The sequence below is a fragment of the Cavia porcellus genome, unplaced genomic scaffold (assembly GCF_034190915.1).
Source record: "Cavia porcellus strain 051 isolate PalLab524CR breed Dunkin Hartley unplaced genomic scaffold, mCavPor4.1 scaffold_24, whole genome shotgun sequence".
NCBI classification, from domain to species: domain Eukaryota; kingdom Metazoa; phylum Chordata; class Mammalia; order Rodentia; family Caviidae; genus Cavia; species Cavia porcellus.
In genome coordinates this window covers 36,159,070-36,229,833 of record NW_026947507.1, presented here as the reverse complement: position 1 = coordinate 36,229,833, position 70,764 = coordinate 36,159,070, and the positions used below count along the sequence as shown (strand labels likewise).

The following is a 70,764-nucleotide window of genomic DNA, read 5'->3' as shown; positions in this document are numbered from 1 at the left end:
ATAATAAGAATTGTGGGAGTTAAAAAACCCAAAAAGTGTAATTGTTATTAAAAAGAGAGGAAAGGAAGGTGGTCTAAGGGATATAACTGCATGTATGTTTGAGTGTGTAGGATGGAAATCCATATTACTGAACTTTTGTTGATCATTGATCGGCACTGTCTACAATTTCATTGTATGAATGTTCACTTTACATGCTTTAATTTTATAATTTGGACAACTATTTCAAAGATGACAATATGTAACCTATTAACTAGTGATATCTTACTGTATTTTTTCCTTGAAATTCTGTATTATTTGTACCCTTTTATTGCTTTGTTTTTTTTAAAATTTTATTTCCTTTCTTTTTTTTTCTCTTTAAATAAAAAAAATAGAAACATTAAATCTGCTGGGAGATAGAGTAGATAAAATTCTTAAAGACACAGGTGTAGGCAAAGATTTTATGAACAAGACTCAGATTGCACAGGAACTATTACAAAGAATCCACAACTGGGAACCGTATTGAAAAGCTTTTGCACAGCAAGAGAAGCCACCAGCAGAGTGAAGAGACAACCCACGTGGTAGGAAATGCTTGGCAGCTGTTCCTCAGACAAAAGATTACTATCGAGAACATACAAAGAACTCAAAAAAATCAGACCCCCGAAATTCAAAGACTCAATCCAAAAATGGGCATCTGAGATGAGTACACACTTCTCAGATGAAGAAATACAAATAGCAAATAAATATATGAAAAAATGTTCAACATCACTGATCATTTGAGAGATGCAAATTAAAACACTGAGATTCAGGGGCTGGGGATTTAGCTCAGTGGCATAAGCGCCTGCCTTGCAAGCAGGCAGTCATGAGTTTGATCCCTGGTACCGGTAAAAACGAAAAAGACAAAAAACAAACAAACAAACAAAACAAACACTGAGATTCTACCTTACCCCAGAGAGAATGGCTACCATCAAGAAATCAACAATAATGTTAATGCTGGAGGGGATGTGGAAAAGAAGAAACCCTTCTCCAGAGTGCAAACTGGTGCTACCACTGTGGAAATCAGTGTGGAGATTCCTCAAAAAACTAGGGCTGGAGGTCCCATTTGACCCAGCTACTCCTCCTCTGGGTATCTTCCAAAAAGAATTTAAAAACATCATACCATAGCAATATACATGCACCCATATTTATAGAAGCACAGTTTATAATAGCCAGATCTTGGAAACAACCTAAATGCCAATCAATTGAGGAATGGATAAAAAACAAAGAGGTAGTTTTATACAATGGAGTACTACTAAGCCATAAAGAATAATAATAATAAACTGGACACTTCTAAAGGTGAGTGGATACACCTTGAGAACAACTCATGAGTGAAACAAATAAGACACACAAGTATAAACACTGTATTGTTTCATTAGTGTAACAAGCTGAAAAAACAAGCATATGCATATGTATATGTATATATATATAAATAGTTAAGATAGTTATACTACTGATTTCTCTGATAGTTATAGTATTGATTTCACTGAGGAGATTTGTGCTGGTATTGTTTGGACAATTGAATGTAGTTGTCTTGTGCTCTGGATGAATGATTTGGGGATGACAACGGGCAACAGATGTACCATTGTTGACCCCTGACTGACACTCTTTGAAGTTTCAAAAAAATAAAAATTAAATAAAAGAAATCAACCAATAGCAAATGCTGCTAGGGATATGAGGAAAAAGAAATACTTCTCCATTGGTGATGGGAGTGTAAGCTGGTACAACCACTGTGGAAATCTGTCCCAGCCTGCGGGCAAGTCCACGGAGACCCTGGAGGGGGAGTGGGGATGAAGAGGGGACAAGAGACACAAAGAGCAGAGACAAGATGAAGAAGTCCAATCAAGTCTCGTTTATTCAAGAAATGAGTATCAAATATATAGGGTATTGAGGAGAGATTTGGGTTCTGAGAGGTCAGCAGGTAACTTAGCAACAGTGGCAAGACTGAGGGTTATAGATCACGGGCTGAGTAGCATAATTCCTGAATAGGCCAAACAAGCTAGGTAGGCAAGGTGCTGCTTAACTACCAAACTTAACTCCTAGAGGGAGTTAAGGTGGCGCGACCTGCAGATATAAGGTGGCAGCCAATTACAGGGCTTCCCACAGAAATCAGTGTAGAGATTCCTCTAAAAACTAAGATTAGAGGTCCCATTTGACTCAGCTATTTCCCTTCTGGGTATCTTCCCAAAGAATTTAAAAAATTGTATTACAGCAATATATGTGTACCCACGTTTATAGCAGCACAACTTGTAGCACCTACAGCATGGAAACAAGGTAGATGCTCATAAACTGAGGAGTGAATAAAAAAGATGTAGTCTTTTTAGAAAATGGATTACTACTGCTCAGTCAAAAATAAGGATAAACTTGAGACTTTTGTGGGTAAATGGATGCAACTTGAGACCTTATGCATAAGTGAAATAAACTGGACTTGCATGTGTAAATATTGTATTGTCTCCCTACTGTGAAAAACTGAAAGAAATACTGTATATACATATGTGTGTGTATATATGTGTATATACATATATATATGATAGTTAAGTTAGTTATATTATTGTTAGTTCATTGAAAAGAAAGGTTTGTGCTAATATTGTTTGAACAATTAAATGCAGATATCTTTTACTGAGTAACTAATTTAAAAATAATAATATGCAATGCATTAACCCTTGTTACCTTCTAATTATTGTGTTTTTAAATATTTTAAAAATTTTTATTTTTCAAATAAAAGGTCGTAGGGACCTACTGGAGGAAGTCAGTTCACTGCAGGCCATGCCCTTGAAAGGGATGGTGAGACCTCTGCGTTCTGCTCTTTTTCTTCATTCCGTGCTAAGAAGTAAAGAAGCTTCCTCTGCCACACACTCTTGCCATGATGTGCTGCTTCCCCTACACCAAACTGCAGAGGCCACAGCTATGGATGGAAACTTCCTGAACCATGAGCCACAAGAAACCTTTTCTCCCTATACATTGACTGTGTGTGGTATTTTGTTACAGTATGGAAAGCATAATCACACAGCCTGCTTGGTGAAGACACTACATATCAGATGGATTAAACCACAGACATTTAGTTCCCTAACTTCTGGAGACTGGGAATCCAAGATCAACGTGACAGCAGCTTTAGCTCCCAGCAGAGGCCTGCTCCGGGCTTTAGACAGCCTCCTTCTTGCAGGGTGGTCACACATCCTGTACGTGATGTGTGTGTCATAAGTAAGTAGAGAGAGCTCTTCTCTCTTCCTCTCCTTTACACCCCTGCATTTGTGGGGCTCTACCCTCATGCCAAACCCAAACTGAGCCACCTCCCAGTGGCTCATCTCCCAATAGCATCACACTGGGAACTAGGCCCCCAACATATGAACTTGGGGGCACACAGGTAAACATTCAATCTGTGACCCTCCTGGTATGACAGATGACTTTACATTATCATAGGCAATATCTACATAATATATTGATTTACTCACGGTTCTGGAGGCCAGAAGCCCCAAAGCATTCTCTGGCAAGACCACATGGCCCCTGCAGCCTCTAGAGGACAATCCTCCCGTGCCTCCGGCAGCTTCTGGTGACCTCACGTGTTCCTCAGATTGTGCCAGCGTACTGTGACTTGCACTTCTGCTTTTACGTGGTGTTTTCCGTGTGCCCGTGTCTTCCTAATGACAGCTGCTTAGGAAGGTGATAGTCATTCTGCCTTAGGAGCCTGGACTGTTTCAGTATTACCTCATCATTTTTTAAAAAAATGCTAGTTCCCTTTTTTTAACATTGTGGTTTTCAGATGCTATAAGCTCTGTAACTTCTGAGGACAGGAGACCCACCCGGGTGTGAGTGACCGCAGCCAACAGGCTTTGCTGCCCAGTGGAATAGCCGGGAACCCAAGAGGGCAGGCCCGCTCCCATCTCACCGTTAGCTTGGAGGTCTTCTCCTGTCTACCAGCACAGCCTTTCAGCCTTCCACCACACACTTCTGCCTCTCGACACAAGGGACACCACACAGCGCTCCAGACCTCCCGCTGCATCCTCTCTGAACTTTTCCACACCTGACTGGTGCCTCACTGTACTGTGCTGACCACCGCATCCCTCTGCTCTTGGCCTGGCCCCACTCATAGCCGCTCGAACCCCCATACTTAAATTCTGCATCCATTAAACAGTAGCTCCTCACCTGTCCCTCCTTCTTGCAGGTAACCAATGTTCTGTTTCCTGTTTCTGAGCTCTACTATACTCGATAGTCACATAAACTAAATCCAAAACACCTTTCTTCTTTGGTACCGGGGATGAAACTCACGAGCTGTTGCTGACCAGGCACTTACCAGCCGAGCTTGGCATTCAGAACAGCGGAGCTAAATGCCCAGCCCTACCCACCCCTTTTGTGACTGGCAGTACTTGTTCTTCTATGAGAGGCTTATTTCACTTAGCACTGTGTCTTCAAGGTTCTTGAGTGCTGGGACAGGTGTCAGAGTTTTCTTCCTTTCCAGGGCTGCGTTACATCCCATTGTATGTGCATAGCATAGTTTCTTAATCATCTATCTGGCCAAACACATTTGAGGTATTTCCGCATTTGCCTATTGGGAATAATGCTCCTCTGAATTTTAACGAGCTCACATCTGTTCAGAGTTTTATTTCAGGTCCTTTCAGGTAAATACTCAGGAATGGAATGGAATTGCACTGTACAATAATTTAATTTTGTCTTTTTCTTTTTCTTTTCTTTCCTTCTCTCTTTTTCCCTCCTCACTGTTTCTCTCTCCTTTCTCCTCCCTTTCCTTTCCCCCTCCTCTCTCTTTCTCTCTGCCTCTGCCTCTGTTTCCCTTCCCTTCTTCTCTTTGGCACTGCAGTTCTGTTTCTCACGAGCAGTGCATAGGAGTTCCAGCTTTTCTCCATTCATGCCAAGACCTTTTATTTTCTTTGTGTTTTTGTCATCAGGATGGGTTGTTTTGTTTTGTTTGGTTTTGTTTTTTTGTCTTTTTGAGATAGGATCTTGCTATGCAGTTCAGACTGGTCCTGAGTTCACTTTGTAGCCCAGGCTGGTCTTGAACTCCCAGCGATCCTCCTCCCTCAGCCTCCTGAGTGCTGGGATTCATTATGGGCATGGACCACTTGACATCATGCCCTTGATGTGTGTTTCACTGTGGTTTAGATTCATGTTTTTTAAATGGCTACTGATGTTGGGCATCCTTCATCGGGTCATTGGTCATATATGTACGTTTTCTTTGGTGACATGTCTATTTGGGTCTGGTAGTCATTTTTAAATTGTGGCCGGGGATATACCTCAGAGGCAAAGCACCTGCCTGGCAACCACAAGGTTCTGAATTTGATTCCTGATACCAAAAGAAAACAAAAAACATAAATTGGTCTGTATATGTTTGTTGTTGTTGAGTTGTAGGAGTTCTTTACATTCTGGATACTAAGACTTTATTCAATATATGATATGCAAATATTTTCTTCCTCTTGTGGACTACACTTTCTTTCTGTGGATAGCATCTGTTGTCGCACAAAGATTTTCAGTTATGATGAGATCCACTTTATTTTTCTTTTGTTGTCTTTGTTCTCAGTATCACAATCAAGAATCCATTTTCAAACCTAATGCTAATACATTTGAAATAATTTGAATTATTATACATTATTAAATTATTTTAGTTATTTTAAAATGAAGTTTTTGCCAATGGTTTTTTCTAAGGATTTTAATTTTAGTTCTTATGCTTAAGTCTTTGATCGATCTAGTTAATTTTTGTGCAAATTGTAAATTAGAGGTCCAGTTCATTCTTTTACATGAAGACATAGCCTTTCCTAAATTGTTTGTTAAAAAGATTATCCTTTCCCCCTTCGAATGACCATGAGATGTCAAGAAATCATTTGACCAGTTCAAGGGATAAATCTCAGTGGTAGAGTACTTGCTTAGCACATGCAAGATTCAAGGTTTGATACACATACAGTGACACACACACAGAGACACACGGGCATGCACACACACACACACACACACACAAAACGAAATATGTGAGGGTTTATTTTTGAGCTCTATTGGTTGGTATCACTATTTTTTTGCCCAAGATACATACCATTTTTATTCTCATATTTTGTGGTAATTTTTAATATTTATTTATTATGGTCTTTTTTGAGGCAGGGTTTCACTATATGGTTCAGGCTGGCCTTGCACTCACTTTGTAACCCAGGCTGGCCTCAAACTAATGATGATTGAACTCCTTCCTCAGTCTGCCAAGTGCTAGAATTACCGGTGTGCACTACCATACCTGGATTTTTGTGGTTATTTTATTTATTTATTTATTTATTTATTTATTTATTTATTTATTTTTGTACCAGGAAGTGAACTCACAACCTTGCGCTTACCAGGAAAGCCTTTAAGCCACTGAAATGAATCCCTGGCTCTTTGTGGTAATTTTAAAAATTGGAAAGCACGAATCATCCAACTTTGTTCCTCTTTGTTATTTTGAAAGAAATAAAACAAAATAATAAAATGGAACAAAACGAAAGAGAGAATATTATTGTATTTCAAAAATAAGGCAGAAGGAAATCCTCCATAGTTGCTATATTGCATATTGTTATCCTCTAAATAGATGCTCAGACTACGGCTTTAGGCCTGCAAAGTCAATCTAACAATATAAGCACCAAACTGTTCTTGTACTCATTTGCTATTATCTTAGTCTGTGTTCCTCCAGATCAGTTGCTTATTCAGGGGTAAGGGCTCACAGGAGGGGCGAGTGGGATCCTTGGCTCTCCTCCCAGGCCACATGGCTCTGTTCCTCTTTTTTAAAGATGACTTTAGTTATTTGGAATTCTTACAATTTTATTGCCTTTCTGGTATCTTTGACTGATGTTAGTGTCAGAGAAAGAATAACTTCTTGGAATGCATTAGGAAGGTGTCTCATCTTTTCAAATTTTGGAAGAGTCTAAGGAAGTGTGGTGTTAACTTAAAAAGTGGCAGAATTTGTCAAAGAAGCTATATGGGACAGGGAAGATTTAGATTATTGGTTTGAAAAAATTACTTTGTATAATTTTGGATTGTTTTGTGATGTAACATATGACTTATTCTAAAAACTGTGCTTGTGACTTTGAGAAAATTTTGTTTTAAATTCTTTTGTGTATCTTTTTGTTCACCTAGACTATGGTGTTGTTCAAACACTCTTATTTCTTTCTTGTATTCATTCTGGATTTTCCATCCACCTTTGAAAGTGGGAGATTGAACACCCTTACTATTATTAAGATAGTGTCAATTTCTCTTTCCATTTCTGCCAGTGACTCCTTCATATATTTTGGAGCTCCAGTGATTAGTATGTATAAATTTTTTTTTTTTGTCTTTTTTGAGACAGGGTCTCGCTATGCAGTTCAGGCTGGCCTTGAGCTCACTTTGTAGCCCAGGCTGGTCTTGAACTCGCAATGATTCTCCCACCTCAGCCTCCTGAGTGCTAGGATTACAGGTGTGAGCCACCAAGCCCGGCTATTGTACAAATGTTTATAATTGCTATCATCTCATTGTGAATTGAAATTTTGAAATCAATTTTATTATATCTGTACACTGTTATGTCTCCAATCCTCAAAACTCTACTTTTTTTTTAATATTGTTTTAGATTCATTATACAGTAATTCCCCATTTGTCCCCGATACACTGCTGTTATATTCATTAAACAGTAACTCCCCATTTGCTGATATATTGCTGTTAACATTGCATACTATTTCTTTCTATATTCTAGAATCACTAACACAAGGTTTATCATTTTTATGCATTAAATCTTATAGAAAAATTAAGTGGATTTATAAACCAAAATCACAGTAACGTTGATTTTTTTTTTTTTTTTTTTTAGCTAACTTTGTAGCCCAGGCTGGTCTTGAACTCTCAACAATCCTCCTGCCTTAGCCTCCCAAATGCTGGGATTACAGGCATGAGCCACCACCCCCGGCCTAATGGAGATCTTCATATCTATCTTTGAATTACTGTACAGCTTTTGTTCTTTTCAATTTGACAGATATCTTTTAGCATTATTGTAAGATAGATCTACTAGTAATGAACTCTTTTCGTTTTTATTTGTGCAACGGTTTGAATCTGGGACATCTTCCAAAGGCCTGTATGCTAAGGGGTTTGTTCTCAGCTTGTCACTGTTGGGAGGTGATAGAGTCTTAGAGGGGGCCTATTGGGAGGTCTCAGGTCACTGGGGAATAGGCTTGAAAGGATCTTTAGGAAAGGATCTCCTTTCCTCTGTCATTTTCCCACCCCAAAGTAAATGTGTTTCTTTTATCATGCACTCCTCCCCTCTCCCCATGATGTATTATTAGTGCCACCACAGGCCTGTAGCACCAACACCAAAACCATAAGCCAAAAGAAATCATTTTTCTCTACAAATTGATTGTCCGAAGTATTTATTATGTGATAGAAAGCCCACTCATCACTGAAGCACAGTTTTAACACAAGTCAAAATTTTTCTAGCTGGGCATGCTGGCTCAGACCTGTAATCCCAGTACTCAGGAGGCTGAGGCAGGAGGATCCCTGTGAGTTAAAGACCAGCCTGGGCCACACAGTGACTTCAAAGACAGCCTGAACTACATAGAGAAACACTCTCAAAAAGACAAAACAAAACAAAGCAGAACTTCTATACATAGTTGTTTCTTTCAGTATGTCACCCACTCATCTCTGTACCCTGAAGTGTCTGCTAAGGACCTGGATAATCATCTTATTGAGAATCTCCTTATGTTATTTTTCTCTTGCTGCTTAAAATCTCTCTTTGTCTTTGGACTGTTTGATTAGAATGTGTTATGCAGAAACTTTTAGGTTTATCCTACTTGTAATTTATTGAGCTTCTTGAATTTATAGATTCACATTTTTTTCTTCAAGATTTGAAAGTTTTAGTTAACTCAGGTAAGCTCTCCTCTCTTTTCCCTCCTCTCTTTCAAAGACTCCTATAATTGTGTACATGGGCTTCATGATGCCCCATTAGCCCCTCAGACTTTGTTTACTTCTTTCCTTCCTAATCCTCATATTTTTTTATTGCAAATATTCTACCTTCCACGTCATTGATTCTTTCTCCTGCCTGATCAAATCTGCAGTTAGGGGCTGGGGGTTTAGCTCAGCAGGCATAAGCGCCTGCCTTGCAAGCAGGTGGTCATGAGTTTGATCCCTGGTACCGATAAAAAAAAGAAAAATACAACAAAAAAATCTGCTTTTAAACCTTTCTAGTGAATTTTCAATTAGTTATTGTGTTTTTCTATTCCAAAATTTCTCTTTGTGTTCTTTATATAAGCCCTATCCCTTGATTCTTTTCATTCTGTTCATACGTTATCTTCCTGATTTCTTTTAGTTCTTTGCCTATGTTTTCCTTTAACTCTCTGACAATACTTAAGACAGTTGTCTTAATGTTTAGCTAGTAATCCAAAATCTCTGTGTATTCAGGGAATATATAGTGTCTTTTTTTTGGTAGGAGGAATCAAAGTCATGACTTGGGCTTGTCAGGCAGGCACTGTGCCACTGAGCTATCTCCCTGATCCTTTTCTGTTTTTTGCTTTTGTTTGCTTTAGACAAGGTCTCACTAAGTAGTTCAAGATGGCCTGGACTCACTACATAGCCCAGGCTGGCCTTGAACTCATAATGATCCTCCTGCCTCAGCCTTCCAAGTGCTTAGATGACAAGTGTGTGCCACCTCACCCAGGCTGTAATAGTGTTTGCAAACTGTCTTCATTCACTCACCAATCAGCACTTAAACTTCTTCCACACCTATTCATTTCTTTTTTTTTTTTTGGCTTTTTCATTTTCATCGGTACCAGGGATCGAACTCACGACTGCCTGCTTTCAAGGCAGGCACTTATGCCGCTGAGCTAAATCCCCAGCCCCACCTATTCATTTCTTGATAGTTCAACGCTTTCTATTTCTGAGCAGTATCTCATAGCTTTTTTAAAAAATCAATTTACCTTTTAGTCGTTATGCATTTACAAGAGTATTTTTGTTCATTCTCACATCTGGCAACTGTGAGTAGTGATGGCAACAAGTGCACATTTTTTGTACACACAGATGTTCAATTCACTGAGAAAACACCCAGGACTGTAACAGCTGGATTGTATGGTGAGAGCATATTTAACTTTGTCAGAATTTGCTGAACTGGTCTCAAGTCACTAGGCCATTTTTGGATTTCCATCACTCATGAATAAGAAAGAAAGTTTTTCTAGGTCTTGGCCAGCACTTGACATTAGCAGTGTCTTAAATTTTAATCATTCTGCAAAGTGTAGGTATGGGATCACATTATTGTTTCAACCGACAATCCTCCCATTAAACATGACATTGGGCACTCATTTGCATATGCTAATTTTCTGCCTTTATATCTTTGACTCATATTGCCTTTTCTATTTCTAAATTGGGTTGCTCATTTTCTAATTGTTGAATTAAATCCTTCATGTATTTTGGATTCAGATCCTGCATCTTTGTAGACATTATGCTGGTACATTTTCAGTTCTCAATAAGTGTAAAGTTACTGTATACAGGGGTTAATAAAGACAATCTGCTATGACTATATCTTTCCCTTTAGGGTTGAATTTGTGCCTTTTACAGTGTTTTGGGGATTTGTTTGGTTTTAAGACAGGGTCTCATTCTGCAGTTCAGGATGATTTTGAAACCACTTCTTGGTAGTGCTGATGAGCTTGGAACTCACAGTGATCTTCTGGACTCAGCTCTTGAGTGCTGGGATTAGGGCATGTGCTACCACATCTGTGGTTTCCAGCATGTAATTTTATTTTGCTTTGGTTTCTGGTTTTTAGTTTTGGTAAGACAGGATCTCACTGTGTAGCCCAGGCTGGCTTCAAATTAGCAGCAATCCTCTGGCCTCAGACTCCCAAGTGCTGGGATTATAGGCATATAGCACCATGCCTAGCATAGTACACAGTTCTTAATGCTAATTTACAAGAAAATTTCTTTCTTTCTTTCTTTCTTGTCTTTTGGAGATAGGGTCTCACTATGCAGTTTAGGCTGGCTTTGAGCTCACTTTGTAACCCAAGTTGTTCTTGAACTTGAAACAATTCTCCTGCCTCAGGCTCCCAAGTGCTAGGATTACAGGTATATGCCTCTATCCCTGGCTTAAGAGAATTTCTTGAGGGGATTTAAAAACATATGTTAAATCTGCAGGAAAGACTGACACACCAGTGAAAGTTATAGCCTGTTTTCAGCATATACAATGATTATAGAATGAAAGCTTAGTGGAAATTTTAGAATAAGAAATTCCGCTATCTCAAATGAAATTTCAGATTTCCAGGAACATGGTGGAGCAGTAAGTAGCAGAGTAAACAGCCTCTCTGAGAATCACCGTCCAGACACTGGAATCATGAGGAAGACAAGAAGAAAAGAAGTGAGTCCCCTGGACCCGGAAGAATCTGAAGTGTGAATTGACGCCCATAGAGAGAATAAAAAGAAAATCTCAGTCAAATGTTCTTACAGGAGATTAAACATTGCAGAAGAAAGAATAAGTGAGAGAGTTTAAAATCCAAGTGAGATAAAGACTGAAAGGAACCAAACAAGTCTTAATGACCTGTGAGTCATGTTAGGGAGTATAAAGGAATCGGAGACAATAAAGAACAGGTGAAAAAATGAAGTTGATATTTTTCTCAAACACAGTAAAGAAACACCAACTTACAGATTTGAAAAGTTTGGAACGCCCTACCCCCAAGAAAGACAACAAGAAAACACCACTTGGACACATCACAGTCATCATAAACTTCTGTGAGTCAGTAATTTGTTTGCATTCATAGGAATGTGTCATGAATGGCAGCTGATCTGAAAGAGCAGACACCAGTACCTTAAGGAGCTAAGAGAGCTTGGCCACCTCTCCCCAACACCCCAACAACCTCAGCAGGCCAGGCAAGTCTTGGCCTCCCATTCCCCATACCCTGATGACCTCAGTACCAGAAGGGAGCCCTAGACACCCTTTCCCCACACCCCGACGACCTTGGCAGCTGAGGGGAGCCTCAGGCAGCCCCTCCCCCACACCCTATGACCTCACCTGGAGCAGGCAGCCTGGGCTGCTCCTCCCCCACATCCTGATAACCTTGGCAGTTTAGGGAAACCTGGACTGCTCCACTGCCACGCCCCATGAGTTCAGCAGCCAAAGGGCGCCTCAGACACCTCATTCCACTCCCTGACAACCTCAGTAACCAAGGAGAATCTCGATTCCCACTCCCCCACACCCTGATGACCTCAGCAAGGGGACCTCATCATCAATGACCTCATCATCAATCCTTTCCATCTCCTGTGGTGCCTCACTGCACTAGTGGGAGACTTGGCGACCTCTCCCCCCATGCAGAGGACCTTGATGGGCTGGTGAGAGCATGGTGCATCCTCCATCAAGCAACGGAACTCAGTGGGTAGGCAGAAACCTCTGGAACTTTCCCCCTACCTGGAGAACTTTGGCAGATTGTGGGTGAGTCCTTTTTCCACACAGAAAACCTTAGGTGGACTTGCAAGGGCACCAACAAGCCCTCCCCTTACCTGGAGGAATTAGACCGGGCCTTCAAGACAGTCTAGTCCTAGATGGGGCACATACTGTGGACAGGTGGGCCTGGTGGCCTGGAAGTGTCTAAAGCTGTAATAACAATACGCGCTAAGGGTTAGTTCACATCAATTCTCCTAGGCTAACCAGCCTAGGAAGAATATAGGATTCATGTACCTGGCCTGCAGGAGGAATTCAGGTGACTAGTTCCTCTCCTACACTGTAGAATCTAGCAACTGGGTGAACATCAGCCACATGGTAGGACACTAAGCCACACACAATGAACAGTGGAGACCAGTGAGATTGAAAAGACCAAGATATTAACCCAAGAGGTGAAAATGACAAAACAAAAAACCAAACTGCAATCTCAAATGCCTAGCCCATCAGAACAAGTACAGGAAACATTGAAATAGAGGACATTGGTAGTCACATACCTGAAATTTCTGAAAAGATAGCAAATGAAATAAAGAAACAAATCTGTAAGGCTATAGGGAAATCAGATTAGAAATAACCTTTCAGGTAAAGAAAGAAATGACAACCTTAATAAAGGAGTTGTTTAGCATAGCTAAAGAAGACACAGAAAAAAAGTACAGGAGTATGGGAAAATAGTGGAATCCTTGAATGAACAATATAGGAAAGAAACAGAATGCATGAAACGAATTGAAAGAAACATCCAGAAAATGAAAAATTCCATTGAAAATCACTTAAATGAAACTGAAGATACAGACCTTGAAGACAGTACTACAGCTAGTAATCATGAAAGGAAAGAACTCTTTAAAATAACAAAGTACCATGAAATAACAATTCAACAGTTCCAAGAATATGCAAAGAAAATAGCATAAGACTAATAGGTGTTAACAAAAGTGAGGGAGTCAATGCAAATGACAAAAAAAAAAAAACTATTTGCAGAAGTAATAACAGCAGAAAGTTTTACAAGCATGGAAAGAGAATCTGATATACAGATAAGTGAGGCATATAGAACTCTAACAACCATAATAACAAAAATAAACCAAACCATAACAACCAAAATAAATCTACATCCGGATGCATCAAGATCCCAGAAATTCACCATAAAAACAGGATACTAAAAGCTCTTAGAGAAAAGAAGAAGATCACCTATCAAGGAAAACCCATTAGAATCACAGCTGACTTCTCAACAAAAACCCACTAGTTAATATGAGCTTGGAGTGAAGTTTTTGACCCCTGAAAGGAAATATCTTTCAAGTCATATTGATGTACCCTGCAAAACCATCTTCCAAAATTAATGGGGAAATAAAATGCTTCTATGACAAAGAATAGCAGAAAAAATAAATGTAATACACCACATCAACAGAGTCGTAGACAAAAATCATATGATCATCCCAGTAGATGCAGAAAATCCTTCTGATAAAGTCCAACACTCATTCATGATAAAAGTCCTACAGAAAACTGGACTCTACTTTAGTCTGATAGAAGCCATCTATGACAGATCAATAGTCAACATCATACTAAATGGACAAAAACTGAAAGCTTTCATTCTAAAGTCAGTAACAAGACAAGGGTGTCCACTATCACTTCTATTCAATATAGTTCTGGAAATGTTAGCTGGAGCAGTTAGACAAGAGAGAGAAATAAAAGGAATAAGCAGAGGAAAGAAAGAAGTTAAATTATCATTATTTGTAGATGACATTATATTCTACGTGGAAGACCCCTAAAACTCCATCAAAAGACTACTAGAGTTAATAAGCAAATTTAGCAGCATAGCTGGATACAAATTCAATGCTCAAAAATCAATAGCATTCCTGTATACAAACAGCAAACTCAATAACAGTGAAAATATGGAAATAACACCTTTCATAATAGCATCCAAAAATGAAATATTTAGAAATCAATCTAACAAAGGATGTAAAAGATCTATACTTGAAAACTATAGTATTCTTTAAAAAGGAGATTGAAGAGGATACCAGAAAATGCAATGATATTCCATGCTCTTGGATAGGAAGAACCAACATGGTGAAAATGGCCATACTCCCAAAACTGTTACAAAGATTCAGTGCAATCTCAATCAAAATACCATTATCATACCTCAAAGATCTAGATAAAACATTCCCAAAATTCATTTGGAAACAGAAAAGACCTAGAATAGCAAAGGCAATCCTAGGCAACAAAGGCAAGGCAGGAGGCAACCCTTGACTTGAAATTATACTACAAAGCTACTGTGGCAAAATCAGCATGGTACTGGCAAACAAGCAACAGGACTGAAGATCAGTGGAACAGATTAGAAGATACAGACAACTACAAGGACATTTGACCCATCTTGGCTTTGACAAAGGGGCCAAATGCATTCACTGGAAGAAAGATAGCCCCTGTAATAAATGGTGCTGAAAAACTGGCTTCCCATATTCTGAAGACTAAATCTAGATCCATTTTATTACCACGCGCTAAACTAAAGTCAAAATGAATCAAAGATCTAAATATTCAAACAGAAACACTAAATCTGCTGGAAGATAAATAGAAATCTTAAAGGCATAGGAGTAGGCAAAGAGTTCATGAACAAAATGCCAACTGTCTGGGAAGAACTTCAAAGAAGCAACAACTTGGATTCTAACATTAAAAAGTTTTTGCACATCAAAAGAAATCACCAAGAGAGTGAAAAGAAAATCCACAGAATGGGAAAGAATTTTAGTCACCTGTCCCTTGGACAAAGAACTGCTACTTAGAACATATAAAGAATTAAGATATCAGGCTCCCCACATTCAAAGACTCAATATAAAAATGGGTATCTGAGATGAACATGCATGTCTCAGATGAAAAAATACAAATAGTAAATAAATACATGGAGAAATATTCACTGGTTATTCGAGAAATGCAAATTAAAACAACACTGCAATTTCATCTCACTTCAGAAAGAATGGCTGTAATCAAGAAATCAACCAATAACAAGTGTTGGCAGGGCAATAAAGGAAAAGGAACCTTTCTCCACTATTTGGGGGAGTGTAGAGTGGTACAACCACTGTGGAAATCAGTGTGCAGATTCCTCAAAAAACTAGAATTGGAGGTCCCATTCAATTTAGCTATTCCCTTTCTGGGTATTTTCCCAGAAGAATTGAAAACATCACGCCACAGTGATATATGTGCACTCATATCTAGAACAGCACAATTTGAAAAAAAAAAAAAAAGAACAGCACAATTTATAATAGTTACATCTTGAAAATATCCCAAATGCCCACTGACTGAGGAATGGATAAAAAAGATGTAGTCTTTTTATGCAAGGAAGTATTACTCATCTATAAATAAGGATAAACTTGAGGCTTTTATAGGTAAATGGATGCAACTTGAGACCATACTCATAAGTAAAATATATCAAACTCACATGTGTAAATATTGTATTGTCTCCCTACTGTAAAAAAAACTGAAAGTGTAGTAAGATCCAAAATGTACAATATTGTGAAAATGAAAGGAAAAGAAAGTGCTCAAAAGACAAGAACAACTGGGATAGGGGGAAAGAGAAAAGAAAGAAAGGAAAAGATTATATGTGGGAAGCCCTGTAATTGGCTGCCACCTTATATCTGCAGGTCGCGCCACCTTAACTCCCTCTAGGAGTTAAGTGGTAGTTAAGCAGCACCTTGCCTACCTAGCTTGCTTGGCCTATTCAGGAATTATGCTAATCAGCCTGTGATCTATAACCTTCAGTCTTGCCACTGTTGCTAAGTTACCTGCTGACCTCTCAGAACCCAACTCCCTCTTCCTCAATACCCTATATATTTGATACTCCTTCCTTGAATAAATGAGACTTGATTGGACTTCTTCATCTTGTCTCTGCTCTTTGTGTCTCTTGTCCCCTCTTCATCCCCACTCCCCCTCTAGGGTCTCTGTGGATTTACCTGCAGGCCAGGACAGTTATGCATATATATACCTATATATATGCATATATATATATGCAAGATAGATAACTATACTATTAATCTCTGTAAGTTCATCAAAAAGAACTGCTTATATTTTTATTATTGTTTGACCATTTTTATGACTAAATATTTTAATCTGAACAACTATTTTTTTTTTTTTTGGTCGTTTTCCTTTTTATCGGTACTGGGGATTGAACTCACGACTGCCTGCTTGCAAGGCAGGCACTTATGCTGCTGAGCTAAATCCCCAACCCCCTGAACAACTATTTTTAAGATAACAATATGCAATGTATTCACTAGTGTTAATTTCCTACTTTTTTGAAATCTGTATCATTTTTATCTTTTTTTGTTTTGTTTTAAAATAAAAAATAAAATCTAACATTCTGCAAAAAAAAGGTGGTAAAAGAAATCTATTGATCCATCATTAACATCTGGTAGAATCATCCTTCAGCAACAAAGGAGAGCCGGGGATTTAGCTGAGTGGTATAAGCACCAGCCTTGCAAGCGCATGGTCATGAGTTCAGTTCCTGGTACAAAACAAAAACAAAAAAACAAAGGAGAAACAAAGTGACAGATTGTATATCCCAAATTTGGCCATAATGATACATGTAACTGGAATAATCAACCCAATTTTAAACTAGATGAAAACAGAGATAACAAAAAACTTGGGGAGAATGAACCATAAGCCCTTCATGCTGGTATGGTTGGGTTTAGGTTAGTTTGCTAAGGTTTAGGTATCATTTTCTCAACCTAACAAGAGGCACCCCATAGTAATCTTGACTGTTGGGGACCACAGTGACTGATTTTGCATACTTCCCTATGGGATAAATGGTGGTTTCAGATTATCGCTATCATCCACACGGGATTTCCCATTAACTCTTTAGAGATGGGCCATCTTCTCCTATCCACTAAAACTAAACCTAAGAACACTAAATTTAAAAAAAAACGCTCCAGGGCAAGATCCTTCTTAGCACAAAACCATCTCTATCCTCTTGAGTCATCCCAAGGTAATAATGTTGAGTCTTAGACCTCTGAGTCTCCCACCAAGTTTTTTTTCTACTGGAGATCAAACGCACGACTTTGCACTTGCCAGGCAGGTGTTCATGCTGCTGAGCTAAATCCTTTGCCCCATCTCCCACCAGTTTGAATTTCCCACTAACCCTGCCTATCACTGGATACACTCAATGGTGGCTGTCTTGGAGAGTTGTTCTCTTGGTCTGTCTGGAGACATCAACTTCCCAGCCACTCATCATGTATTACTAAATTGGTCTGTTTCTTATTTTATTGTCTCTCGTACCCTTGATACAGGCAACTGGGGGGCTTAGCCAGGTCCCCTATACTAAATTATCAGTGTGCATATGCTTTGAAGACAAGAAGGAGCTTGTGGGACTTCGCAGATGACCCTGGGCCACAGGGAAGAACAGAACATCCCCAGCCAGGACAGACAGCCAGAAAAAGGGCCACTGTCAGGAAGATTCAGTGAGGTGCCAAGGCCAGGGCGCAAGGCCTCAGTGAATTGGTGTGATTTCCTTGAACCGATGTTGAAGTGACATTTCAACGAAGAGAAGGAATTTTTTAAAAAATTTAAACACACAGTATTTATTTTTATCAGACCTTGAATCGTCCTCTTTGGCCTGCTAATATGCCCCGTCTTGAATCCACAGTTAGAAAACCACATCACCTTTTTTATATTTCATGGCCTGCGTTGTATTCACCCATCTTTTACTTTTCATCCATCTGGAACTTCAGGCAGTTTATAACACCGGCTTACTCTGCCTCCCAACTGGGAGAATCTCTGCTGCCATCTGACTGGTGGGTGCTTCTCAGTCCAGGATGAATTAATTACAAAGCAGAAAGTTAAAAGATTGAGCAAAAGTACTTGCTGTAGAAGTCTGAAAGCAGAAAGCAGCACTTACTGTAAAGTGAGAACAAACAGCTCCCAATACTGAGAAGAGATGCGAGTACTTTTTTTTTTGTACCAAGGATCAACCTTCCGATCAGGGATCAACCTTATCATCTCGTGCTTACCAGGCAGGCGCTTATGCCACTGAGCTAAATCCCCAGCCCCTGTCTTTTGTTGTTGTTTTTTTCTGTTTTTTGTTTTTTTGAGACATGGTCTCGCTTTGTAGTTCAGGTTGGCCCTGAACTTTTTATATAGTCCATTGAGGTTGGCCTTGAACTCACAGCCATCCTCCTGTCTTGTCTTCCTGAGTATGCGGATTACAGGCAGGTGCCACCACAACTGTTTTTTTTTTTTTTAAAGAAGTTTTTAAACACAAAATGACTACATCTCAGTCAAGTTAAATCAATTTATGGGATTAGAAGCAGGAAAGGTAGCTATTTACAAGTGGGCCTGAAAGGAATTGGGGAGAAACTTTGCAAGCACCATTGACTGTAACTTTAAACAGAACAGTGATATCCCTCAGACGAGAAAGTATTTTGATGAGTAATAGCAATATGTTTTACTGTAAATTTTTTTAAATTTACATGTTCACAAGCTTTAATCACACCAAATATAAATGAGAGGATTTTTGGCACAATAAAAGGAAAATATAAAGAAAAAATGGCCTTTATTCTAAGAAGGTGGAGAGAATCCCATGGGGGGGGGCTGGCTTTCTGCTGGAAATGTGTTGTGGGGGCATATACATAGTTTCCGGCTGAGCGGAAAGTGACCTCAAGGTAAACGTCCCTGGTCCGCCCTCCCACTGCTGTAATATCGTATCTAGGGCAAACTTTCATTAATGACAAAAATCAGTTCATCAGGATGACATAACAGTGTGTACTTAATAACAGAGCTTCAAAAACTTGAAGCAAACACTGACAGAATGAGAGATCTAGAAATATCTACAACCATGGGTAGACTTTCAACACCCTTCGCTGAACAATGAAGGAAAAGAAAAGCTTTAGATGGTCTGAAAACATCACCACTTATACTTAATAATAATAATAAACGTGGGTGACCGGGTGTGGGGCTGAGCTGGCGGGCGCTCTGCCTGTGCTTCCCGTGCAGGCGGTGGGACCGGAATCCTAACGCGAATCTCCCCTCTTGGCAAGAGCACGTGATACAATCACAACAGCACGCAATGTGGGCCCTTCAGGCTCGTGGACGGGGCGGGGCACAGAAGCTAAGAAGCAGGGGTGAGGTGTCAATGGCAGCGCTAGGACAGGATTTCACATTTATTTTGTGGTGCGATCCTGAGTTCGGTTCTGGGAAGAAAGCCAGTCAGAGCCGGCTTTAGCCATTTAGCTACTGCTTTCCCCCAAGTCTCGGTGAGCCTTTCCTTTCATGGGCAAGGCGGGGCGCCGGGCGAGGCAGGGAGCCCTTAAAGGGATGCGATTGCGAAATCTCGGGGAGGAGGGTTACTATGGCGAGCGCGGGACGGGGCGCGCGGGGGAGGGGCTGTGGGGTATTAAAGTACAGCGCGCAGTCTCAGCGCCCAGATTGCGCCGGGACAGGACGACGCCGACCAACTCCTGGACACCGCGAGAAAGTCACCCCTCGATCTTCCTTCTAGACACCGCGAGGAAGTCGCCCACATCTTCCTCCTGGACACTTCGAGAAAGCCGCCCTTCTCCCATGGCCCCGGCGCATCCGGCGCGGGACGCACGGGCAGGGCGCAGGCCAGCTTTCGCCGGGGCACGTACTGTGGCCCTCCTGCTCCTCGTAAGTCCCCGCGGGGCCCCTGCGCGGGGCACGGCAGGACCGCGGACGAGGCGCCAGTGCCAGTCCGGGTCACCTGTGCCTGCGGGCATGTCCTGGGCGTGTCGGACGTATGCGCGGGAAAAGCGGCCGGCGCCGGACGCACCGGAGCTCGCAGGGAGGTCAGGCCGCAGTGGAGCGGGGCGGGGGTCTTGGGCCCCACCGCGCCCCTTCGGGTTTAGCGACGCGCTTAGGGCGTTTCAGGGCAAGTGTACACTCCAGGTCCCCCGCGCCTGGCTCCGCGTTGGGGAGCCGCGGGCGGCTCACTTTGCCCGGCTCTCTCCTCTCCGACGTCTGCCTTCCACAGGTGGACGCACAAATGGCGAAAAGTAATTTTCCCAGTCTACATTTCCAAGAATTCCACGCCGGGGATTCTGTCGCCAGGCCTGGCAGCCGAGGAGGCTTTGTGGGATTCCCCCTCCGCCGCCCGGCGGTGGTGGTGTTTTTTTGTTGTTTTGAGACATCTTACTAAGTCGCTAAATCGCATAAATTGGACTGGAGTCTGGCGATCCTCCTGCCCCCTGGTGCTGGATTCCAGGTGCACACCTCCTCCACCCAGCGCCCTCGCTTGCGTTTCATTTCCTTTCTACCCTTGCAATTCAGCACGTTATGGGCCCATGCGCCTTTCCAGACTGATGGACCTGCCTGCTAGTTGCACTTTAACAAGCTCCTTTTGACTCCTGTTTTTTTTTTTTTTTTTTTTTTCTGGCATTTTTTTTTTTTTTTTCTTCTTCTTCTGACTTTGTCTTCTTGTTTAGTTCGGGCTGGGCAAGCGATGTTTACTTCGCGCTGGGCAAGCGAGCCACCTTCTTGGGCCTCCCGAGTGCTGGAATTAATTACAGGAGTGCGCCAACGCTTTTTAAAAGTTACAAACCAAAAAAAAGTTTTTTAATTTAAAAAAAAAAAAAGCAAGGCTAGAGATGTAGCTTAGTGCAAAGGCTCTATATTCAGCCCTAAATACTGAAAATAATAGTAATAATTAGTTTTTTAAAAAAGTTACAAACCTGCGCAGTAAACCAGCCTGTATCAGGCCGTTTCTACGCCTGCACGGTTACTATCCGGAGGTTCAAGGGCCTGGCCCTTGCTCACAGGAAGGTCTTGCTGGCAGCTGACCTGTGGGAGAGAGAGAAAGAGATCTCTGGCAAAAAGAGACACCCCAAGAGCCAGGAAAGCCGGGCTTGCACTTAAAATTACAGTGTTCTGGAGAAATGACCGGGGATTTCCTTCATCCTGCCCAATGCCAGTGGTTCTGAGGACCGAATCAGTTCCTCTGCGTGTCGCTCTTAGGAGGCTTCTTCACCCTTGCCATTGACACGCTGAGATCCAGTTTCCAGAGTGATCCCTTGAGGGTCACGCTCGCAGGCACCGTCTGAATCCACAGCACAACGTGGGCTGGTGAAATGCACAAGGTTTTCATTGAACAGTAACACTAGACCCAGGAAATTGATAATATTTTTAACCTCAAAATAGTCACCAAATTTTTTCCCTCTTTTTCTTTTCTTTTTTTTATACCAGGGATTGAACCTTGTGCTTGCCAGGCAGGGGCTTATGCCTCTGAGCTAATCCCCAGCCAATAGTCACCAAATTTATGTGAAAGGATTTTGCCCTAGATAGGACATTATGGCAGTGAGAGGCGGAACCAAGGGACTTGAGGTCACTTTCCCCGCCCCTAGGCAACTTACCTGTGTCACTAAAAGAGTTCCAGTCCGCTACACGAGCATCAGCTATGTCACATTTAGGCACCATCCCAGTCAAAAGCTGTATCTGCCCCCCACACCACGTGTCCCGCAGAGAAAGCCAGACCTGCAGTGGTCATGGGGTTTCTCTCCTCAGTTCTTAAAGGCCATTTTTACTTTATATTCGCTTTTTTCTTTACTGTGCCAAAATCCGATCATTATGTATTTTACTTATTTTTTAGCTGCCTAGTTTTACTCAACTACCCCACAAATATACCCCACGTGAATGGCTGTCTCAATTCTGCAAAGTTTGGAGAGAGTATTTGTTATCCTTTGTGGATTCAGTTGTTTAGCCTGAAAATGTCACCTTTTTCTCTTTACAAACTCCCTAGAGTTTTTCCTCTAATTTTGGTAGACAGGGCTCCATCAGAATAGAAAAACCCTCAGGTGAAAATTAAAAGTGTGAACACTGTATTCTGATGTACAAATTTTTGCTGGTTACATAGGCAGTTAGTTTATCAAATGGCACTAAAGGAAATCTCAAGCCAAGGGAAATTATTTATTCAACAATTTCTGATCAGAGAAAATTATATCACAATAGCTCCAGGCTTTTTTTTGTTGTTGTTACCGGGGATCGAACTGGGGCAGACACTTGACACTTGCGCAGCTGAGCTAAATCCCTGGCCAGGCTAACTTTTAAGATATGATTGACACTGATACTGTATATTTGATACATGTCAAATACTATGTAGTGCCAGAATTTACAAGTTCATGCATTATTGCCTCTAAGGATATCATGCTTGAGATAAAATCTCCCCCAAGCACTTGTGACAGCATTTCATTTGGGGGCAGTGTTTTATACAACAATAATCCAGTTACTCTGCCATGTTAAACTAAATATCATCTCTTACTGAAAAACATCTTAGCCCATTGGTGATTCAAAGTTTCAATTGTGGGACTTAAAATGCTCCCCTTTCAAAAATACAGTCAGAATAGGTAACCTCTGTACAAAGAAAAAGAAAACACTCGGGGTGACCGTGTTCCAGAGTACTGTGTTACTTCTAACTCATAGTCACTAGCTGCTGGTTTTCAGTTTTATTCATCCCTTTGTCAGCAGTGATGCCTGTGTTTATCCAGCTGAGTTTGTGGCATATGATTTCATTTTGAGAATGACACTAAATTTCTTTAAGTGGTTGCACTATGGGTAGCAGCAGCTATATTTCTAAAGTTTAGCAATTTAGAGCCATGTTTTACTATACCATTTTTGTTGTATATTTAGCAATTACAGTAGTTACAAAAGGCTGTTTGCCTAAAAAGAGATCTTTCACTTTCCTTTAAACCTATGGAATTAGTCAGAGGTGTTACCTTCCCTGCTTCCTTCCTTCCTTCCTTCCTTTCTTTCTGTTTATTTATTGGTGGCCCTAGGCATTAAGCCCCAGGGCCTTCACACTGAGCTACATCCCCAACCTGTTTTGTTGTTGTTGTTGTTGTTGTTGTTTTCATCTTAACTCTGGGTCTCCTTAAATTGCCTAGGATGGGAACATGTGATCCTCCTGTTTCAGCATCTCAGAGTGCTGAGATTATAGATTAGTACCATGCCTGCCTCCCCCATTTCTGCTTTTATTTGTTAAGTGAGAGGTTTCAGACCAGGCCCTTAGGTATTTTAGATGGACTGCTTACTGTTAAGTAAGTAGAAAAATAAGTATAAGATAAATACTTTTTAATTCAGGTATGTCCCAGTACCCTAAGACATGTTGTGTAACTAACAAATATTACCTATTGACAGCCTAGAAAAGATGAGACTTTCTTTGGTTTCCATAATGATTTTAAGCCCGTAACGGCAGTATAAAGGCCTTGGGCCTCTACTGTAATGTGGTCCCACGGAAGGGGTTTTTTTGGTACCAGGGATTGAACTCAAGATTGTGCGCTTGCAAGGCGGGCACTTATGCCACTGGCTAAATCTCCAGCCCTAGAAGAGATGTTTAACTGAAGTGACGTCACTAAACTTTTAAAAAGTTGAGAATTTGTTTTAAGAGCAATTAAAGATTGTAAGGTATTCTAGGCAGAGAGAGATTGCAGAAAAGAGAATTGTCAGTGGAGTATGATAAATAAACTCCATAAACATAATTTTCACAATAAAAGCACACATTTTGCTAACACTATTTCCGTTAAAAAATCACCAGCTCTTCAATGTTACCTTATACTCACCCAGGATTCACAGACATGTCTGGGTCCCTAGATCCTTGCCACACTGGGTAAAGCAACATTTTTGCTTATCTAAGAGATCAGACTGACATGCAAGCATTGAGTTTGGATTCCTCAGGGCTATCAGATTTTTTTTGAAAGCATAAACCTTTTAAATTTACTTACATATTCATAATATATTCCCTAGAGTTGTGGTCACAAACTTCCCAGCTCTACCAAATTTTTATTTTTTTTCCAAATACATTTAATTTCAAGGAAAAAAGAAGAAGAAAACAAACAAACAAAATTACAAAATGCATTAATCAGGGGGCAACAATGGTACATACATTACACATTGTCACACCCAAATCATTCACCTGGAGTCCCAGAGATTTTTGAGTGTGGGGAGGTAGAAGACTAGGAAACCCCAAAGAGTTATCTTATTAGGTGGGTGATGATACAGTGTTAGTTATGAAAATTCAAACAAAGAAGTTTATCAATTGAAGGTCTGCTCTGGAGGATGAGGCAGGAGGATCATGAGTTTGAGGTCAAAAAAGAAAGAAAGGAGGGAAAAAAGGAGGAGAAGGAGAAGTTACAGGACCATACGGTAATAGCCTTGTTACTAGCTAGGTCTGAGAGATTCCTAAAGCTGAAATAAGGAATGCAAATACCACACACACACACATCTCCCCCCAACACCCAGCAGGCTCAGTGGCTTCTGTTGTGGAAAAAAAAATTTTTTTTTCCAGGACAGATCAGTAAGAGGCATGAGAAGGATTTATTAGAAATTGAGGAAGTGCTTAAAAATGAGATGTAGGTGCTCAGAAAAATGACTCATTACATTTTGGAACTGGGAACTTTCATACTTTTCTTGAAGGGGTGGAAAACCTGAGGAATCTCTTAGCAATAGCTTGATATTTTATTGCATGAATGAAGCAGATACAAATGAGCCATAGTTTCTTTTACCTTCCATCCTACGGGTAACTGTCTGAATTGTTTCTTGTGTTTAGTTTTGCTAGTTCTGATAGCACTGTAGTTCAGTTTTTATCGTGTAACTCCTTGCGAGTGGAATTGTAGGCTCTGTGGGTTAATAACTTTAGAATCTGCTGAGTTTGCTAAACTGTCCTCAAAAACAAATCCTACCAGTTTCACACTCAAACCCAGCATACACAGACAAGGCTGGGTCTCTACAGCTTTGCTGCACAGAGTATAGCAACATTCACTCCTTGCACAACTGAGAGATCAAAAATGAGACACCACAGCGTTGTTTTGGATTCCTTGGTGCTGCTATTAGAGATTTTCGAAGGCTTCCAGAGATGTTTGAGCCTGGGAGATGACCTGGAAACTCCACATAGGCACAGGGCAGACTGGGATTCCAGCTTCCCGGCAGCTGGAGCCAAATGTTGCTACCCAGCACGCCTGTCATGGAGACAGGCCTTGTCAGGACTGCAGCAGAACAGGCCCCATGCAAGCTCTGTGTCACTGTGTAAATACGGGGTGTACAGAGCCTGCCCCTGGCCCTTCCCCATAGGGCCCTCTTCATCACAGTAGGAAAAGGGGTGTTCTGGCTGCTCAGATGCTCAGACCCCCGGGCTGTGTCAGGATGGAGGTTAGGGAGAGGTTTAAGATGGCAGTTCCCACTTTGCTGTGACTGGGTAGCCCTGCAGCTTCCTGTTAGGTGGCTGCAGCACAGTGCGTTGTGCCCTCACCCCAGGAGGGTCACAGGCTGAGGGCAGTATGGGAAGTCAGGTGCCGGATGGTCACAGGGGCACTGATTTGTACTGCCACCTTGGTGTCAGCTTCCTGAGCCTGTGTACAACAGGGCCGGCAGGTATGGGAGCCTCCTGTCTGCAGCTCCTCAACAGAGGCCACAGGGGTCTGCAGGGGGCCCTCCCTGGAGCCTGACCATTGGCAGTGTGTATAATCTGGATCGTGGTGGTGGTATAGTTGGTTCAGCGAGGAAGTGGTGAATTCTTTATTCTTGGATGTGCTGGGCTACTACGAAGAGGGGACCAGAGGAACAAATGACACTTGAGTCCTTCAGCCTGGGAGCCCTCATCCTGGCTGAAGAGGTGATCCTAGGACCTGAATGTCCACGAGGCAGTCATGTGAGTGGTCTTGTAGAGAAGCTGCGAGATGCCTACAGAGACAGGTTGTGGTATTGTTAGCCTGGAGGATGTGTGTTGGTATGAGTCAGCCTTCTGGAAATGAGAGTACTAATCAGAGAGAGTCGTGAAACCCAGCCCTGCCTCCAGCCAGGCTATAGTGTTTGCCTGCTATGCGATATTACCATATTTTATTCCCATAACAGCCATACCTTGTGGCAACTTCCTTGTTTGGGCTGAGCACTCCGAAACCCAACCAGACAACCCTGGCACGGAGGACCTGGACGGTGTGGGGACAGTCTCAGCTGTGGCAGCAGCACTGATCAGGTCACTGGACCTGCTGGCCTGTCCCTTGGGCAGTAACCCATAGTCAGCTAGCACAGGGTCCTCCCAGATTTAAGCAAGAGAAGCACGTTTGGAGAGGAAAAGTGGGTTCTCCAGGGCCAGGACAAGCAATCAGATGTCTCCCTCTGCCAGAAATCACACATGGACCAAAACAACTAAGCCTCAAATGATGTTGCAACATTTGGTATTTCTGGGGAAAGAAAGAATTTCAGTGCTATCCCCAGGAAGATCTAGAGGCTGAGTTTGCTCCTGATTGGGTGGGGGGTAGGGTGGAGGGATTGTGGAAACTCCCTGTTTCATGACTCATCATTGCAAAGCAAGTGCCCTGCCCCTCACACACACAGCCCCCATCTTGGGCCAATCAGCTGCAAACTGGAGCTGGGTTCACAGGCTGTCTCCTCCCTTTCTGAGCCGTGCTAGCCCAGCGAACTACACAGCCTCCCTTTGAAGACTTTGCTTGTCTGGACTCCCTTTCCTGTTACTTTTCCTTTATCAGTGTCCCTGCCACCTGTAACATTGTCAGCTCTCCGCCTCTAGACTCTTTTCCCCTTAGTGCACCTTGTGGTCATTTCTCTCTGGGTGGGCCCCTGGGAAGCAGTGGGGAAGAAAAGAGGTGGGGTTTGTTCTGGTACCACCTTGAGGTGATGTATCGGCAGCCAGGCAAGCCCAGCCCAGCGTGGTGAATCAGTAACCTTGGAAGCGCCGAGATTTTTGCACTGACTTTGCCCTTATCGCTACCCTTTAATGGGTGTGGTAGGGCAAAGACAGGCAGGTGGAAAAAGGATAGAGGGGCCTGGACTTAACACCAGAAATCTGCTCAGGGCCCGGGCACCCAGGGCTAGTTGTCATGTTTTCGCTTGATAATACAGAGATTTTAGAAAAAGGGATAGTGGCTGTTGATAGTGTTCAGAAAGTTCATTTAGAGGAGAGGGTGTAGCTCTGCGCTGGAGTGCTTGCCTAGCATGTGTCAAGTTGTGTGACAGAATTTTTTGAAATGCTGCTAACAGTGCTTCCAGTGAAATAAATAGCTTTCAGCCTTCTGTTAAAAGAATTGTGGAGGCTGTGCATGGTGGTGCATGCCCGTAATCCCAGTACCCAGGAGGCTGAGCCAGGAGGCCAGCCTGGGCTACGTAGTGAGTTCAAGACAAGCCTGAACTACACAGCAAGACCCTGTCTCAAGCCCCTCCCTGCCAAAAAAGAAATAGTTCAGGGGAAATAAGATATTACTGTTGATGGATGTAAAGTTTTTTGGGGAGGTATTTAGAAATGTTTAGTGGTGGTTGTGTATCTCTATGACTACTAAAAACCATTCAGCATTCACATTAAAGGGGTGAGTTGTGCATGTATTATATTTCAGTAATGTTAAGGACAAAAAGAAAAATTATAAAGATCAATGATTGGAAGATCCATAATAATCACCCATAAATTAGATGTATATTAACTTAAAGTAAGTGAATGGAAGGAAGTAAAAAGAGTGAAAGTCAGTGAAATAAGCTGGGCGATGTCTGAGAGACAGGCAGGAGGGTCACAATTTTGAGCTCAACCCAGGCAACCTGGTTGCTTAGTAAAATCTTGTCTCAAAATAAATATGGGTCGGGGATGTAGCTCAATGTGTAGATTCTGTGTTCAATCCCTAGTGCTGCCATACACACACACACACACACACACATGCAAAGTGAAATGGAACAAACTAAAAGGACTTGACAATCCAAAACTTGATTCCCTTAAATGATAAAAATATTAATAAAATAGATTTATTTTCAAAATTCAAAAATAAAATTAAAAAGCCAGCACAATTGCTCATGCCAGTAGTCCAAGCACCCCCTCCTGCTTCAGCCCAACAATATCAGGAATTAATGATGGACTATTACAAATTCTGTGACATTAAAAGAATAATAATGGGACCTTATAACTTCATGCCAATGAATTTAACAACTTGGATAACATGGAAAAAGGTCCTTAAAAATTCTACTTCACGTGATATGAAAATAATGTGAATTATCTTTCATGAAAACTGCAGGCTAATGTCATTTCACTGATGAATTTGATAAATATGTATAGAAGAAATGATCTTTCATAAATTGTTTCTGAAAAATAAAGGAGGAAGTACTTCTTCACTTTTGTAAGGCTAGCAGAACCCTGATACCAAAATCTGAGAGAGATTACAAAAAAGGTCCATTATCTGTATAGATGTGAAAACAAACCAACCAACCTTAATGTAGCCACTTGAATCCAGCAATTTTAAAGAAAATAATATACTGTGAGTTTACTTTAGGAATATTAGTTGGGTTAGCGTTTGCAATAGTATTATTTATGATACTAACATTGATGAAGAAAGTCTATATGAGCATGTCAGCTGATGCACCAAAGCACTTGCCAAACAGCACTCATTCATGATAAAAGTTTCCATTATATTAGGAACAGAGGAGAACTTTCTCAGTGTGAAAAATACACATTTAAAAAACTATAGATTTTATGGTAAAATTATAAAATATCTGGGAGAAAATATAGGGGAAAAAAAGCTTAACCACATTGGATTTGGCAATGATTTCCTACATCAGACACTAAAAACACATGCAGCAAAAATAAAAATACTTGTAGATAAACTGGACTATGTCAAAATGAAAAGTGTCCTTTATATAAAAAAAAAAGATAAAGGAGAGAAAAGAGAACCTATTAAAATTGGGAATAAGGGGTTGATAAAGTTTTTTAAAAAAAACAACAAAAATCATCAAACAGCCCAATCCAGAAATGAACAGAGAAAACTCAAATACGACGTTTTTCCAAAGTAGTTGCACAGATGCTCAAAAAGCACAAAACAAGTCGATCCCCCTCAGTGACGTGTTAGAGGAGTGCTCATCAGAACCACAAGGAGATTGCACCTCACACACATCAGGACAGTCGACTGAAGTTTTGGTGAGGCTATAGAGGAATGGAATGCCTGTGCTCTACTGGCAAATAAATAGTTTGGTTCAGACTATGGAAGATGCTATGGCAGTTCCTCAAATAATTAAAAATAGGATTGCTGTATGTTGTAGTCAGGGTTGTGCAGAGAACAATTAGAATTAGGGCACAAAATTTATATTATTTTATGATGGTCACCCACAGTTAACAAAGAAAGTTGGGAAATATGTCCTCAACACTGAAGGCCTGGAATATTCAGCCAAGGTCTTGGATCCCACAGCAATGTCCTGCATGAATCCAGATGAAAACCTAGAGCCCATGACAATGCCTCCTAAGAGTCCAACTGGAGGTCTAGAGCCCACGAGAAGGATTCACACCCGTCTGTTTTATGGATTTGTGGGGGAAGGCCCAGAGGTCAGTGGTGGAAGCTAGAAAGTCTATGCCAGTGGGGTGAAGGAGCTGTATTGGTGTTTGAGAGTTCTACACTGGAGCCAAGAAGTCACAGTCAAAACAAGGACCAGGGCTGTCCTGCAAAGTACCACAGCCATCCTCAGTGACACAGAGGTCCAGAGCTCCTTTCAGGTTAAGAACAGTCCAATACATGCCAGAACACTAGCATGATGAGTTTCTTCTGGAGATTAAACAACACATGACTTCCCTTCCAGAGCCAGGAAACAATGCTCGATATAAGGACCAGAGCTCCCCCAAAGTGAACCATAGCCACTCTCAGCAACAAGCACAAGGTTCCGAGCTCCTCTGATGACAATGGTTGAACTCACACTGGGGAAGCTAGTCATGATGAGCTCCTCCAGGAGATCCAGCGGCTCAGACAGCAACACTTAGAGAAACCCACAACGCCTTGCTTCTCCTTCTCCATGCCTCTATGCTGGCAACTTCCCTCAGATGGGACATCTGCGATCAGCACTGTGCTGATTTAATTCCTCTGGCGTTAAGGTGACCAGTAGTTTTTAATTCATATCACTGTTTTCTACTTCTGGGTATTTACTCAAGAGAGTTGAAAATAGTTTCAAAAAGGGATTTCACACACCCCTGTTCACTGTTCACTATAGTCTGCCAGTAGAAGCAACCCAAGTGCTGTCAACAGGAGAAAAAAATAAATAAAATACCGCGTATGCATTTATACAGCTGTAAATAAAAGGAAAGCAATTCTGACACGGGGTGCAGCAAGGCTGGACCATGAAGACGTTATGCTAAGTGAAATATGCCAGTCACAAAAAGATCAGTACTGAACCATTCGTCTCATAAACCGTGCCCAGATGTGCTAAGTTCATAGAAACAGAAAGTAAAATGTTGCCTGTCGGGCTGGGTGGAGGTGGATAACAGAATGGGCAGGAGGGAGGGAGAAGGAGACGGTATTCACACATATATAATCAATTAGTAGAAGGAAGAATAGATTCCAGATGTAATTTCCAGTTTGATGGGGTATGACTTTTCTTTCATTTTAATAAACACCTTTTGTATTTTTCCACTATCCAATGTAATGTTTTTGTTAAAGAGGAAAGAATAAAAAGAAAGTTGTTCAAGTGTATATTACTTTGCTGTTCCTAAGACATCAATAGACAAATATGAATACAAATGAAGGCTGAGGGTTTTAGAACTGGGAGAGATGTCCGATTTCTGTATAGTTTTGGTTAGTCTTGTAATAGATGAGACCTGGAAACCGCTCATGCCAGTCCCTGCTTTGTCCCCACAGGTTGTCATCGGGCAAGTCCAAACCAGGGAAGCTCATGAGCCTGCTGTGCTAGAGAGGTGGAGAGGGCATCTCGAGTTATGTCCAGCAGGTACGGATTTAAAATTTACCTCTAATCCTTCACAGCAGCTCTCTCCACATTTTTCCTCTCTTCTCTTCCCTGCAGTTCCTAAACAGATGCCTAACGAGCCTTTGCCAAATTATGAAGACATATCCTGGATTTTCTGCCAAGAGTGTAGTAGTTTTCACCTTTCTGTCTAGATATTTGATCCACTTTGAGTTCATTGTTCTTTGCAGGGTCACATAAGGTCCCAGCTTTTTTGTTTTGCACGTGCTGTCCAGTTGCAGTTGTCCCCACACCCAGTGTTGAAAAGATTGCCCTTTTTCACGGGATGGTCTTGACACCCTGGTTGCAAACCAATTGAACGTCAATGTATAGATTTATTTTTGAACTCTCAGTTTATGCCGTTGGTCTGTTTCCTTTACCAGTGCCACATTGTCTTGAATTCTGCTGGAATGTGTTTTTAAATCAGGAAGCGTACGTCTTCCTGTTTTGCTTTCCTTTTCCTGAAGATAATTTTTATTATCTTGGCCCCTCAAGATTCCATATGAATTTTAGAATCATCCAAATTGCTGCAAAAAATCTAACTGACTTTCTGATTGGAATTACATTGAACCTGTGGAGAGCGTGAAGAATAATATCATCTTAACATTGTTCAGTCTTTCTATTCAATGAGGGTAGGATGTTGTTCTGTTTATTTAGATGTTCTGTAGTTTTCATATTTGCATTTGTTTTATTAAATATATTTCTACATATTTTTTGATGCTGTAATAAATCGATTTTATTTATTTTATTTTTGGATTGCACACTGTGAGTGTATGAAACTGTAATTGACTTTTATAAGTTGGCCTTGTATTCTGTAACCTTGCTGAAGTTATTCTAATATTCTTTCAGTGGATATAAGATGATGTCTTTGCCAATAGAGACAGTTTTTCTTTTTTCTTTTTCAATCTGGATGACTTTTGTTTGTTTTTGAGATGGGGTCTTACGTAGTTCAGGCAGGCCTTGAACTCACTATGTATCCCAAGCTGTCAGTGCTTCTTCTGCGTTAGCCTCCTGAGTGCTGCCATTACAGGCCTGGATGTCACCTACAGTATCATGCCCATGCCGGACCTGGATGATTTCTTTTTCATTGCCTGATTGTCCTGGCTAGTACTTCTAGCACAATGTTGAATAAAAATGACGACAGATGATATCTTGTGTGTGTGTGTGTGTTGTGTGTGTGTGGTGTTCAGTCTTTCACCTCTAATTATATTGTGAGCTGTGGGAGTTTTGAAGATGCTTTTCATCAGGTGAAATTCATTTTTTAAAATAATTTTGTTTTATTTGGATAGCAAACGATTTAGAATCAAACATAGTTTCTGTTTTTTGTTTTTTGGTTTTTTTTTAAGACAGAATCTTACAGTGTAGTTCAGGTTGGCTTTGAATTCACTATGGAGTCCAGGCTGGCCTCAAGCTCACGGCAATCTTCCTGCCTCAGCCTCCCAAGTGCTAGGATTACAGGCCTGCATACCATACCTGGCTAAACCATGATTATTTTAAACACTGCATGTCATTGAAACCAGGGGAAGTAAGGACCCTTCTGGCAGATCGTCCACACCTGACACCTGTGTGAGAGAACCATCAACCTCCACCGAGTCTTGATCCATACTTACACCCTAGGGACTTGCCCTTTTCAGGGCAAGCAAGCAAGGGGCTGGGGTTGTTTGCACTCCAGGTATCCGGCATGGACAGAGCGCACTCACTCCCCAGGGTCTTGGTGGTGTCTGAAATGGAAGTACCAGTATAGTGCTGATTACTCAGTGCCAGGCACCGTGGATATTAGGAGAAGAGGAGAGGAACGGGTGCCAGGATGTGTGCACAGCGATGTGCAGGCTTTGGGGTGCTAAACCTTATTGCTGATGTTGGGGACTGGCCTCTGCATGATGGGGAGGCACCCTCATCTCTGGCCTCCAGCACCTGCTAGGATATAAATGTGTCACCCACTGGTTGAGGCCCTACCACTACCTCCACCACCATGCACACTGCACCCCCATGCTTTCAGCACTGAGCAAGGACCCACACACACCTGCAGACGAGTGTCAAATAAGGTCCCTGCCTGTTCAAGTGAGCAGAACCTGGCCGCCAGCATACACCCGGCTCCACAGCCCGCAGCCTGGAGCCTGCCCAGACCATAGTGCCAGGAGCAGCGAGCTCTCTCTAGGTGGGAGGGCACATGGCAAGGGGACCGGCACCTGCTAGTGCTGGAGGTGCAAAAGTGGAGGGCTCCCAGAGAGCTCCTGAGGCAGCATGTTGGAAACCCGGTCCTGGAGCATCCCTGAGCCTGTCCTGGGGATGACTGCCCATCTGGCCCCAGGCACATTCGCCAGGCAGTTTCTATTCTTACTTTATTTGGTGAATTTTACCATGAAAGGCTATTGGATTAGATTGCACATAAATGCTTTCCCTGTGTCTTTTGAGATAATTACATGCCCTGTGGTTGTTAGTCAGTTGTTATGATTTGCTACATTAATTTATGTTTGGGAGCCTGAACTTGCCCGCATACCATAAAACTCACAGGGGTAGGGCGTATAATTGCTTTATAAAACTAGAGTTAATTTATTAGTATTTTCTTGGGTGTTTTTACACCCATATCCTATAAATAATTGGTGTTTAGTTTCTTTTTATTATGATGTCCTTATTTTGGCATTAGGGAGCTAATACTGTCCTCTAAAATGAGCTGGGAAGTATTATTTCCACTTCTATTTTTTTGTTTGTTTGTTTGTTTAAGTTTGGGAATCATTGGCTTTAATTGGTCTTGAACTGTTTTGTGACATTCAGTGGTGAAATCACCTGGGCGTGGACTTTTCTTTAAATTTAGTTTTTGCTTTCTGAATCAAAGTCTTTGTTGTCAGTGTATTTAGGAGTCCCAGTCACCTTTTCTCCTGCCCATCATATGGTGTGTTAAAATGATTCCTAGGCATATTGATAGTCTTACAACCTCAAAGATTTATGATTGTTGGAATTTAGATCTACTGTAGGTCTTCAGATTTCCAGTACAGTATGTCATTAAATGTCACCTTATTATTCATCTTAGCTTATTCTCAATAATATAACCTCCCGCTGGGGATTTAGCTCAGTGGCATAAGCACCTGCCTGCAAACAGGTGGTTGTGAGTTCGATCCCCGGTACTGATTAAAAAGAAAAAAAAAAGAAAGAAAGAAAAAGGAAATAATATAACCTTCCCTTCAGCTGTACAAGGACAGATGCTTAGTAACTCAGGGAAAACATGCGGCTCATGGTTCAATAGATTATTTAAGATTTTTGGTCCCTAAATGAAGCCTTCAGTTTAAGAATCTGCTGTCATGTAACCACTGGGCCACACACCCAGATGCAGCAGGCAGGTCCTCCCTGCTATGTCCACATTGCCTGTGTCAGTGCCCAGGAGTGACTGGCAGGTCCTTCAGGAGCTACTTAACTCTCTCTGTATTCCAGTTCCTGCACTGATACATTCATCAAGCCTGGCCCTCTTGAAAATGTTCTCGTGCTATTTACTTGGCTCTTGCCTGTAGCCGGTCTGTCCTTCTGCATTTGGTGGGGGGGGGAGTGGCGTGTTGTTCTAGAGAAACCCAGACTCCTCTTCCAGAGCGGGTGTACCACTGTGAAACTCTTCTACTGAATTGAAGATGTATAACCAGAAAAGAAACTTTTTGGTAGTCTTGGGCTTGGGTAGCTCTCTGGGCTTTATGTCTCATGTGTTTGGAAGGTGATCAGATCATGGTCGGGCTGTGCTCATGAGTTTGAAGCTGAATGGGTGGTTAAGAGGCAGGGACTTGTTGGAGGTGAGTCATGAGGGCATGACCTGGAAGGGCATATTCTTGTCCTCAATCCCTCTACTTCCTATCTGCTGCAGATTTAAGCACTTTTTCTCCACCAGGCCCCACTGTCATGTTATTTCTGCCTTGGAACCAGCCAGCCACAAACTAAAACCATGAGCCAAAATGGAGGTATTGGGTATTTTGTCTCAGCAGCAGGAAGGCTGACCAATACAGCTGCAGAACTAGCCGGGATCCCTGTATCTTTAGAAAGTCCAGTACCATGATACTTGATGGGTGTTAGGTGAGATTCTGTTCACATTGCTTTGCATCTTTTAGGATAGGTCAGGGAATCTTTTAGTCTGAGTGAAGCCATTCGCCTGCCCTTGTTTCCAGTAGTTTAAACCTGATTAGCTGAGCCTCTATCAGCACCTGAAGTAGAGCCTATGGCGTCCATGCCCTGCAGAAAGGTTGTTTGGTTCCACCCCAGTGATGGGCAAACATTTCCAAATTCTAGTGCATACGTCAGGTTATTTACTTAACCAAGCAATGTATTATGCCAGCCAACTTACTCTACAGCAAAGCGAAACAGGCCTTAATGCAGAACATAAAGAGCACTATTCAAATTAAAAAATGACTAATAAGAAACAAGAGTGCTCTCTCCTGCTCCCTTTCTCCCATGCTGGACCCATGTGGTTAAAGTTCATTTGTGATTGTATCAGACTACAACTAAAATTCAGTTATAAATCACAGCTTTTTTGAGACCAGGAAGTCTAATACAGCCACGCCTACTGCATGGAGTGTGCTTTAGGCTGGAGCAAGAGGCAGGTTAAATAAGAGCACTACGTGCAGCAGGTCAGAATCCAGGTGGCTGGCTTTCTGCTGGATTTCTGCTAGGAGATTTCACACTAGCCCTTTAAACTTCTGAGCCAGCCATTTTGAGGCACAGAAAGTCCACGGGAAGTGCAGCAAATCTGTGGTGGTCAGCCCTTGTTATGAAGGCCCCGATGTCTGAACATAAAATAGTTTAGAATGACATTGGCTGTTGGGTTTTGTGTGTTGTTTTGGTTTTGCAGTACTGGGACTAGAACTCAGGGCCTTCACGCTGAGCTATATCCCGAGCCCTTTTTCATTTCTTTATTTGGGACAGAGTGTTGCTAAGTTTTGCTCAGTCTGGGCTTGAGTTTCTAATCCTCCTGACTCAGCCTTTCAGAGTGCCGAGATGAGAGATGTGCATCACCATGCACAGCACAGTTTGGTTTTCTGTACCTGCAGAGTCACTGTGAAAGAATGCTGCATGCAGGAGCTTTGTCTTGGTTGTTATTCTTCGCAGAGTGATTAGGAAAGCGTGCTGCCAATTCTAGTTCACACATGTATAAAATGTAGAAAATTCCTGTAAAATGAATATGCAGAAAGAGCAGCGGGGCTGCTTGAAACCTCCACAGGACTCTGAAGTCCAATGCTGGCTGCGCCACAGGAGGGCCAGCCAAGACCTTTCCTTCATGGTGCTGGGTGGGGCTGCGTCTCTTAAGCACAGCATGCTGCTGGCCAAGATGGAGTTTTAGGACCTAGTGTTTTGAAACCCTGCTCACTATTCCTACCACTTTTTGTGTCTTCCTCCAAAAGTTCATCCCTCTTCCCTCTCTTTTCCCATCTTGTGCTCCTGCTTCTTTCTTTTAAAACAATTTTTTTTAATTTTAAAGAAAAAAACCAATAACAACAATGGCACAAAATTTCAAAATAAGATTGTAGGAGAGCTGCAGTGGTTAGTGCATTGTGTACTGTTACTTCAAAGTAGTTGCTTGTACTAAGGTGTAGGCCTGAAAAACTGATCAAACAATATAGGCACAAACCTTTCTTTTCAATGAATTAATAGCACTTAGTAGTATAACTATCTTAACTATTATATATATATATATTTTTTTTTTTCCTTTCCTTTTCGCCTTTCCTTCTTTTCCTTCTGAACAGTTCCTTCCCATTTTACAGGATCTGTTGTACATTTTGTACTTACTTGTTGTACTTACTTCTTCATGTTCTCTTACTAGAGAGACAATAACGATGTGTACACAAGTCTGATTTATTTCACTTATGAGTATGGTCTTGTATGGTCTTGTATTTTTGTATGGGCAATATGTATCCATTGCCCAAAAAATGTCTCAAGTTTACCCTTCAGGATAGCTGGGTAGTAGTACTCCATTGTATGAAAACACTACCACATCTTTTTTATCCATTCCTCAGTTGATGGGAGTTGTTTCCAAGATTTAGCGATTACAAATTGTGCTGCTATAAACATGGCTGAACGTATATTGCCCGCATTTTAGTCCAGCCTGGCTTTGAACTCATATGTAGCTAGCCAAGGCTGGCCTCTAATGTCAGATCCTCCTGCCTCGGCCTCCTGAGTGCTGCAATTACTGGTGTGCTGCAGTGATGCCCCGTCCCAAACTCCTTTTCTGCATGAGTTTGCTGTGTCTCCCTTATGTGTGGTTCTGGCTTTTGTTGTAATTAGCCCTGGCCCAGAAGACTGTGTCTATAAGTCCCGGGCAGAAGGCACTTTTTGGTCTGCAAACCATTGTGTCCCTAGGTCCTGTGGATTTGTTTATAGCACTGCACCCTCCTCTCGGTTGATCCCGGGGTCTTCTCTTGTCATAGTCTTGTAGTCATAATTGTCCTCATCTTTCCTCTCACTTTGTCACGCTACTTGCACTCAAGAGTCTGCTCCAGTCAACTTGTGAAGTGATCATCATCCTGAGTCACAACCTTGATAAACAACCAAGTGGCCCTACCTGCCATACTGTGTCCATTCTCTTTCCTCCTCTTCCCGTCTCCCTGACTGGAGAAGTTGTTCCCCATCTTGGCCTTGGCCCCCAGCAGTCTGGATGGGTGTGGCAGGCAGAGGTGGGGTGGCTGTGACTGTTGGCTGAGGGCACAGCTCCCCCACATCCTGGTGAGCCATGGATCCTGTGGTTTGCTTCAGCTGCCTCCTGGGCCCTCCAGGACTGCCTGGCTGCCTGCCATTGTGACGTCCTCCAGGAGCAGGCCTGCCACAGCCCAAGAGGAAGGGCTGCCAGAGTGTGTTTCAAATGGAGTTGGTTTCTGTAGTTTGTGTCTTTCTAGAAATCTGCCTACTTTTACTAAAGGTACTGAATTTATGGCTATACCGAAGTTCTTAGTCATTCCTATGAAGTGAGTCGTAATAACTTTTCTCTTATTTCAGATTGTAATAATTTTACCCCACCCCATTTAATAGCCATTGTCAATTTATTGATTTGTTTAAAGAACAAGTTTTTGGTTTTTCTTTAACTTTCTTGGTTTTTCTACTGTTTCCTTCCTGCCTGCTCCCACTTTTTCCAGGGCCTTCAGTGGAAAACTAGGTTACCAGTATGTACCTTGGAGTGAAAAATGCACTGTGGATTTCATTAGTGTTAAAAAAATAATAAAAGGTAGCCAGGCCTGCTGGTGTGGGCCTATGGTCACAGCCCATTGTGGGGCAGAGGCAGCTTAGCAATTTTATTGGATCCTGTCTCAAAATAGAAAATAAAATGGAATAAAAGGAAATTTTAAAAGTGGGCTGGGAATGTAGTTCAGTGTGAAGATCCTGGATCCAACCCCCACTGTCATAATAATGAATTCAAAATAATAAATGAGTTAATTATACTTTCTTAAAGGGCTGGGGAGGTAGCCCAGCACTTAAGACTCTGGGTTTCACTCCCAGTGCACACATGTTCTCTCTTGACTGTGTGTTGACAGGGTAACATTTTGGATATTATATTGTAAGTATATTGTTGGTCTGACTGTAAAGCGGGGCATGGTGGCGTACACCTGTGACTCCAGTGGTCAGGAGGCAGAGGCCCTGGCCAGCCTGGAATGCGTAGCAAGACCTTGTCTGTAAAAGCCACAAATTTAATTTGGCCTTATTCTTTTCAGCCTGGGTACTCTGTACGTGAGTTTCGGGCGTGCCTAGTGCCATCTTTCTAAGGCAGGGGTGGTATAGGAGGAGTAGCTGAGGTCCTGTTTGTATTCCACAGGTGGCCACCGTCCCCGCCCTGTCCCTGTTGCCAGTCCCTGTTGCCAGTCCCTGTTGCCAGCACTGGGAATCCTGCAAAGATGTGCTCACCAGCTTTTCTCTCCCTCAGGATCTTACCTGTCAGACACCAATACATGTGAAGACTGTGAAGATGGAGTGGACTATACCACCTACCCTAATCACCTCCAGGCCTGCCTGCCATGCAGCAGCTGTGCCCAAGGTACCCGGCAAGGAGGATCCCGGGATGGGCGTGGGGCACCGAGATGGGAATGTAGCTGATGTGGACTCAGGAACCTCCATTCCAGGCCAGCTTATCTTTGAACTTGCTGATGGCTCTCAGGGGGCTAGCGGGAGTCACTGGGCTGGTTGCAGAAGGACACTTCCTAGAAGCCCCCATGGGCCTGAGGTGACTGAACAGGGGGCTTGGGCAGCAGGCAGAGGCAGCACTCCAGGGACCAAGGCGTAATGAGCTGCACCTTGAAGGGTGACCACAAGCATTCAGGAGGCAGAGGGAAGAGCATCTTGGTAGGGGCCCCAGGAGGGAGCAGCAGAGAGCCCTCCTGCAGGAGCCGTGCCTGATAGGGCTCTGGCTCTGGCAAGAGTCTCCTGCTCTGTATGGGTGACCTCGGTCTGTGGTTTACACACAGGGGTCTGGTTTGCATTTGACCGAGATCCCTGTGGTGGAAGAGGGAAGAGTGGAAGTCAGCAAGGCAGATACGCATCTGGAGGAGGACGGAAGGGAGCCACCCTGAGCATCCATCCTCTCTGTCTCACGTGGTGTCCTGACCCCATGCAGACTGCTGTCGCACACTGGGTCAGCCTTGCTCTGGCCTTAGGCCTCTCCTTCCAGAACCTCCCACAAAAAGCCCAACTCACATTTCTGGCTCCCTGTAAAACTGAAGGCAGAGCCTAAGAAAAAGGTGTGGCCCAGAGGAGAGGGGAAGGTGGGGTCCTAGTGCCCGGATCTGTTCTCAGCCAGGCTCTACTCCTCTGAAGGTGGGGAGCTCTCTCAGCCTTCATGTATGTCCTCAGTCCCCTGCCTCCTTTCCAACAGAGCCAGGATTTGCAGAGGTCAGTGACAGTGACAGGAAAGACACGAGGGGACAGGTCAACGCATTCCTCAAAGCTTTTCTTTTGTTTCTAGAACAAATCGTGCAGCACCCGTGCACCAGGACCTCGGACACGGTGTGCCAGTGTAAGGCGGGCACTTTCCGGGAAGAGGGCTCCCCTGAGTTCTGCCAGAAATGTCGGACCAGGTGAGACCCAGGAATGGAGGCTCCCAGGAGCCCACAGAAACCCGCAGAAGCCTCTAGTTTCCTTGTACCACTTTCTCTTTCTTGACCCCACAGATCTTCCCCTGCTGCTGGGGTCTTCCGAGCTTGTGGTGGCCCTTCCTGGTCCATCCATGTGGTCCCCTTCCCTCCCACCCTTTTCTGTCTCTCCTTGGCCAGGCCGATTGTTCACTGAGGTCTCTAGGACATGACCTCGCTCCCTTTGAAAACAGAAGAGTGAGTAGAAGATAGCCAGGTGTATGTTCATTGATACACCATACCAGTAATAAAATGTGATTTTCTTAGTTCTTTCTTACGTAGGCAGAGGCTTAGGCAGACAAAAGTGTCAGTATCCCCCCAAAACCTAAAAAAGACATAAAAAGACCAGAATCACCTCAGCTAGCCTCACCCCAGACTCCTGATTGCTCTGTATTTAGAAGACCCCAAGGATTCCACCAAAAGACTTTTAGAGTTGATAAACAGTGTCAGAAAATTAACTGGATATAAAATCAACATCAGAATCCATGGCTTTTCTGTGCACCACAGTGACTAGCTGAGAAAGAAATCAGAAAACAATTCCATCCCCAATAGCGTCAAAACTAATAAAAGACCTAGAGATCATTCTATCCAAACAGGCGAAAAATCTCTTCCATAAAAACTTCAGAACACTAAAAGAAATTGAAAAAGATCCCAGAAGATGGCAAGACTGCCCATGCTCATGAATTGGTAGAATTAATCCTGTTAAAGCACCAACCCAAAGTGACCTATAGATTCAGCTCAATCTCTATCAAAATACCAATGGAGAAGTAGGACCAAAAAAATCCTAAAATTCACATGGAGACACAAAAGACCCAAAGTAGCTAAAGTAACCCTAGGCAGTAAGAGCAAGACTGGAGGTATCATAATTTCAGTTATATCACAAAGCCAAAAACAGCCTAGTAGTGGTACAAAAATAGACACATAAACTACCAGTCTTACCCCAGTCAGAATGGCTAGCATCGAGAATACAAAAATAATAACAATAGTAATAGTAACAACAGCAGTAATAAAATAAATGCTGGTAAAGGTCAGGGATGTAAATTAGTTACAGCCACTATATAAATCACTATGGAGGTTCCTCAAAAAGACTGAAGACAGGGTTATCATTTGATCCCGCTGTACCACTCCTAGGTAGACACCCAGAGGAATTAAAGTCAGCACCTCTGAGAATGCCTCCATACCCAAGCAACACAGTGTACCATAGGCAAGATATGAACCAGCCTAGGTGCCTGTTAGCCGATGAATGGATATATACAGCGGAGTAGTATTAAACCATAAAACAACAAAATTTTGTCATTTACAAAACAAAATGTGGCTGGATCTGGAGATCATGATGAGCAAAATAAGCTAAACTGAGACAAATACAGCATGTCCTCCCTTGGATGTGGAGTTCAAAAAAGATGATTCTGCTCTTCTGAGCAGAAGGGAGACTAGTATTAGATGAAGAAGGGAAGAAAGAGGCAGAAGAGAGTGTGCAAAGGTGTGTGACAGGTGATGTAAGATCAAAATACATTAAACCCATTGCCTCCCCCAAAAGAACACTGCATGCCAAATTAGAGGGGAAAGTGGGGGAAAGGGTGGGGGTGGTTAACGTAAGTTAGGTACCCGTACAAATCTTCCAGAATGAAACTCATTCATCTGTATAGCCAGTATTACTAGTAAGAAATGTGGGGAGAAAATCCTTGAAGGACATAAACTTGGTGGGGGGGCTATGTTTTATTGCTATTTGGAGCTTTAGGAGTCCAACCAGTAGTTAATCTAATCTTCTTGGACCCCCCCAGCATTTGCTGTGATTGAGAGGAAGTCCAGATGGGGAGGACCAGAGATCGGTGGGCAGTGGCCACCCAAGCTCCTGCCGGCTCCTGAGGTCCAGGGGCGGCTAGTGCACCCTGCAGAGGAGGAGCACAGGGCAAGGCTCAGGGCCTTGCCCAGACTTGGGGCAAGTTTGGGAGGCAGCAGGAAGTGTGAGGAGCCCGGCCTTCCTCTGCCACCCTCTGGGGACACTGGGCAGGAAGGGTGGCTCCTTCTTGGGCCCCACCTGGCTGCCTTCCCTCACAGAAGCCCATCGTTTCCTCCCTGTGTGTACCCAGTTGCCCGGATGGGATGGTGATAGTGAGTCCCTGTACCCCCTGGAGTGACCTCAAGTGTATGGACAAGCAGTCAGGTACCAAGGCCACTGAGGAAGCCCCCGCTCCTGGAAAGCCAGTGACCAGCAGTCCAAGGACTCCCACCTATCCTTCTCCTTCCGTAGACACGAAATATGTCATACTGGCTTTTGTCATACTCATCCTGGTGGGTCTGCTTGTTTATTTTAAAAAGACGATAAAACTTTTTCTTCAGAGGAACATCCTTTCAAGTAAGTATTGGCCCCTTCCCACCCCGCTATGTTCCCAACACAAATGCCCCCCGCGCCTGTGTCCTCCTGTCCTGCTCTCTCTTGTTATGTATATATCCTGATTTAAACTGTGTTGCTCAGAGCAAAACCTTTCAAAGATTGGGCATCTGCTTAATTTTGCCCCTCTCTTCCTCCTCCTAAGAGTGGCCCAGCGCTCTTGTCCATTGTCTGAAGTCCAGGACCCCTGCCTCGACTGAGAGATCCTATCCAGACTGTGGACAGGACTCCAGGACCGGAGTGAGTTGGCACTTCCTGGGCCTGGGGGAGTGGGGGCTCAGGATCCACTTCCAGCAACTACACAACTGGGGAGGACCCGTGCCCATTTGTCCTGTGCCACTGTCCCCACTCTCTGTAAAGCTCTGGGCTCTGGGCTGACTGACAGTGCAATGACACCACCTGGGCATGAAACCAGGATCGCAGTACCAGTGGCAGATTATGGATGTCTGAGCTGTAGTGGCCTGGGGTGAGCGCACTGGGAGGCAATAGGGACCCGGTGGGCGTGGACTCCTGAGTGGCCTCTTTGTCTTCCCAAGGACCACATTGACTTGTCAGAGGCCCCAGGAGGGTCTGAAACTGAGGACAATGACCATAGCAGGATATCGTTAGAGTGTTCCCTGGTCTTCGAGCAAGAAACAGAACAAGGACAGGTTGCAACAGATGTCACTGCACAGACCCCAGGGGAGGCAGACTGTTTGTTGGTGAGTAGGGGACCGCTGGTGGAGTGGGGCTGTAGGCAGGGGGAGAGGAGTGAGCCATCAGGTTTCCTGGCATAGGGGGAGTGCGAACAGAGAGACAAGGAACTGACTGGGACAGGGCAGTGCGGGGCTCCGGGGACTTTCTCTTTTGAGTCTCTGTTAGTTCGTGCTGTGTCCCTCTCCCCAGACCCTGGAACAGTACAGGCATAGAGTGGGAGCGGAGTGTTTACTGCTGACTAAGGGCTGAGTTTGTCAGGTTCAGCGAGGCCTGACCTCAGGCATTTGAAATCCACCCCAAGATGACTGTTACATTGAAGTGTCTGAAAATAAGTCTTTGTTCAGTTGTTTGTGTTTGGAAGAAATAGAATGTCCAAGCCAGTGCATAGAAGTACCATTTACTACACACACACACACACACACACACACACACCCATGCATGTGCACGCACACTCCCCATCCCACTGTGCACACTCATTTTGATGATGTGAAATCAGTAGATGCATTTAATTTTCACTGCTCATCAGCTTCAGAGAGATCTTTGCCCAACCTAAAGTGAATCCCACTAGGTTTTTTTCAAGAACTCACTTTTGCATATAACTATGTAATCTGAGGGAAGTGTGTTTTGTGATGTGATTGAAGTGAGCTCCCCAAATTCTAAGTCGCTGTCTAGTTTTACTGATCACATTTGCACACTGAGTCTGTCATTTCCTTCTGCTTTTGATCTCTCCTTAATCACAGGGCGAAGGCTCATCCAGTCTTTAACAAAGAGAAAATGAAAACAAAAGGAAGCATTATAAATGCCAGTAATCCCTCTAGTTTGATTAAGTGGCTTGACATTTTTAGAAAGAGTTTAATACTTAGTCAATGTGATAAATTTAAATAGGATAGAAGGGGGCTCAAATAAATAATGAGGGCATTTTTTTCTGCTCACCAACCCCAAGATAACTATGACAGGTCATTTCTTGTAATTCTTTGATTCTTTCTCTGTATCTTCTCTCTCTCTCTGTGTCTCTGTGTCTCTCTGTCTCTCTCTCTCTGCTGGAGACTGAACCCAGGGTTTCCTGTATGCTAAGCAAGCACCCTACTACTGAGCTCCATCATCTGGCCTTTCTCTGTCTTAATGCATAAGTATATCTACATATTTTATATACGTAAAAGACATTCTTTTACGTGTAATATTTTTCTATACAACCAAACTTTCCAATCTGAGTTGTTTTTTTTTTTTTTTTGTCTTTTTGAGACAGGGTCTCACTATGCAGTTCAGGCTGGCCTTGTGCTCACTTTGTAGCCCACGCTGGTCTCAAACATACATTGATCCTCCTGCCTCAGCCTTCCCAGTGTTGGAACAGGAGTGTGCTACCACGCCCGGCTTCCAATCTGGTTTAAACAAAAAAAATAGCGCAAACACCTCTACTTTAATTTTTTTTAAACTTATGCTTTGGCCTAGACAAAATCTAGAATTCATTCATTATTTTCTCCATGTCCAAAATACTAATTGAAATTTTTATTGAATTGATCTTAAGTATAAAAGTAGTCTAAGAAGAATTGACATCTTGTTAATAATCAGTGTTTCTTACCACTGAAGATAGCATTTCAAGACAAATATTTTATTACAACTAAATTAAGATTTTCCCACAGATTAGTGATTCTGATTTTTTGACCTCTGTTTTCTTCGTAGTTAAGTACTTTATAAACACTTTATAAATTTGATCCTTTATGAAACTGATCCTCTTTGAAGAACATTTTCTAATTTATTGTTGCCTGCTACATTTTTAAACATTCATCCAGAATTTTATTCATCTTTCATTATTGTTTAAGCATTAGGATCTTCAAAGTGCATAAACATAACTAAAACAATGACTTTTTCCTGCTCTATTCCAAGAATCTCGCTTCCTGTTTCTGCTGCAGGGAGTTCTCAGAGCAGGGCAGGGACATGCCTGGAGGCCCAGGGGAGGTGTTCAGGGTGCAGGTCTGCCACACTGGAGGCCCCGGGTTCTCACACCTTGTATTGTAGAAAATGAACAAGCAACAGACAGCGGGGTTTTCGCTTTGATCAGACCTTGTAGGGAAGGCCTCTGGTGTGTCACCACTGCCACTGAAGGCATTTTTTCCATACAGACATCTTCCTTACATATTTATATTCGAGGCTGTCTTAAAAAAAGGAGATTTAGTGTTTAGTTTTTCCCAGTGTCTCCCTGGCCTCCATGGTGACTGTCCATGTTTTCATTTCCTCATTTGAACTATTGACATGAGATGTTACAGTTGATTAAAACACTTTACATTAGGGCTGGGGATTTAGCTCAGCGGCATAAGCACCTGCCTTACAAGCAGGTGGTCGTGAATTTGATCCCCGGTACCGATAAAAAGATACAAAAAAAAAAAAAAAACCTTGACATACTTCAAACAAAACAAAACTTCCCTTTGGATTTTCTTTTCTTTCTTTCTTTTTTTTGGGGGGGGGTCTCTATTCAGTCCAGGCTGGCCTTGAGCTCACTTTGTAGCCCAGGCTGGTTTTGAACTTTCAGTGATCCTTCTGCCTTAGCCTGGCTTGCTTCCCTTTGGATCTTGCAAACTGCTGCAGTCCCCAGACTTCTGCTGAGTTTCATAAGAAGCTAGTCTTGCAGCTCCATGATAAAGCCCTTGCTTAGCTTATTAGGCCGCAGGTTTCAGCCTCCGCACAGCCAAAAAAAAGTTGTGAGACAGCTGCCCCCTGCTGGAGGTGGGTGGGAATGCTCCATCTGAGTGGAGGGAGCCTGCCCAGGTGAGCACTTAAAAGCGCTGCAGCCACTGGCATGAAGTTTATCTGCCTCCCCATGGAGATCCTAGAGGAGAGGTGAGGTCCCCTGTTCTCAAGGCTGCTGGTTGTCAGGTTCAGGCCTCAAACCCCGTGCCCTGACTTTGACCAGGACATCCTTACTGTTTGTAGCAGGAATCTGCTGAAGCTGAGAAGTCTCCTGCAGGACGGCGGCAGCTGTGTCCAGCCAGAAATGTTGACCCCACCGATGGTGAGTGTTTTGTGCGAGGCAGTAAAACAGGAGTCTAGGGAGTGGGAGCAACGTCCTAGCTGCTTTCCGTATAGCCGGATGCAGGGGTCCTGAGCGCTCATCACTGGACTTTGAGAATCGTAACTCCCCTCTGCCCTCTTTTTGCCCACTGGGGTGCACCCCAACTCCTCACACCATACATTTCTGTCCTCCCCTCTCCTACTTCCTGTCCCTTTGTAGAGCAGCCTCCTCCAGAGTCTCACAGGGGGCTATGCCATAGAATATGTCACCCACTGTCCCCAGGAGGCTCCTGAGCAGCTGACCCATGGCCAAGTCCAGTTCCATGAGCTGTAGTATAAACCGCAAACCACATTTCAAAGACTTAATGCAAATGAGCGTGCAAACTGTCCCCTGGATAAGCTTTTGGATGTTGGTTACATGATGCAATGCTAAAATTTCGTCCATACTAGAATTTAGTAAATGTCTTATTAGAGTATATATCACTTGTTTCCTCTTATGTGAAATGAGGCCTGAGGCATGGAATGAGGCTGTTAGAAAACATCAGTTCATTGAGCTGTGCAGGGTGGTACACACTTGTAATCCCAGGATTTAAGAGGCTGAGACAGGAGGATTGGGAGTTTGAGGGGGGGAAAAAGGAAGGAACAGAGGGGGGAAAAGAAAGAACATTAGCTGTGTTCCCACCTCCGCAGTGTGCCATGCTTTCGCATGGGCCTCCTTTGCTCCACTGTGGCCTCACCACCCAAGCGCAGTTGCTTCTGCAGTTTCTGCAGTTGTCACCGAGTCCCTTTGCCTCATCCAGCTCTGCTCCAGAGACAGTGAAAGTGGCTGAGCTGGGTGACAATCAGAGATCCTCCACCGTGAGGTGCTGTGCCCTGCGCAGACACACGCCCTCTAGGCTCTACCCCCGAGGAGTGGTCTATGCAGCTTCCATCCTCTGCGACCCTTCGTGCCCGCTGCCCGTGCCTCTCTGTGCACGTGGCCCCTCTCCTCTCCCCATAACATCGGTGCACCCTCCCCAGGTGGGTCGTCCGCCTCCTCCAGGGCAGAATCCTTTTTGGACTCTGCCTTCCTTCACGTCCTGGGAGGAAGCGAGGCCCAAACATTGTGATGGAAGCAGGTTGGGATGTTGACACAGCAGTTTTATGGACATAGGGAACTTACAAGTTTCTGCATTTTGATTCTAGACCTGATTTAGGATCCTCTGTCCTCTGCTAAGTGCTCTGAGCTCAACTGTCCCCGTTTTTCCCTCCTAGCACTAAGAAAAGTCTTCTCTTATTGTATGGAATATGTGCACCATAAATCCTGGGACCAGTTCATGCTACACCTGGGCCTCACACCTAATGAGATCCACATAGCAAAGATTAGCAAACCAGAGGACCCTCTGTGTGAAATGCTCCACAAATGGCTCAACAAAACAGGACGCCGTGCATCCATCAACACATTGCTGGATGCCTTGGAAAATATAGGAGAAAAATTTGCCGTGGAACACATTGAGGATAAAGCAGTGAAGTCCAAGGAGTTCATTTATCAAGAGCATTAAACAGACTCTACTGAATAACGGGAGTGAAAGAACAATTTTGTGGATATATAGTCTGTGACTGTTAATGATACTGGAATAGATTCAGAATGCATAGTAGATTACTGAAGCACAGATACAGGTGTGTCTGTAGATGACCGACACGCAGGCCAGCAAACAGGGATATCTGGGGAAATCCAGTCCAGGTGTGAGTGGTACCAGCCAATAGCCTGGTAGCCCAAGTGGGATAAAAAATGTAAAAAGAAGGAAGCACGCCCATTTCCAAAGAGCCCCAGTCTCAGCTATTGCTTTCTGCATCAGTCTCCAGTTCCTTCACTTTTCCAGCACAGACCTGCACTGATGATTCCACAGTGAGCTTCCAGCCCCTGACCTTGGACCTGTGCTGCATCTTGATCCCTCTGGTTCGGATGCGTCTATCTTTTGGGCTGGCTCTTCACATATTTTAGCTTGGCCTCCTAGGACTTCTTCCTAAATCTGAGTGGAAGCCTGTGTGACCCTATAACTTGCATTCTGCATGCCTGAGAAACCAACACCTTGTGGATGATGCTGTGGTCAGCTGCCAGCGTGAACAGTAGCTGGGTTATACTGGACCATGACTGCAGTGGCTTCTCAGTGCCATGATGCCTTTTAAAGATTTTGTTTTGTTCAGGTTGACCTTGAACTCACCGTCTGCCACAGACTGGCCTCAGATTTGTGGCAGTCCTCTTGCCTCAGCCTCTCAAGTGCTAGGATTACAGGTGTGCAGTTTCACATGTCAGTTTTGGCTTCTTTTTAATGCTAATCTGTTCGGCAACCATCTCCTTGACCCAGCTTTGTAGGAGCTTCCTTTCTGGCGAAACTGCAAACTTTTTACATCATTTAACTCTACATTATTTGCATCTAATTCTCACCCTAGATCCAACCAAAAGCAGCTAACAGTATCAGTGCCACAGCCTCAACATGGGGCTGCCTTGAAATTTTCTCCACCTTAATTAATCCACTACCCTTAATCTCAGTTCCCTGCAAAGGGACATGGGCAAAATGTACATCAAATTTTTTTTTAACCATTTGAAAAAACTATTTGATCCACAAGAGGTTAACTGAGTCAAAAAGCCAGTTAGGGTGGTGGATGCCTGTAATCCCAGCATACAGGAGGCTGAGGCAAGAGGATTGCCATGAGTTTGAGGCAAAATGTAGATAAATTTTATGCCAGAGAAGAACACACATAATCGCAAGTGTTTTCTTTCTTTCTTTCTTTCTCTTTCTTTCTTTTTTCTTTCTTTCTCCTTTCTCTCTCTCTTTCTTTCTTTCTACCAAGGATCAAACTCACGATCTCACGCTTACCAGGCAAGCACGTGAGCCACTGTGATCTCTAGTGTTAACTGCTAATGGAGTCCATGTTTCCAACTGAAATCTCCTGAGTGTGGCCTTACTATTCACATTCCTTTCAGCATGCTGGTCTTCTGAACTCTTATTAGAATCACATCAATCTCTGCTCACAGCATTCTATGGCTTCTCTAGCTGGCATCTCCAAACCTTTCCAGATTCCCCCCACAAACCAGTCCCAAAGGCTCCTGACCCACATGCTCAGCAATGACCCTACTCTTCATGCTAATCTGCCTTTTTTCATATCTGAGACAAAGTACCTGACACGTGGAATTTAAAGAAGTTGATTTGGGCTTACAGCATCAGTAAGGTCAGTCAGTCAATGGTCAGCTGGCTCTAAGGTCCAAACCCCATGGAAGAATGGTCATAGCAAAACTGCTCACTGCATGGAGACCAAGAAGCAGAAAGAGAAGGAAGGGGTGGGATGAAAATATCCCCTTCCAAGTTTTGCTTGCAGTGACTTACCCTGTGTCAGTTACAGTTCACTAGAGGAACAGATTTAATATAAATATACGTATGTGATAAAGAATTTACAAAGTAGGCCAACAACAGTCACCTATGGAGTCAGGTGGAAGAATGCAGAGGGACCACTGCATCCTGGAAAGCGGAGGACTTGGTGGAAAGTGGGAGACCTGGAGCTGATGTGCTGGTGTGAGTCCATGTGGGAAAGCCCAACGGTCTGCGTTGGAATCCTGAAGCAACTGGAAACGAACCTTTGGATAAAGGCAATGTGAAGACAGCAACATCTCTGAAGAAGCAAAAATGAGCCTTTCTTTCCTGTTCCCTTTCCCTTTCACTTTGCAGCTTGAGTCATCATCCACACGCATCCAGAACTGTGCTCCCCTAACTGGCTAGGTCTTCATCTATTCAAGCTGACCCTGTCAGCCACGTGCCCCTTCTGATGCAAACACAGGAGAGTTCGCAGGACGGAGGGGAGAACTTGATACATGCTTAAAGTTCAAGTATTTATTATTTATATACTCTTTCTGTGTAACCTGAAAAGGTATTTATGTTTTTGATAACTGTAATTTTTCTAATACGTTCAGTAAATATGATTTCTAAATTGTTTACATTTATTACTGAGGCGGACACATCATTCATAGAATGAGAAATCCACAAGAGAGGAAGAGGCAAATTTCCCATCTCTGTTCAGGTTTCAGTTCTTGCTCATATCTGTGTCCCTGACAGCTGCTAGGTCTCAGGGAGGAGGAGTCTAAGAATGTAGCATGTTTGCCTACTTAGGACCAGACAGTACCTCACACTTCTGGTCACTCAAATCCCCCAGAGGTGCCTGACTGGATGCAGACTCCCTGTTACATAGCCTTCAGTAAGCATCTGACTACTTTGTGCAAAAATTTTAATTAATGCTGTGATGATCAGACAGGATGACTGACACATCTGGGTTTATCCTGTGTGGTTTTATGTTATTATTTATTATTATTATTATTATTATTTTGAACAGTTGAACCCAGAACTTTGGACTGAGCTACATCCCCAGCCTTTTAAAAGTTTTTGTATGTTGAGACAGGATCTAAGTCACTAATTTGCCCAGGCTACCCTCAAAATTGTACACTCCTGCCTCAGCCTCCCAAGTGCTAGGATTACTGGTGTGTGCCCCCTACCCAGTTCTATTTTTATTTTTAGAACCATATTATTCAGCCATCCTTCCATCAAAACTTTCTCCGCAGAATCCCAATCATGGCAGTTCGCAGGCTCTGGAGTTTTATTTCCTTTCCACTTCCAGGCACACTGCATTGTCTTGTTTCATAGCTGGTTGACTGGTCCAAAGCGTGGAGAAGGGCTGTCTCACCTGCTCCTGTTCCTGGCAATGCAGCCTGAAGGCAGGCCATTGTCTACTGTTCCTTGGGAGCTCTGAGACTCCCTCATCCTTTGAAGACTCCCGAGGTTCCCAGTCTACTGGAGTGTTAGCCTGGTCACTAGCAATGTCAAAAAACACAAAGTGGTTTGGTACAAAATACATGTATTTATGAATTTATGACCAAATTAAATATGAAACCTTATATAAAAAGAGGTGTGATTTTTTTTTTTGGCCCCATCCTGTTTTCCTCTGTAACTGCTGTGTCATGAGTCTGGGGGTGTGTTGTTCCTGTGACACCCGCCCCTTCCTTCCTACTTTCTGTGCCCGGGGGTTCATCCCACACAGAGTGTTTCCTGTTTCTGCCTCCTGCAATTCAGAGCACTCATAGCTCCTCCCCCTCCCGGTCCGGCCTGGCTCCCCACAGTCCCCTGGGGCGGTTTCTCTGGGGTGCAGACCTGCTCCTGCAGAGCTGTGGGGAAGGGGCAGAGGGTCCCTGAGGAGTGGTGGGCCTGCGCTGTGGGGATTCCGTGCCGCTGTCCTGTGGGCTGCCTTCGACTCCCCACTAGCCTGTCCATTCTCATCCGTAGCCCCTGATACCCAGCCCTGCAGGCTCCTGGAAGACCGATAGTTCTTCGCCTTGCTCTTTAGGACCAGAAATTCTTGGACCCACGTGTGCTCTCAGCTCTGTCCGCTTCTTGGAGGCTAAAGGGCTGCCCTGGTCTCCGCGATGCTCAACTGCAGTAATTCCGACCGGCCAGCAGAGGGCAGCACGTGACTGCCTTCCCGGCCAGCCCACCGAGAATTTGGAAGGTCCCAGCCCAGAAAACGTGTTTGCCTCAACTTTAAGCCCACCTGACCTCCACTGCCTGTTCCTATTCCCTCATGAGGATTCAACCTCCTGGTCTTGACAGCACATTCTCATGACAGTGTCACCTTGTTTCTGGGCAGCCTGCCCCGGAGCTAACCAGCCCATTCCTGGTGCCTAGTCAGTCCAGCTTCCTAAGGCATCTTCTCGGGGCCCTGAGCCCCTCACCACTGCCTCTGGATTGTTCCCTGATTCAGCAGGTCTCCATCCAAGAGACGGAAGTGTGGGGTGGTGGATTAGGAAAAGGCCACCTGTGGCCCAGCTTTCACCCCATGGGCAAAGCCACTGCTTGCGTTCTCCAATTTCGTCCTCCTTTCCGGACTGACCTGTTTCATCCACTAACTCATACACCAGCTCCGGATGGGGCTCTGTGTCTTTGATCCTTAATTACAGGGACTCCTATCCTCCAGCTCTGTCCTTTCCTCTGACATCTGATCCCTGCCCACCCCCAGCACATCTTATGAAACTCCTGCAAGGTCACTTCAGAAGGTGCCAACGGACCTTCTGGATGGACAAAGAAAGAGCCCAAAGCCTCTCAAGCCCTTAGACCAAAGCCCTCCCTCCAACCCCACAGCTTGTCACCAGCAAGCTGCAGGCCTGGAGCTGGGCTTCCCTGAGGGACAGCCAGCAAGGCCGGGCATCCTCAGTCACAGAGGCCACAGGTCCTTTCCTGCAAGGGAGCCGCGCTGATGATGCAACCTAATCCTTTGTCTCCTCATCTGGGAGCCTTCTGCCTGGCTTTCTAATAATGTAGGCTCCTCGGTGTTTTTTTCTGATCTTCATTCTTTGGCAAAACAGACGTTTCTCTTGGTGACCTTTTGAGTTTGGTTGACATTCTTCTGTAAGGGTCTTTTTTGCTAATTTTGCTTCATGGCATAAAAAGCAGTGCTACCCAGGGGCAGAGCACACCCTGAGGAGTACAGAATTGTTTTGCACAAACCACACCCCTTCCTTCTCCCCCATCCCAGCTGCGTCCTCTGGCTCCCATCTCTAAGTCTGAAGCATGCAGGAGTGGGAGAGAGAAATTTCTCATTGCACCAAGAGGCCCCACCTCCAGGTCTGCAGCTCAGAAACACCTCTGCCACCTGCCATCAGGCCTGCACTGCCCAAAGCCCTGGAGGGATGCTGACAGGATGGCCTCTTGCAGCTGCACCTCAGGACGCAGACCTCTTGAGTTGGGCTTTGAAAGCTTAATTTCTACCCTGATTTCTCCAGAGATGATCTGAGTGTGTTCCTTGAAACGCCCACGAAACGTTTGCCACCCTCAGGCCCACGGATGGAAGATGTGGCTGTCAGAGGCAGGGCCCTTGCTGCTCTTGGGGACAGGGGCTGCCCGCTGGCCAGAGCAGGGACAGACACACAGACAGGCCCTCCTTGGGGGCTGCCTCCCTCTGACTCTAGCCCTTTTCCCTCCACCTCTCGGCAGGGACCCTGCCCTGCCTGGAACCCGGGGCCTGTGGGTGACCCTGCTCTGATGAAGGACAGCTCCTCAGCCGCGCTGGCTGGTGATGACAGCTCTGCCCTTCTGGTCCTGGTAGGTGGGTCCCTTTATCCCTGTTGGGTGGAGGGAGTGATGCTGAAGAACGCAGGGACAAAGGCAAACGGACAACAGCAGCAGGGTCAGAAGAGGGTGGCAGCATCTCAGACCACGGCCGAGGAGGAGGACGGGGACGCCGAGCTGGCTGCGGAGGAGGATGGGGAGGAGGGGCTGTTCCAGAACAGCCAGCGCCGCTTGGGCTGCCGCTTCAGGTGCAGGTAGTCCTCCTTCTCGCGCTCCTTGCGCGCACGCTGGTAGTGGTCCTCCTCCTTCAGGTACCAGACGGGCGGCCAGCGGTGCTTCTCAAAGTACTCCTGGTTTTCTGAAGCAGAAGGCATGGGGACGGGTTAGGAGGAGGGGAAGGGACAGAAGACCACGGGACAGTGGAGACGCTTAAGTAGACAGCCCCAGCCATGGCAGGTTCCAGGCCAACATCAAACACACCGGGACCAGGTCCAGGACAGGTGACTCCCGCAAGGGAAAGGCGCTTCCAGGTGACACAGATGGAACATGTGTGGGTACTCCCTGACCTACGACCTCCCCCCTCCCCTTTAGGGCAGCCTAAAGGGAAAATATCACGGGGGGAAAATGCAGACTCCACCCCGCCCACTCAGCTCCCTCCCATAGCAGCACAGCACACTGCAGTGTCCTCCTCAGATACAGGGCCACCAGTGCCCAGTGTCATCACCCAGAGAGGACAGGACCTTGGAACAGCCCAGGAAACTGCGCTTACAGGTGTTTCTACATGGAGCCAACTCTAATCCTCACTGGAGAGGTCTGTCAGTGTGATCCTATTCAAAATTGCAAGCAGACTTTCTACAGACTATATAATTGCACCATGGTCACTCAAAAAATGTAAGTCAGGTGGAGCCTGGGAGGCTGAGGCAGGAGGATCGCAGCAGCCTGAGCTCTGCAGTGAGTTCAACATCAATCTAAATTACATAGCGAGGCCCTGTCTCTAACAAAACAAAAAGGAAGTCAGGGACCCTCTGCTGGGAATAAAAGAGCTGAACCAGGAGCGGGGGAGAAGGGGAAGGAATTCCACATCGCTAGGGATGAGCCTAAGCTCCTGCTGGCCACAGCCGGGTGCTGAGGGAATCGAGGAGCAGCACCCCAGCAGCACCCAGGTCAGAGATAGCGAAGGAGGTGTGAAGCCAGGGAGCAATTCGATTGGCCCTGGGCTTCAGGAAGAATGTGCTAGAAGGGTTGGGACACACGCAAAGTTGAGCACCAGGCCTGGAGAACTGGGAAGGTGTGGAACCACCCTGCAACTGGGAGAGATGGGAGCAGGGGAGGGAGCCCTGTGAGGACACCGAGTGGCAGACCCATCAGGGAGACCAGCGACACCTCCCCCGGAAGCCCAGGCAGCTCCTGCCGGGCTCCAGGACCTGAGAAATGAATTTAGCAGAGACAGAATTGCAGGTGACTGCAGAGAGTGCCTGCTGCTGAGGGAAGCCAATTTACTGAGTCACAAACAGCATTTTAAAGGCTGCATGCACTTTTCTATCCGTGTACTGGATGGCAGTATCAAGTGTGTTTCTTACTGTGGTGCCCTACCCAGGGGGGTCTGGAAACTACCACCTCTCATCAGTGCCCTTTGAGAAACAAGCCTGGAAAGGTGTCATGAGCCATCCAAGGTCCCCAGCCTCCCAGCCCTACAGACAGCACTTTTCCTGGGGTACCCCACATGGGCCTCCACCCTTGAAAGGCCAAGTGAGACCCCAGGATCAGTGGTCCCTGGGGTTCAAAGCCCCAGCTGTGGATCCAAGCAGAGGCCCCTTGTACCCAAGGCAGGAGCCACGGGTGCTGCTGAGGCTGGTGTGGGGGGACGTGGCCTCACCTGGGGACATGGCCTTCATGTCTCGGGGGAACTTGCGGCACACGTTGTTGTAGTTGGTGCAGATGTGATGGAGACACCAGTCAGCCAACTGGTATGCACAATGGAACTGGGGACAGAACAGAAGCGCATCTATCCTGAGACCCCAGGCGCAGGGGGACTGTGTAGATGCTGTCACCCTCAGAGCTGCAGCGCTGGTACAGCGTGAGCAGCACCCTGCAGTCGCATGGCCAAGCCCACCTACGACTGAGAATGACCATGCTGGACTTGGGCTCCTCGGCACTGCCACCAAGCCCCGTCACTCCACTTCAGCCCTGCCCAGGAGGTCATACAAATGATATCTGTGGCCCAAAGGGTGCCATCCTACCGCACCTGCCCTCCTTAGCTCTTGCCCCACGACTTCCTTCTCCTTCCCAGCAGGAAGATGCAGGTAACTAGGCTTAGGGAGCTGACTCTCCCAGGAGTGTCTCCGGCCGTGCTCTCATGTAATACATTAACCTTCAGGGGCTCAATTTCTGCACTGTGAGATGAGCTCTCCAAGTCAGGGGGCTGAGCCTGACAGATGCTCTCCTGCCTACCACCTCCCAGCCACTCTGCACACTGCCAGCAGGCAGGAGGAGGGAGCCTGGAGGCAGACGAGGGCTGTGGATTCCTTCCCCGCCTGATACCTGAGCCAGCTCCAAGAACACGAGGACGTCTCCATCAATGTCCACCATCATCTGGGTTGCTTCCATCAGCCCCGTCACCGTGTACTGTTCTGTGACACACACAGCCAGCAATCAGTGGAAGAACCATGTATACCTGTGCTACTTACAACACACAGCAGGGGCTCCCTGCAGGGTAGAAAGAGACAGGGCAGGGACAAGTCCCGAGAAGCCAAGATAGACCACAGGGGACTTGGGTGTGCTCCAATGTGAGGGACAGGGCCAGGGCGGATGAGCAGGACCTTAGTGGGCATGAAGGAGGATGCTGTCCTTACTAAGAGGATTTTCCATCACAGTCCACTATATACAAGGTCAGAAGCCCCAAGAGAATAAGCCATGGACACAGAGGGTATGAAGCTCATGCTCACTGAAGATAAAACAAAAAGCTGAGAACTGTGAGTTAGGGCTGCCAGGTACATCCTGCTGCATTCATTTAAACTTTGCAACAGACTTGCCTTTTACATTAATGGTCATGAGGAAGAAAACACCTTGGTCACGAATTTTGATTAGAAGCATCAGTGCTATAAACTCATGAGGAATTTTATCTTTGGAGACAGATTTCCCAACTCTGTCCACAGAAAAGATCCAGAAGCAATAACCATCCTGGTAGCAATGCGCACTCCTGGTATACAGAGATCCCATGTCCACTTCCAGCTATGAGGAGCCAGGAGCTCTCAGAGAAACAGCTGATGCCACGGCTGGGAGCAGCTGTGCTGACCTTTGGAATTTGCGGGCCGAGAATGGCCCTGAACAGCGAGTCATGCAGTCCTGCACAATGATAAACCTTAGTGATATTTGGTGATTTTCCTGTAATACTTTTATGACTCCAGTGCATGCTGGTCCGACATGGGCTGTGCAGGTAACAGGAGAAGGCTGGGGAGGGCAGGGCGTGGTGCGGTGGCACTGAAACCCAGTGTGTCAGATGTTAGCAGTGCTCAAGCAATTTGGAGACAAATGCAGGAGTTACACTTTTTCAAAGGTTATAATAAAGGAGAAAAGAAGGGAAGTTTGTTGCTTACATACATTAACTCTATCATATATTTTATATGTGGCCCAAGATAATGTCTCAGTTTAGCCCAGGCAAACCGAAAGGTTAGACAGGCACCTCTTAAAGCATGAAACATACAAGAGGAACCTGGACCATCTCATCCTTGCAGATAGCCAGGGAGCCCGAAGACTGGGGCCAGCGCAAAGACTGCTACCACCTAAAGGTACAACGTTTGAACTTCAGGAAAGATAACTACTTAACTGAAACCAAGCAAGTATCTTTAAATCTAAGTGTTCAAAATAATACTATTAAAATACAAACCCAAGCTGGGCGTGACACCTGTGAACCCAGCACTGAGAAGGCTGAGGCAGGAGGATTGTTGGGAGTCCAAGGCTAGCCTGAACTTTACAGTGAGATCTCATCTCAAAAACAAAGACAAAAAGAAAAAGATATTTGGTCACTTCTGAAAATGATAGGAAACAAAAATATATCAAATATTGGTAAGTAAAGGGGGAAAAGAATCAAGCCTCCACCTGCCTTTCCTACATGACCTGTACCGCTGTGTAACAAAACAAAAGGCGAGAAGAAGCTTCTTGCTTTTTAGAAGTCTTCCAACAGATTCACAAAGAAACAGTGGCTCAGCTGGAACACTACCATTTTGTGACACCTTAATTAATAAGTTGATAGATCCAGACAATGACACTTGATGTCTACTAATTCCTCAAAAAAGAAAACTGGACAATCCACACCCTTTGATAAAGAGACAACCTATGAAACAGTCTTACAAAAAACTGTAAGGCAAGGTGACAAATGCCTGTAATCCCAGCACTTGAGAGCCCGAGTTAGGGGGATTGCTTGGCGTTCAGGGCCAGTCTGGACTACATAGCAAGATGCTGTCAACAAACAAACAAACCAAAAATGTGGACCTAATCCAGCCTCTAGAGCCAATTGTCAGTTTACTATATTCAACTACACTATAAAATTGCAATCTGAGAAAATCTAGATCATGGAAAACTACTGGAGGAAAAGACCAGTGTTTGGTTTTTGTTTGAACAAATAAATTTCAGGAAGAAAACATTTTTTTAAATTGGACAAGGTAGCCATAGAGTCAAAGAAACCTAAAAGGTATATAAAAAGCCAAATCATTCTGTGAGTGTTTCAGGTTGCAGGACTAGATGACAAAGCAAGAGGGGAGGGTGAGACAATGAGCTGGCACGAAGTGCCCCATGCAAAGAGGACTTTGCAGTGTGGGTACCGCCGGGAGGGAGAGAGGGCTCTAGTGTGGTAACGGTAGTGGAGACTTCCGGTGCGGCCAGCTAGCTTCCGGTCCTGGTATGCATCAGGACTGGAAAAATGTTTTGCTTTATAATAATCCACCAAGCTGACTGTGTTTCATGTAGTCTTATGTATTCGTCTTTATATTTGTATTTATATTTAACGACAAACAAGTTTTAAGTCTGAATGAGTAACTCCATGGGCAGTGGATTCACAAAGACTAACTTCACCAGTTATGAGAAACACCCAGCGTCCCCAAGACCCTTCACAGGGCAGTGCAGGCCTTTTTGTATACACTGACCATTTCCAGAGAACACTTATGTAGCATGACTTCCTTTCTCTTTTTAAATTGATGAATGAATGAATGAACTTTCAGAATACCTGGGATGGAACCCAGGGCCTCGCAGACGCTAGGCAGGAGCCCTTCTGCTGAGCTGCACCTCCAACCCCAGCATTACTAAAATGGCTGCCATGTGAAATTACCTAAGAGGGCTTAACCAAGGGTATTTCTTGGACTTGCTTCCAACTGCCTGTCCTGATGAGATGCATGTTTAGGGAAATACCTCTGTATACTTTATTTTTCCTTGGGATCATTTTTTTGATAGTCTTTTACAAGTAAAATGATTCCACTTAAGGATTTAAAGCTTTAAGTGCTCTGGGAAAACCACACTATTTTTCCTCAGCAAAACTGTCAGAGCTACAATCCTGAGATGCTTTTCTTACTCCCGCCCTAAAGTCCCTTTTGCCCCCAGCTGGGGTCCCTAACTCCCACTGTAGGCTCATCTCTTAATATTTTGGTTCTGATCAATGATTTCTGCCTTCTTCCTTTGACCATGCTCTGCCTTATGATTCCTTTGTCATTAGGGGATTGCTGTTTCCCCTCGTGTCTTCATGCCAGACTTGGTCCTCTGTCCAGAGCTCCAGTAGTCCTGATATTGGGTCCTTGCTTGACCCCCAACTCCTCTCTGCCTCCCCCAAGCCTGGCCAGAGACCTCAACACCAGCACCAGTGGCGATACCAACAACACAAACATCAGCAGTAGTCCCCTGGCTGCCTGGGTCTCCAGCCTGATTTCCTTCACCCTAGGAACACGTTTCTCCTCCTAGACCCTTGGACCCAGGCCGGATGGCCCTGGTGCCCTGGTCTTTCCCCACCCTGGAGGCATCCCAGAGCTCCAGCTCACAGCGCTTCCACAGAGTAAGGAGTGGGTCAACGTTCATTTTCTGTTTCCGGAAGAAGAAAGAGAAGGTGCAGCCAAAGGGAGAGAAGCAAGAAGAGAAAGGAAGGGAAGGATGAAGCAGATAAGACGAAGACTCACAGGGTAGAAACATGGGATGGTGATCTAGTCTTCGTTAATGTTGTGCGCCTGCCTGAGTAAAGCCAAGCTAAGAACGCAATGTGCCTGCATACTGGGACCAGTTTGTGGGCCGAGACGACCTGTGGGGATCTTTCAGGGGCACCCATTGAACACACTCCTTGTATACATCCTCACCCAGAAAACTACGCATCAGCAGACTTCATTCTAGGAGCAATTCACCCTTTGGGTGCTGCCTGCTCCCAGTAGAGAGGGAACAGGCAACAAACAGTCACTGTACCCTGGCAGGCTCTCCCTGGTCGTGCCATGGGAGCTCGCCGAGCGCATTACCTGTGAGGGCAACCAAGTGTGGCAGGCAGAGGCGGTTGGCCAGGATAATGAGCTTCATGTCGTCCAGGTCGGGGCTGGAGGTGAACATGCCCGTGTACAGGTACTCCAGCACCGCCCTCATGCAGCTCTTGCTCGTGTAAGGAAACACCACCTGGACCAGGAGAAGCAGGAAAGGGTAACTCAGGTCCGAGATCTGTGCTGGGCTTGTTCCTGCTCAGGGGCCCCTATCCCTCTCAAAGGCTCAGCCCCCAAAGTGCTGACTGGTGCTGAGCCTCAGTTTGTGGACAGCATCCAAGAACAAGGCACTGATAATCTTTCAAAAAGACCTGGATCCTTTGTGGTATCTTCAAGCTGCTCTGGCTTCCCGGTGCTTTACAGAACCATTTACATCACTTAATAACCCCTCCCCCACCTCGCCACAACCACCACCCCAAGTCTGCAGGGAGCTGTCCAGTGGGATCCAGAAGCAGCAAAGGGAACGCCAGCTAGCTTCTCTTCGGCTGCTCCAAGCTGCTGCTCTGGGCCTCTGGGATCTCTCTGAAGCTGTACTGCAACCAAAACTGCTTTCTCATCAGATGTGAGTCTCTCTGGGCATGCTGGGAGTTGGCCAGTGCTTTAAAGCTGGTGTTGCTGGTACCAAGAAGTGCCCAGGGCTGGCATGCTCCTGGGGCTGCAGTGAATCCTGGTTCCACCCTTTGTAAATTCACAATTCCTACTCCCTTGTCAGAGACCACCCATATCACACAGCCTTCCACATAGCCTTCCCTAAGGACTTGCTTCCCAGCAGTCTTAGGAAGGTCATCCTCTGGACAGCAGGAAATGATACTGCATTGCTCTCTGCTCGGCTTTTCATTCAAGTATTGGCTGATCCTTCACTAACAGAGAGGTACTTGGCAGAAGCCAAAGACCTAGTCCCTGCGCTCAAAAGCAATCACAGACCAGTGGGAAAATCTTTAAGGAAACACTCAGAACTTCCCTCATCTGAGTATAGAGGAATCTTAACTACAAGGCATAGTGGCGGGCAATTAACGCTCTGGGGTCCAGAGATGATGGAGGACACCAAGGGCTGTAGCGCCAGCTACTCTGATTGGTTGGGAGGATGGAAAAGAAAGAACAGTCCTAAGCACACTCTGAGCTTCTAGTGTAGGGCTCTGAGGAAATGGCAGCATAGGGAAGAGAAAAAGGTGAGCTGGCAGGTGCTCCAGGGCACAGTGATTGTACTCGGCATGCCCTTTTATATTCCGAGCATCCGCTTCTCAAACTCCCTCTGTTCCTGTGGCCTAATCACCCCAGAGCCAGGCACCAGACAACTAGGGACATCCCATGCCCCAGAGCCCACTGAAATGGTCCAATCCTAAGCTGCTTGCCAGGCCTGCTCTGTTCCTTCTCCAGCTCCTGACTGGCACTTCCTGACCCCCAGGGTGCACACACTCCCTTCCTTGGGATCTGTATCAGAAACGTTTTCAGTGACGGGCTTCTCCATATGCTGGCCTACATCCCTCTTGGACCCATCACTCTGTCCCTCTCCCCTGACCCTTCCCATGCTCTGCCTCACCTCCCTGGTGGAACTCTCCACAAACGGCCCCCCAAACATGGCAGCCATCCAGTCACAGCTGGAAATCAACAAGGGCTTGTGGGCGCTGATGGTGCCATCATCCAGGATGAAGGTCACATCTGTGTGGGAGGAGAAGTGGCATCATGTGAGCATCTGTGAGCATGAGGAGGATCAATCCCAAGGGTGACATGGAGCCCTGACTTCCCAGCTTCCTTCTGAGACCACAGGCTGCAGAGCATGAATGACCAAGCTCTTGTCTGCAGTAGCTAATAGCCCTAGTGCCAGGACATCAGAGTTAAAACTCACTTGGAAGGTAATGGAGCAGCCCACGCCCTTGAGAAAGCTACCTGGAGATCATCCCTGATCTTCTAAGCACATCCCATACCTGAGAAGGTGCCTTTGGCCAAACACTCCTTAACCCGGTTGGTGCGGCGGACATGGAAGGCCTTGGTGATTTCCTGGTTCATAAAGGCCTCGTTGTTGAGAATGTTGGCCACCATCATGCGCAGATCGAAGACCTCCAGCAGCTCGGCAATATGGGCGATGTGCATGAGGTCCCGCTCATTCTCACCCAGCTCCCCTGTGTACAGGTACTTAAGAACAGCCCGGAAGGGCCCCGGCTGGATGGAGTTGTCCATCTTCACCACCACCATCAGCCGGGATTTGTAGGTCAGAGGATCCTCTGCCATCTCTTCCTGGATGCTGACAAATGCTCGGCTCCAGGAAGACAGCACTCGACCCCTGCCTGGCAGGTACCCTGTTCCACTGCCCCGCAAGATCCCGTCACTAGTTGAGGCTCGGAGGCCAGCAGGACCGGAGCCTCCAGCCTCATCCACACTCTCACAAACGTCAAAGCTGGCTGCCCGGAGCAGAAAGTCCCGCCCGTGGTGGTGGTGGTGATGGTGGTGGTGTTGATCGGGGTGGCCCCGGTGATCCTCTGGGTGGGGCCCCCCTGGCCCCGAGGGGCCTCCCAGCTCCCCCTCACTCAGGTCCATGAGGAACAGGTCGTAGAACTTGGAGGAGGAGGTGGAGAGGTAGATCTTGTGGGCAAAGATACGCACCCGCTCCTGCAGCACCAGGATGACATCCGCGCAGAGTGGGTCCTCTAGGAGGTGGGCGGGGCACTCCTCACTGCTGGAGGGGGGGTCGGGCACCATGATAATGGGGGGCGGTGGCTTGGGGGGCAGGAAGGGTGCCTGGAGTAGAGGCCGCTGCACGTTGCGGAGGTGGGACTTCCAGAACTGCAGGTGGCGCCGCGAGATGAGTGCAGCCCGGATGGCATTGTCAAAGACGTCCTTTATGCCGAACTGGGCCACCACGCTGGTCTCGTAGTAGGGGATGCCCAGCTCCTTGGCCACCTCCCGACCCTTTTCCGGAGGAAGGATCTCATTGGGCTTGATGGGCCTGGAGAGTTCAAGGAGGGAAAGCCAGCTTCTGTTGATGGTGGAGGGAGCCTGCCCAGCCTTCCCCAGGCTGGGGCAATGCTGTTCATGGTTTGCACCACTGGCCCTTTTCCACCTTGCTCTTTCTCCTCTGGCCAGGTCCCTGTAAGGTCCCTCAGGTCCACCTCCAAACCCTTCATCTTCCAGGAAGCCTTCCCTACTTTATGATCCAAGTCACTCCCCAGGGACCCCCTACACGCCCCAGTTCAAAACAGAGATGCAGTCACCTCCTTCTCTGCAATTAGCACACATGGGCTCACACTGATGTAAATCTGCTCATACACAGCTATCAGTATTCTAGTGGGACTGATTCCAGGATGCCATCCAGATACTAAAACCCTCAGAACCTTAAGTGTCAGGTTTACAATGTCACAGTATATATACATGACCCGGACACATCCTTCCCTAGACTTGAAATCATCTCTGGGTACTTAAAATACTTAATATGATGTAGATGCTACATAAAGTTATTATGATGCTTTGTTTAGGAAATAGCAACAAGGAAAAAAGTCTATACATGTTCAGTACAGATTTAGTTTTTAAAAAATATTTTCCATTCACGGTTGGTTGAATCCACAAAGGCTAAACCTCTGGATTAAGAAAGTCAGCTGTGTATGTGTAAAAACATCGTAAGACCTCCTGATGTAAATCCCACCTGCCCCTTGTCTTTCCACACAGTGCCTAGGCACAGTACTATTCACCCCATAGGTGTGCGATAGACAGATGGGTGAATGGATGGGTGAACGGGCATGCTTGTAGGCCTTGATGTAAGCTCGCAGTAAGTAGAGGGAGAAATGTAAGCCTCAGGGAGATTCCCTCATCGGGGAGCAGGTAGCTATGGTGATGTGCCCTCCTCAGTGCCCACCCTGCTCCCTAGCCCCCAGTAGCCCTACCTTGCCAAGGGCCGCCTGGCCCTATTGACAGCCTCCAGGTCAGCATAGCGCAGGTCCAGCTGGCAGCCCACCAGGATGACAGGTGCTCGGGGACAGAAGTGCTTGATTTCTGGGTACCACATGGTCTTGACATGATGAAGGGAATTGGGGTTGGCAATGGAGAAGCACAGAACCACCACATCCGATCTGGGGGTGAAAGAGAGAAGATATGGGCAGAGAAAGATAGTAGAGAGTGACCTGTCCCTGGAATGAGGGGACATGCATGCCCTCCCCTGCCCCTACACTGTAGGCCCAAACCTGGCTTATTAACCTGCTCCCCCATTTCCCACACAATGTATAACAATAGTACTTCTATAATTTATGTAACATTTTAGAGCTCAAAGACTCGTGTGACCTTATGGTTCTCATGCTAGTTCAAAATTACCATTTCAATTATCTCAAAGTCACTCAAAGCTAGTATATGGCAGAGTCAGAACTCAAAGCAGGCCTCTGGACCCTAGCCCAGGCTCCCTGATCCTGCCCTGCCCCAAAGGCATCTGCTATACTGTTTTCCTCCACTCTTCCCTGGGTTTCGGGTGCACAGAGGTGCTAGGTCCCTTGGGAAAACAAGAAAACCCCGCCCACGTGGCCCAGTCTCCCCTACCTCCCGTATGCAAAGCGACGATCTTTGTGGTGGTCTCCAAAGGTGTCCCAGAGGCGCAGAGAGACGCTGACATCATCTACCACGTCTCGGGAGCGTTCCAGCACCTGAGTGGGGACGGAGACAAGGATGGCAGCTCTTGGGTCAGGTGCCAGCTCAACCCCGAGGTCCCACAACAGCATGGGGGATGGTGAAGGACAAAGTGGCATCTCCCACTATGTGGTTTGCACAACACACATCCACGTGAAGTGTCTGGAGAATCAGTAACAAGGTGGTCCTCAAAGCCCAGCAGAATGAGGAGAGACCCGAGAGAGCAGACTATTGGGGTGCGGTCAGGATCCTGTGTTTCCAGCGTTCCTTGCAATTGAGTATTGATGTGATCTTTTGGCAATGGAAAACCTTTCCCAAGCTGCAGCCCAGAGGACTCCCCATTACTTAGAGAGGTGATTGCACAAGATGCGGTACCCAGCCAAATCTGGGGGCTAATAGGCACCGGCCCAGGTGTTTAAAACACAAATGGTCAAACACTGCGCCTCAGCCATGGGCTCCCCTCAACCTGTGTCCAGGAGCTCCTTATGCTTCAGCTACCCCTGCCCCTCCCCTGAGTGACCCCATGAGCTTGGGAGACATCATGCCCCGACTTAGGAAGAGACCTCAAAGGCATGGTGTGCCCTTGGCTGAGTGGTCTTGCAGCCTTACCTCTTGGCAGACACGATACTGGTCGATAGCCCACACTGTGGGCACATGGGTAGCGAGCAGCTGGTACTGGGTGAGGGTGGCATTGCAGGCCCGGGCACAGATGAGCCTAGTCTTGCCCACAGCATTGTCACCCACCACCACGCACTTGATGGTCTCTACGTTTGGCCTTTCATAATCCATGTCAGAATCCATTAATTGGGACCTGTGGGGCAGGAGGGGTGCAGTCAGCACAGCTTGGCATGCCAGCCCCCCAAGTCCAAGATCAGGGCGGGCAGCTCTTGGCAGCTGGGGCTGGCCCCTTTTCGAGCACTGGCACTGAAGCAGTGAAGGGTGGGTAACTTGCAGGACAGTGGCTCTGCAGGGTCCTTAGGAAACAATCCATTCAGGCTGAGAGTGGCAAAGCCACCAGGTGGGCCACTTGTCTCCCTCTGGTACCCACTGTTCTCCTGCGGGACTTCAGAATGGAGGAGGCTGGTGAGAGAGATCCCAAGGCAAAGCCTGCCCAGCATCTGTCCTGTCCCAGCTGCCCCAGAAAGAGGAGCATGTGCCTGGGCGCTCACTCATCTTCTGCTCTCCTCCTCCTCCTCCCAGGGCTGTGACAGCAGCAGAACAAACAGCTGAGAGAAGCAGAGTAGAGGCCAGGTCCCCACCCCTTCCCAGCATGCCCCAGGGCAGGCCCACTTTAAAATTTAATGGACTTGTCAAGGCTGAGCAGCAGCTCTCCTGGCCTCCCCGCCTTGCCTTGGCCCTCCCTGGTGGTGCATTTCCATGCCCTAGGCTGCTCATCCATCCTCCAAGCCCAGCCCTGTTTATGGAGATGGGAGAGATTTCCTGCCAACCTCTGTGGGCTAGAGAGGCTTCTGGATGGCCCTGCCCAGCCTGCAGGCCTCCCTCTTCTACGCTGGGCCTGTCACGTTGCCCATGTGTCTTATGCAGCTATGGGCCAGCTTGAGATGGGGGTAGGGTAACCACTCCCCATCTCAAGTGATCTGATTGTGCCAACTGATCAGGCCTTCTGTCCCCTACCTGGGCTGCCCCTCCTTAGCATCCTGCATCTAGCCCCCTGAGAAAGAAATCGAGATCTGTCCCCCTTGTAATTCCCATCCCTAGGAGGACCCAGCGGCAGGCACTCCTAGGAGAAGCTCACTGTTGTCCCCATGGAGTGCGGGCTTGCTAGAAGCAGAGCATCACACTTCTGCCTGAATTTCTTTTTTTTTTTAACTTTTTATCGGTACCGGGGATCGAACTCAGGACCGCCTGCTTGCAAGGCAGGTGCTTATGTCGCTGAGCTAAATCCCCAGGGCCTCTGCCTGAATTTCTGGGCAGATACTTGCCTCAGTTTCCTTTCGTGTTGGGCAGAAAGGAAGTAGCTTGTCCAGCCCCATCAAGGGGATGGCTCAAATGAACAAACAGAGGGCCTCTTCTACAGTCAAAATGTCACATCAGTGTTTAAAAAGCTGTTACCAGGAGGCTGGAGGGGGCTTAGGCTGGTAGTCTCTCAGTGAGAATCTGCCCTCGTGGAAGGACCTAGGAAACACTAAAGGGAACTGGTTTCTGCAGGATCACTGGCCAGCCACCGCTCACATTCCCTGTGTTTGGGAGAAGTTGTCTGGGGGCTAGAACGACCCAGAGGAATCCTGCCTCAGTCAAGGAAGGCTGCTCTCAGGGGAGTCCTGGAGGCTAGCCTAGTCCTGAAGGCTAGACCTCGAAGCGGAGGCATCAGCTCCAGAGCCAGGCCACCAGCAGCAGCAGCAGATTTGCTCCATTCCTGCGGGCTGTAACTGGATGCCAACATGCAGGAATGCAGAACCGAAATACTCAAGTAACGATGGCAACTGGGATTTGCCCCGGTGGATGCAGCTCAGCAATCTAAGCAAAAAGGGCAGCAAAGACTTTTCAATGAGATGACCTCTTCCTCCTCTTCCTCCTCCTTCTCCACAGCATCTGGACCCTTAAACAAGGGTCTCCAGGCAGCTACCTCCTGTCTGTATCATAGGCCACTGCACTCCTAACCACTGGCTTCCTCCTCCCTCTTCTCTCCCCTGAGCTGAGGACCAGGAAGCCCACTTTGATTGTCCCTGGGGGATGTTTGAGAATCACTGGGAGGAGGCATGTGGGTGTGGTTTCTGTCTCTTGGATAAATAACAAACACAGATGGAATCCCAACTGCAAAGTATGTGCAGCTGCAAGATAGAAATTCAAACCACCTGGCCCACAGAACTTCTTTCTGGAGTTCAGGTTCCAGCAGCATGTAGCTCTGGAGACAGAAGGGAGTAGGGGGAGAAAAGAGGGAGTTGGGGCCTCGGTTCTTCAATCCAGTAGCATCCTAGTAGCAGGGATGATATCAGGACACCAGCAGAGCACGCTGCTCTGAGTTCAGCTACTTTGCAATTAACACACTCCCACACACCTTATGTTATGTCATAGGGTTAAGAAGAGGACAGTTGGGGGCTGGGGATTTAGCTCAGCGGCATAAGCGCCTGCCTTGCAAGCAGGCGGTCGTGAGTTTGATCCCCGGTACTGGTAAAAACGAAAAAAGACAAAAAAAAAAAAAAAAAAGAAGAGGACAGTCAACCAACAAGTAGGAGAATGACACACACTGGGCCATGGGTTTAGACACCAGACTGCTGGATGGCTACTAAGCTTAACGACCCCTCCCCATGTGTTGCTCCAGTTGCCCTTCTGACTTTCTCCAGTGTGTCCTTCAACCATCTCCTTATATGCATCATCTTCTCCCATTCCACCCCTGTCCCAACTGCCTGACTGGCAAACTTCATCATCCCACCATGGAAAAGGCAAATCGCTACACTTTGGTGGGCATCAGTCTTTCTCTCTGGAAAATGGGTATGAGAGCACTGGAGAAAGTCTCATGGATTGTCGTTAACTTGTGCCAAGAGAGCCTGAGTGGAAGGAGGTATTTGTCTTCTTATGTAATGCAGTATTATATAATGCTAAATTATATATCTATATGTGTAATGATATCTCCCTTTAAGACACAGACTGGCCCAATTAAGCCCGCAGAACTCTTAGTCTAATCAGGCCCATCTTAAATGAGATTCTTGTCCTGGAGCTGGTGTGCCAACAAGTAATATAATTTCTGATCTAGATATTGCTACTTTACTGGACCACTGCTGATACAAGATGATACAACCCACTCAGTGAGTGTTTCGACTTCCCTTTCCCTCTGGCAGCCTCTCCTTCAATGACTCTAGACTTTTCCTCCCCATGGCCTCATCTCTATTCCTGCAAAGCCTCCCAACTACCCTCCAGAAACTAATATTCCCCTGCCATCCTACCCTGAAATTCACAACTCCCAATCCACTCCTCTCCCAGATAACCCCAGAGTCATAGGCACGTGCTCCCTGACCCTTGCAGCATGACCACTGTGGCCTTCTGCCACAGCAGCTTCCTGCCCCAGCTGCTTTCCCAGCTCTTTGCCCAGCCCAGGCCAGACCTGCAGGTGTACTCAGATTAGCTACAAGCAGCACCGGCTCTCATTCCTCCCCCCACACCCCTACACACACTCTCTGCAGAGCTCAGAAGAGGCCCCCTTTCCCTCCCACAGCTGATAGGAGGCTTGTTCATCTGTGGCTGCCCTAGTCTGGTTGTCAAGGTAACGACAGAATCTCCCTGGGAGCCTGGTTTGTCTCCTAGCAACCAAATCCCACATCCTGCATCTTACAAAAAACGTAAAAAAGAGGAAAATCTTGAAAATGAAGGTAAAAATCTAGAAGATGGATAGGAAGGGAAAATTGGAAGAGACAAGCAGAAGGTGGATTTGGAATTAAAGGAGCTCCCACTGGGGTCGCTGACATTTGTAATATTGGAGAAGGCGGAAAGATGGATCATCGCTTAGATCCAATGAACAGTGAGGCCCAAAGGGATCTTGAATGGTCATATTAGTAAAACTGCAAGCCTAAGCACAGGACTAACCTCTTCAAGCCTGAGATGTCGAAATTTTTACTAACAACGATAGCAGTTTCCACCAGTCGTTTATCAGAACTCAGTTGCACACACTGCAATGGAGTTGAGCTCCGAGAGGCATTTTCACAATCCCAAGCTAAGTGCCCAAATTCCACCAGCATTTTCTAAAACAGAAACATTTGCAACCTGAACCTCTTTTTTAGCTCCCCAACACGCTGTTCTGCACACAATGTAAAAAGGGGGGGAAAAAAAGGAAAGGGGGAGGGGTACAACACGCCAAGGCAATCAAGGCAACTCCCTTTCCCTGGAAACACAGCACGCGGGGAAGGTTAGCCCTTCGCCCCCTCGGACTCGAGCAGCGAAGCCAGAGCCTGGAGGAAGACAAGGGGAACGGGCAGGGCCGGGAGGGCGCACTCAGGAGGGGCAGCGAGAGGGCGAGGCGGCGCGTTTGCACAGGTTGCTCGACAAAATAGAAATCGATCATTTACTTACACCACTACATGTGACGGGGTAATTGCTAGTGTACGGAACACATCTCTTCCTGCTAAGCACGCTCATTTTAGTGAGATGTCTGGGGTCACTCCACGCGGGCAAGTTAGGACGACGCCGGCTTCTCTCGCCGCGCCGTTGGGCGCTCCAGGTCCGGGCCCGGCTCACGATGGATCAGAAACTCTGACAGAGCAGCCCAGGCCGGACCGCGGGCCGCGAGCGGCCGCACGCGCTGCACTGCAGACACTGCCTCTTCCGGATTAGCATCTCCCCGCGCCCCGGGCGCCCAATGTCATGGAGGCGCGGGGCGCAGGCCGGGCTGTGCGCGGCCGCCCCGACCTCGGACTGCTGGGCCGGGCTGGGCCGGGCCGGGCTCTGCGCGGAGGCTGCGGGCGCGCGGGAGTTGGGAGCAGCCGGGCCAGGCCCGCGGCGCCGGCGCTGCCTGCAGACGCTTGCCTAGCGCTGCAGTCCCGAGCACCGCTCGCGACCTCCTTTTTTCATTCACAAAAAGGGAAAGGAAAAAAAAGAGAAAAGGAGAGAGGAAAAAGGAGGGGTCGGGAAAAATCGCAAGCAGGAACGGCTGCCGTAACAAGGACCGCCCACCGCGGCGCTCTGTTGGTGGGAAGGGGCGGAGAAAGAAGGCGATTGGACGTTGGGAGACCACGCCCCTTTCCCACCCAGTCCCGCCCCCAAAGGCACAGCCCTCCTTGCGTCAACGCCCGCCCTCGGCAGTCGCCAGCGGGTCTGGGCTGTGCACCAGGTACCAGCTTCGTTCCTCTTTACCCGGCCAGGCATGGAACCTCGCTGGCCTCTTGCGGGGTGTCCTTTCCTTCAGGAGGCGGAGAAAGCTCAGAGGCAGCCTAGCGCGCCAAGAGGGGGCTTGCGAGTTAGAGGAAAACGAAGCTTTTTCCTGTCTTTCCCCTTAAACTCCAGGCCTCCACCGCTTGCCCATCTGAGGACCACAGCGTTTCCTGCAAGTTCTCTGCAACCTAAATGACTTTTCCCTGCGTTTGAACACCTTCCTTCATCACCCCTGTAACTGCTGCCGTGCCTCTGACTGTCCTGGCCCTTAGAGACTTGGGAGTGGGTAGCTGTAGGGTCACACCTGTCTCCCACCTGGGGCTTCTTTAGCGGTCCTCGCCTCACTCCACTGGCTACAGCGAGTTCAAAGACACCAAGCAGACCCCGAAGCCCCTTTGGGCACCGTCTCCACTTACACCTCTGTAAAATAGAGGGATTCTAATCACATCTGTCAAATGAGCTAGTGATCTCAGAACAAAGCCTTAGAATG

General features: G+C 45.8%; 2 protein-coding genes across 5 annotated transcripts; one reads left to right on the top strand and one right to left on the bottom strand.

Annotated features, from left to right (window-relative positions):
- The first annotated feature begins 19,666 nt into the window (after positions 1-19,666).
- LOC101787877 (tumor necrosis factor receptor superfamily member 10B) lies at positions 19,667-51,190 on the top strand. 3 transcript variants are annotated; one of them, XM_005008188.4, is made up of 10 exons: positions 19,667-20,014; positions 30,979-31,066; positions 38,964-39,074; positions 39,999-40,110; positions 42,255-42,328; positions 42,416-42,520; positions 42,702-42,796; positions 43,093-43,257; positions 46,181-46,259; positions 47,513-51,190. In XM_005008188.4, exons 1-10 carry the CDS (start codon positions 19,682-19,684, stop codon positions 47,797-47,799), a joined length of 1,449 nt encoding a protein of 482 aa, XP_005008245.3. In that variant the 5' UTR covers positions 19,667-19,681; the 3' UTR covers positions 47,800-51,190. The 3 variants fall into 3 exon arrangements, with proteins under 3 accessions (XP_005008245.3, XP_023417307.2, XP_023417306.2); XM_023561539.2 differs by having other exon boundaries at positions 42,255-42,520; positions 46,184-46,259; XM_023561538.2 differs by having other exon boundaries at positions 42,255-42,520.
- On the bottom strand, positions 51,126-70,055 carry Rhobtb2 (Rho related BTB domain containing 2). 2 transcript variants are annotated; one of them, XM_003479662.5, is made up of 10 exons: positions 69,477-70,055; positions 65,061-65,262; positions 64,365-64,468; positions 63,722-63,907; positions 61,772-62,790; positions 61,387-61,505; positions 59,832-59,982; positions 55,888-55,976; positions 55,223-55,328; positions 51,126-53,704 (listed from the first exon to the last, which is right to left on the bottom strand). In XM_003479662.5, exons 2-10 carry the CDS (start codon positions 65,250-65,252, stop codon positions 53,487-53,489), a joined length of 2,184 nt encoding a protein of 727 aa, XP_003479710.2. In that variant the 5' UTR covers positions 65,253-65,262; positions 69,477-70,055; the 3' UTR covers positions 51,126-53,486. The 2 variants fall into 2 exon arrangements, with proteins under 2 accessions (XP_003479710.2, XP_063090951.1); XM_063234881.1 differs by lacking the exon at positions 69,477-70,055 and adding an exon at positions 68,994-69,151.
- Positions 70,056-70,764: the final 709 nt, after the last annotated feature.

Coding starts and splice junctions, on each gene's coding strand:
- Rhobtb2 (XM_063234881.1), bottom strand. CDS start 69,145: ATGCTGGTGGAATTTGGGCACTTAGCTTGGGATTGTGAAAATGCCTCT. Junction 65,263..68,993: donor GACATCTCAGGCTTGAAGAG/GTTAGTCCTGTG, acceptor CCTGCCCCACAG/GTCCCAATTAATGGATTCTG. Junction 61,506..61,771: donor GGCCAAAGGCACCTTCTCAG/GTATGGGATGTG, acceptor CCTCCCACACAG/ATGTGACCTTCATCCTGGAT.
- LOC101787877 (XM_023561538.2), top strand. CDS start 19,682: ATGCGATTGCGAAATCTCGGGGAGGAGGGTTACTATGGCGAGCGCGGG. Junction 40,111..42,254: donor TGCCAGAAATGTCGGACCAG/GTGAGACCCAGG, acceptor GTGTGTACCCAG/TTGCCCGGATGGGATGGTGA. Junction 42,797..43,092: donor GACAGGACTCCAGGACCGGA/GTGAGTTGGCAC, acceptor TGTCTTCCCAAG/GACCACATTGACTTGTCAGA.